A 72,089-nucleotide genomic window follows, 5' to 3' on the forward strand; every position below is an offset into this window, starting at 1 on the left:
TTTTAAGTGAGTGTCGTGGTCATTTCACGTTTTCAGTCCGAAGAGAACAGTGTCTCAGTCATACTGTGAAACACCTTCCAGTAAAATATGGTATGAAAAAATAAATACTAACAATGTATCACCAATTTGTTGGGTACATATGATATTAGGTATTACCAATTTGACCTTGTTACTTGGGCATTTCCAAAATTTCACAACTAACACCCAAAGCTAATCCACTCACATCCAAGTTGGCCACTCTGATAGAGGGATAATTGTCATCATGGTGGAAGATTCGAACTGTGCAGGACTTTCCACCAGTTGTGTCATTGTTCTTTTAATGCCATAAAATCAAACAAGGCATGAGTAGCGCCTGTGACATATTAGGCTTGGCTCAATAGAGACTGTCATCATCAGGAATTCTGTCCCTGTAATGATTGCAAACACTCAGAAGCACAACCCTCAAAATCCAGTTGTTATGTGATGTACATGTTCGTCACTACATTATTAAAACAGATTTCTAAGTCATGACGGTGTCATACTGGATGCAGTCGGTCTGTCCCACCCAATGCAAAGCTACAGAAGCTGTGTTATACTTTGTAATTCCAACAAAACACATTCACAGACCGGAAGCAATGCTCTTACAGCACTTTACCATCAGTCCTGCCTTCAATCGGTGACAGCTGATGTTCATTGAATTAATTGTTGGCCGCACCCCAGGACACTGTTGCTTCTACTGAACCAAATAATTATAACAGGGCCCATACCTCAACATTATGCAACTTTGAAAGAACCATTAGTGGTCATGTCTTCATTGACAGAGCTGAGTTCAAGTGTGTTTGATTCAGGCACGTGAACAATTCTAGCAATGCTTCTTGCTGCACAAGATGTCCATTATGAGATGACCTCTACTCTGGTATCACCATACATGGTCTTCAGTTGAACCAGTCAACTTGCCTCAAGTGGGTTAAAGATTGTAATTTAAAATATTTTTTAAATTCAAAGTGCAAATATGCACGCATTTATTCTTAGCAGACTCGCTGCAGTGTTGTGATTTAGAAGTGAGCTGAGTGCATCCTTCCCTATTATGTAAAGGAAATTAGCTTGCATAGGGAAGGACCTCGACGTGTCAAATAGTCCATGGCCCATCCACACAGATATAGTTCTTACCCACTGAAAAAATGTGATGGGGAGTCTGATTTTCTTTAGAGTGACATGGTGTCAACGGAGAGTCTGTGGAATTCAGTTGAGTTAGAAAAGTTCTTTATACATAAAATTCATGAGTGCAACATATTTGCTACACGTGTGAACGTTTGTAATTGCCTAGCATTTTGATGATTTTATAAGCATAAAAATGTAAATAATATGCTTAATATTCTTTAAAAGAAGTGGCAAGATTGTGTTGCAAAGTGAAGATCTGCAATTTGAAAAGGTACCTTTAATTTATTGTTGGCTCCAGGCGGTAGTGTTGGTTTGTTTGTGAATAACATTTGTCAAATTATATTGGTGTTTGTTAATCTGTGATTCCTCCTGAAATTTATTCACCAAGTGATGGAAGAAATAGGTAAACGCTACAGAACATTATGGGGACATGCCTATCAAGCCTTTAGCCTGCTGCAAAGTAATGCAATATGCCACAAACTGAGGCACAGTCCTGAAAGGGCAGTGACTTTTTGAAGCTGTAAAAGTGCCTTTTATTCCAGTGGAAATAATGCTGTGTTCTACTTTGCCCTACTTTGAGTTAAAGGGCCATTAGATGGTTGGTACTTTGGCTTTCTAGCTCAATCACTAATGTTTTTTTAAGCAAAGCCCTATCTAGAAAACTTGTCAGCCCGTGCCTCCTTGTGCTGCACTGAACAGCTCACATCCAATGTTTGAAATGTTTTAAAAATTGTACAGCACACATCCAATGTTTGAAATGTTTGAATTGTTTGAAATGTTTTAAAAATTGTCTAAGCATAGGAACTTGTACTGCAAGGGAATAGTTCCATTGCAAAACTATGGTACACATTACGCACACCCCTTCATACTGTGCTGCACCATGTATGGCACTAGCAACTTGTTTGTGCACCAGCACTGTGAATGAGAGGGGATGCAACTCATATTTAGTTAATATGGCTCTGCACCACTCTCTTTCTCTGTATTTGTGGCGCTGCATAATACCATATTTCAGTATATCAGCCCTCATGTTCTTAGCGAGGTGTCTCTTAACATTGAGGCATTTTAGCCTTTGTGCGACCCTTTTCTGTAAATGGTTATTGGGTTTAAAATGCCAGTTCTAAGGGTGATGCTCAGGAATGATGGCATGATCTTTCTTAGTAGTCAAGAATGTGAGGGGTCACATGAAGGAGGTTTAGGAGAGGGAGAGTGATTATTGAGGGAAGAACAGTCCGTAGTTGAAACTTTAAGGCATATTTATGAGAGGCTTGCGCTGCCGGATCATCACTTCTTTTGACGCTCCAGCAGCATAAGCCTCTCAACCATTTCTATGAGGCCAAGCAAAGCTACTTTGCTTTCCTTTGCATGGCCTCATAGATATGGAGCAAGACAAAACAGTGGAAGTCACTGTGTTGCCTCACTCTGCATCAGAAATGCGTCTCATGGGTGCTACCGTGGGATTTCCCATGCAACACCCATGGATTTTGACGCTGCCCCAGATTTACAAAATCTTGTAAACATGGGGCATCACCAAAATCTTACACCTCCTCAGAGCAGTTATAATGAGGATAAATATTTTCATTTCTCCTTGTTTTTCCCCTTTCCATGTGTGCTGCATTCTGCAGCACACTTAGAAAGAGGAAAAAGCCTCTCTGGATTGTTTTTGTGCAGGAAGGTGTCCCTTTCTGCACAAAAACAATCATGCATGCATCCCAAGCACCCTTGCACCAAGGCCTTTTGAGGCTCGGGGAGGGAGGCTGCTTTTTTGCATTTTTGAGCCTCAGGGTGGGCCTCCCATTGTCTATAATGGCTCAGAGAGGGGTGCCGCAATCCCCTCACCTTACGAAATGCAACACTGGGCATGGGATCCCCAGGGCATATAGTGGCTCTGGAAGGGAGGCCCACAAGTACAATCCCTGAGGACAATAATTGGATAATGCGACCCCATCTGCCATTCTTTTTTTAATATTGTGGGAGTCTTGCAGGTTTGGGACTAAAATTGCCAATTTATTGTGTATTTTAGACCCAGAGGTGGTCTCTCTCGGTCCCCCATAGGGCTTAAGTGGGTAGAGTATACCTACCCTACCCCTTTATTTTGCTTTTTTAAACTTCGGAACAGGCGACTAAATCCCCGAGTCATGTAATTGCTTCCAGCAACTTTTTTATGTTATTGCTGCCAGCCAATAAGAGAGTTTGCTCCCACAGAAGCAAATTGGCACAATGGAAATAAAGCTCCAGGCGACAGTCATAACACTCTATTTGTGAACCTCCAGAGTCTCCTACTGGCCCAACCATCCAGATACAAAAATAATTTTGACCCTTAATTTCTAAAAAGCTATCGAGCAGATTTGCACCACATCACAAAAAGCACAATCTGCGGACCATGATTAAGCTTTCTGACAAATTTGGTGTTATTCCATTCCTTTCCTATTATGGAAGCACAATCATAACTATAACTCCCCAGTGGCAGCCACTACTGAATACCATAGCAGCCTACACCTAAAATATAACTAAAAAATCTAAGTATTCCATAATTGACATACTTAAAGTCAAGTAAATAATATATATATTTTTTGTCCTCATAATGCAACCATTGAGCACCAACTAGATTACCGCCACCTCATATACTCATGGTTGGACCCGTTATCACCTCTCTAGGCCATGGGACGGGATAATCTTCCCAGCCTAACCAGTTCAAAGGCAAAAAATCATCCGACAAAAAACATATCAAAATATATCAAAACTTCAGCAATTTCCAAAACCCTTCCCAATTCTCCTTTGCTTCTCTCCTCTCTACTTCCTTAAAAAAAGCACAGATCTTTTCCATGCATGTCAAGTAGGAGCAGAAGTTTGTGCCCAACTCTTACAGATTTGTCTCCTTGCAAGGAGCACCAAATAAAATACCAGGCCTCAACAGTGTAGATTGAAAATGAGGCAGTCCGCTTCTTGAGGTGCTATCCCAAACAAAATCAAATGGAGGCCTCCATAATAACACCTAGAGAGCGAGAAATGGTCTTACCCACTGCTGTCCAAAATTCCTCCAGTTTCGCGCAGAAGCCAAACATACGCACATCGTCTGTCTCACTGCAACCCCACTAATTACATATAGAAGTTGCACTGCCTCTTATCTTTGCCAATTTCTGGCACGTCCAATAGGCTTTGTGAAGGGTGAACAAATGATTTCTTCTTAGTGCAGCAGGCTTAACCACTGAATACAAAGTAGAAAAGGATACTTGCCATAACTCCTCCAGCTCCTCATCTGGCATGTATCCACTCCACCCGGCGTATAGTGGTTTCACCGAATTCTTCACAGCTGTCAGACGATGCTGATACCACAGTGCCACTTCCTTCTTTAAGGGCCCCTGCATCTGGAGGTCTAATTCCATTTGACCTGGATCAGGGCCCACACCGCCTTGGTTCTTAAGCCACCCATTCACCTGATAGATCTTAAATCTAGATACAGCCCCCTCTATCTTATCAATCCAGAACTCCTATGTTTACCTTTGCCCATCTTTCACCATCTGTCCCTATCTCGTACCACCACTTTTTTTTAAAGGTAAAGCAAGACTGTCCAATAAACACTCCGGAGTACCAGGTGAGTCCCAGAAAGGGGATAGCCTACTATAATACCCGATACCCAGGAGGGATCTAATCTCATACCAGGCAGTGGGTGCTGCTCACAAGTATTTCATCCTGACTTTCTTAAAGAATTTTGGTGCCCCAAATTTATAAGAGAATCCTTCCTTAGGCAAACCTGAAAGCATTTCTCCAAACATAACCCCCCCAAAAAGGGACGCATCCAGGTGTAATAACAGCATCCTATTATTCTTCAGCTGGAAAGCCCAGCAATAGATTTGCAGACCTATGGAAGACCAGCCCTCCTCCCCAATGTTTTCCAGGATAAGCGTATGCCTTTACTGAGCCAAATAAAAGAGATTATCTTCCCTTGGAGTTTTGAAATGGCTTTATCCAAAGTTAACAGAATATTGTCGAACAGGAAGGTGATTTTTGGCGAAATGGACATCTTCACTAAATTGATCCCCTCATATGCAGTGAGTGGAAGATTGCCCCACTTTTTTTAACAAAGCTCTGACCTCGCTTACCACCTTCTCCAGATTTATGACTACCATTTTTTCCAAATCGTGGCTTATTTTTATCCCCAAATATTTCATCTTGGCAACCCTTCCATGTCATTATTTCATTTTGTTTCTTTGTTTATCCCATAGCTGGCAAGCTTTGAAAAAACCCTGGCTTCTCTCATTAGATTTGGAAGGGCGGAAGTAAAATCTGAGGTATACACTATCAAATCATCTGCGGACAAAGCGATTTTCCTGAAGAATTTACCTAGCACAAAAGTCCTTATCTGCTCATTTATTCTAAATAGGTCTGCAAAAGGTTCAATGTAAAGGTCGAAGCGAACAGGCAAAAGGGGGTAACCTTGTCTAGTCCCTCTTCCTCTTTTCACTGCTGAGGATAAACTACCATTCACCAAAATCTTTGCAGTTGGCAAGCTGTAAATCCTCGCCAACACATTTATCAAAGATTTGCCTATTCCAAACTGGGCTAAAACCACCATAAGGTATCGCCATTTCACATGGTCAAACGTCTTGGTGGCATCTTCTGTCACAACTGCTAGTGGTATACCCAAGGTTGTGGCCAAATCGATGGAACCAATCACGGTGTGATTGAGATCTCTCATATTCCTCCCAGGCACAAACCCCCACCGATCTTGATGCACCAAATGCCCTACCAGTTTATTTAAATACATTGCTAAGATAATGGTAAACACTTCATAGTCACAATTAGGTAATGAAATTGGAAGGCAAGATTGACATTGTAGGGGATTCTTGCCCAACTTCAGTATTAGTGAGATTACAGCTTCATTCCATGACCTCAGAATTGGATCACCCTCTAACAATAAAGCACTAAACTGCTCCACCCAAACTGGGAAAATCACCTCCTCCATCACGGAGTAAAGTTCACTAGGAATCCCATCAGGTCCTGCCACTTTTCCTTTTTTTACCTTTCTAATTGCCGCCAAAATCTCACTCCCAGTAATCTCCTGGCACAGAAATTGTTCCTGGTCACTAGACAGTTTTGGAAGATATTTCTTCCAAAAACAACTTTCCACAGCCTCAATATCCAAGTTTTCTCAATGTAGTTCCAAAAATAAGGTTTTAAAAGTGGCTTTTATCTTGCTACTATCCTCAACAACCAACCCTGAATCTCCAACCATAAGCTTCTTAGTTTTATTCTTGTGCATTTCCCGTCTAGATTTCCAGGCAAGAAACTTCCCACAACATTCCCCATGTATTATATACCGAGGTCTACTAACTTCCCAATGCTATGACACTTTTTCCTCCATCCTAACCATCAACTCTAGCTGCAAATCCTGCAGATCCTCCAACATCTTCACCCTTCCTGTCTCGTTTAATATGTTGGTTTTTAACACATCATTCATTCTCGCTATCTTTCAGTTCATTTGAGAAAATTGTAGTTTCTCCTGCCTTACCCAATGTACCACTAAACGTTTTAAAGCCCCCCCTTAACCAATCCCTATATGTATCCCATATTACATGTTTTGGAGCAGCTAACCGATTCCAGGAAAAAAAACTCCTCAGACTGTTGTAATATCTTGGCAACTCCCTCTGCCTGTAACAGCATCCTCCTATCTAATGTCCACCTCCTTTCTTCCCATACATTCTTCTGTTCAATATTTAACAACAGGGCCGAGTGATCTGATAAATGGATTGGGAGATGTTCTAATCCCGTAACTTTCTCTATCTCTGTTCTTTCCACCAAAAAAATTATCTAACCTTGAGAAATGCCCATTCTTTTTACTATAAAAAGTATATTCTCTACAATTCCCTTTCATTCTGCGTAAAGCATCACACAAATCAAAAATGTCCATCATATCTAACAAATAAGCACTCACCTTTGGGGAACTAATTTGTATCCTATCTGAAGACCTATTTAGGGTATTGTCTAATAAAAATATTAAAGTCCCCTCCTAAGATGATAGGGGCTTTAAAATGAAGAAGATTTTAAAAGAGCTGAGCCGGAGGGGCGATATTGTCCACATTTGGACCATAATAACTTACAAGGGTGTATAAGGAATTATAAACCTTTGTGTCTGCAATTATCCATCGCCCCTCCTTTGTCTGCCTCATATAAAACTAGACTCGCCCCTGATTTTACCTTAAGGACCAGGGCAATCCCTTTAGTACAATGTATTTGATCCATTGCTACTATACCCTCCACCCATCTCTGCTTCAAGCAAAGGGCCCTACATTCCTGTCTGAAAAGTTGTGTTTCCTGAAGCATAATTATTTGAAAATGACTTTCTTTTAAATATTGCTGTCTTTTAGATATATGCAATCCATTTACATTCCAACAGAGAATTGCCAAAGATCGCATCCTACTTATTTCACCTAAACTCATTCCTCCCATTCCCATTCCTCCCATGCTCCTTTCCCTCATAGTCTATGTATCTAGTTGGTACTCCACTCTGCTTACTGATCACTTGACTAAAATTGAGGACATCATTTAAAAAAAATGTTTTCTCCCACTGCTCCCCACCACAAGTGCCCCCATGGGAACTCTCCCAACTAAGTTACTAGGCATTTCCTAAAGCCTGTTCCGCCCTGCCTTAAAGGAAAACCAACACCAATCACTTTCACTTTTAGTTTCCACTTTGGTGTCCCTCCTCTTCATTTGAGCAATAATATCATCTACGTCCGCTGGGTCAGAGAAATTACACATCTTATTCTGCAACATTACCTTCATAATCGCTGGGAACCTAAGTTGTGCCATAGCTCCCAACTTCTTTAAATCGTCCACTCTATTTCCCAGCTCCCACTGCCTGTTGGCTGTCTCTTTACAAATATCAGATCTAATCCTAAAGGTTACCCCTAATGCATGCAATGATCTCGCTTTCAGGGCTAGCCATAGTATTTTCTCTTTCACAGAATATGAGAGAAAATTCACCAAGATCTTTTGAGGGTTTTTCTGCCAGGTGTGCATTTTAAAATGATCTCTGTGCACTTGCTGAATATCTGCCTTGAGATTGTCCATCAAACTATCCTGAGGGAAGGAGTCCTTCAGTAAGTTGACTACAAATGTTTTAATATCTGCCCCTTCCATCCCTTCTTTTACCCCCAGGATTCTGACATTACTTCTTCTAGCATTATTTTCCATTCTTTCTAGTCTTGCAGACAAGACCTTCTCGCTCGACTTCAGGTGCATCACTGCCTGGGAATTTTCTTGCACCACAGTTTGAAGGTCCTGAAGCCCATCTTCCAGATTCTGTGTACACTGATTTAAGTTCTCCTTCTTAGCTTCTAAACTAGAGCAGGTAGCCTGGATCTCTTTCTGGTTTGCCTCCAAGATTGTAAAGCACTCTTTGATCTCTTGGGTCAGATGTGCGAGCGTCTGCTTAACCATATTCCATCCGTTAAGCCCGCCATTTTGTATACCTGCATCCTCCATCACCGAGGACTCATGCTCTATACTACTCTTTCCAGGTAAACCCCCCTTTCTGCTGAATCGGTCTCGTCCACAACCAAGCATGCAAATTGATTATGCGTTGTTAGCGTTGTTATCACTGGGAGGTCCACGTGGAGAGTAGCTCTTCAGCATCAGAACACCCAACTTCCATGTTCCTTTCAGGATCAGTACTCCCAACTTCCATGTTCCTTGTCTCATTGCTACGCTCAGTCATTTCCTTCTACTTCACCCTGCCCTAACTGGTGACCCCACTTATATCAGTTCAAAATGTAAAATAAGTTTTTAAGGAGGGTGTAATTCTCTGGGGATTCTGAACCAAAAACTCAGTTGGGGGGAGGCCCTGCCACTATTTTTCCCAAGCAATTCTTAGAATGAGGGGCTTTAACTGAAGTAATCCTGGGCTGCGATTTAACTATTCTTACAAGCACCTTTATTTTCGTCTGATCTGGTCCAACACTGTCTTTTCCACCTACCCCTTGAACATTGCCGGGCCTTAATGTGTCTATCTGTCAACACCACCCCATTTTATTTATTCCCTGCTTCTTGTGAGGTATGCAGTTAACATATTGAAGACCTAAACCAGCCCCTACACCTGGGCCCAGCTCATCGTCAGACCGTTGTCCATCATTCTCCATCAACGAATAATACTGCTTGCAAACTATAACTGCCACGACCCTGTTCTTTGACTCCTCTCCTCTCTTCCAACAATTGTTCTCCTTTCGCTCCTGAAGTCTTGCCATGTGCTGACTCTGTTGACGCTTGAGTTGACATGATCCCTGGCACGACAACTACCAATGCTAGGAGCGTAGCTCGCGGAGCTCGCCGGCGCCTCAACCTAGCACTGATCCCCCACAGCCACCATCCACTACTCGTCCAGCCGGCCAGCCCCGAAAAACAGTGGTAAAGTTCGGCGGAGGGGACCCTTGCACCGCTGCACTGCTCACAAGGTAAGCTGTACTACGGTCTCTTCGTTCGTGGTGTGAAACTCCTCGGGCGGGGACTCCTACAGGCTGCTAGCCAGCTGCCATGTTTCCACCTGTCTCGAGAATTAACAATAATAAATAATAGTTCTAAATTGTTAATTAATTATTACTTAATTCATTTCCTCCTCTGGATCCCTACAAACCTATCAACCTACAACTAAATTATTGGCAAAATAAAACAGCATTCCTTAGTTTACATAATTAAAAATCAATTAAATAATTAACAATTACTGATAAACTGTTAGTTAATTATTACTTAACTAATTCCACACCCCAGGCCCCTACAAACCTAACAACCTGTAACAAAATACAAGTATAATAAATTCATTTTTAATACATTATATAACTAAAAATCAATTAAATATTTAGTTAATTCATAATTAATTGTTATTTAATTATTACCTAATTTTCTACCCTATACCCCTACAAACCTAACTGCCCACAAATAACATTTAACAGTAATAAATTCATAGTCCATAATTCAAATTATAAATGTCAATCAAGTCATTAAAACAAGTATTAAATAGTTACTAATGAATTATTACCTAAATACCTTCCCACCCTAACCCCCTACAAACACAACAACCCACTACAATACTATAAATTGCTAGTAAAAATTAAATAAATAATTCTAAATCACTTAAAATTACATTCTATATTTAAAAATAAAATAACATTTACATACACAATATTAACATATGAAGTTAATATATCAACTAAAACAAATGAAAACTATATTACTGAAAATGATATTAAAATCATCAATATTATTTGAAAGTATATTACTTACCTCAAAAAAAGATACTCTTGTCAACAATATTTTTGCATCACAATATTTACGTGTCATGATATTTTATTTTCAATATTAACAACTCAATATTTTGTCCAAATACTGTATGTAAATGATGTTATTTTGATCAATTGATTGGACAGCTTAATAGATAGAAGTGTTTTGGGGAGGGTATAGAGGGCATCTGTGAGAAGTGACAAAAGGTTAAGTGTGAGAAAGTTGTTTGTTAGTTGGGTTGGATTGTTGTGCACCACAAGTAATAAAGTCACTATCTTGTTAGGACCAGTCAAATTTTTCAATAATTTTACCAGAGCTCTATCCTTGCTCGCTATGGCAGACAGACTTACCTACACCAAAATGAGTAAAGCACTTAGAAGTAAAAAAACAGTTTGAACAAATTGAAAAAACAACATGATAAAAATGACAATCCAATTTGTAAAAATAGAGAAAAGTTTAAAGTCTAATAAAGCAGACGGACACCAAAGTAATGAAAATTCGATATGAAAACCGAAGATATGCATCTTTAAGATTTAATCGAAAATAGGGCCAACATTTGCAAAGAGACAGTGGTAGTCAATGGTGACAGTGGGCTGGGAGCAATTTGAGGCTGACCTTGATAGAGCGTGGGTTAGATTAAACAAAGTAGATTGGTCCTGCAAGGGCCTGGAAGTACTGAAGTTCAAAAAACAATCTGGAAAGAGACTTTATTGATTTTCTAAAGAAGAACTGTTCTCCACGTAGGACATACTTGAAATTCAATACAATGTTGTTAAACTGCTGGTTAGATAATTTCACAGTCAGTCCCCTTGAAGGTCTGTAGCAACAAAGTTGTGTAAAATGTTCCTAAACCTATTTTCATGCACTCACAACAACAGGAGTGCACATCTCCAAGGCACCCATGACCTTAGCAGGTTTATTAGAGACCCCCAGGGAGTCATGCAAATGTAGACAGTAGAGTCCAATTCTGGTCTAGTTGCCACTGGTCAGCTGACATTCTTCACAGGAATGTCCTCTTCAGATTTTTAATGCTTCTGGATACACCCAGGGGATCAGCCTTATTATCTTGGAGATTAGTCTGCTCTTAGATGTCAAGTGAAAGGAGGTTCACCCTCACCAGGTCCTTCTCAGAATTCACAGATGTGAAGTGCAGCAGATTTTTGACCTCATTACAACTTTGACGGTAAGACCGCCACAGCGATGGCTGCCAAAAGTCCTCCATGTTGGCCGTCATCCAACTGCCTTATTAAGAGGCACACAGCTTAGACCACCAAAAAACAGCCAATGTTCCTTAACTGCCAGGACATTGGCGGATAGAAAAAAAGGTGGTTTGATCACCAGTACCTGCCAAAAATCTACTGATCCAACTATGATCCAACAATTATGAGAGCGGTTCTTCCATGGTGGAAAACCATTGGCGGTGCGAACCACGGCGGTCTGAACTCACATCAGTCAGAACACTACACCACATTGGATAGTTTAAATACCCCACACCTGACACACATTCATACACTCAACACACCCTACACGATAAAACATACCCCTACACAACCCACAATCCTTTGCATCTAGAACTCCTCTCACAGCCAGAGACTAGCAAAAATAATGTATTTCTATCTGAACAAACAATAGGTACCCCTATAAATTTCACTCAGCACTCATCCCACACTTGCATAACATTCACAACACACAATTTTCGAACCCACACAATACACAACTGTCACCCACTCACAACATAGCACCCACACCTCATCACTAACACTTTTTCTTCCTTTTTTTACGACTTCACAGTCTTTCCCACAACTACTATGTCCCCACTGCAGGAAAGTACACTTTTCTTGACATGGTTAACCCCTTTTATGCCTGATGTCAGTGTGTTTGACTGTGTTCACTGGGATCCTGCTAACCAGCCACTGGTATGCTTTGGTGGGCACATTTGATGCACTCTATGCATAAACCAGTCTACATCGGTTCAGGGACCTCCAGTCCCTGCTCTGGCGTGAAAATGCACAATGGACATGAGAGTGACCAGTCCCCTTTCTATCACCTCTCCAGGGGTGGGGCACAAAGCTCCTCCAGAGGGTCCCTGGGTTCTGCCATCTTGAAACCAAGGTTGGCAGGGAACACTCGGAGCATCTGAGTGGCCAGGCCAGGCAGGTGATGTCAGAGCCCCCTCCTAATAGGCGGTCATCCATCTAGGTGACCAATATCCCTTTCAGGGCTATTTAGGGTCTCTCTTTTGGGTGGTTCCTCAGATTTGGCTTGCAAGATTCCAGCAGGATTCCTCTGCATCCATCACTTTGACTTTCGACCAAAGAAATTGCATCTAGACTATCCAGGACCCGACAATCTGAACAAAGATGAAGGCATTGCCTGCAACATTGTTTCCCTGGCTCCTTCCAGCTTTTGCAACATTTCCCCGGTCATACATCCTGTGAGGGCAGCCCATCTTCAGGTCTGCACAGGAAAGAAGAAGGAATCTTCCTTGTGGTGAAGGAGTTACTCCCCTGCATTTACAGGCAATGACGACCGGCTGCGTGGATCCCCTTTCCTGCTGAGCTGCATGGATCCTGCAACATGGGTGGTAATTGGAAGTGGTCCAGCTGTCCAACTTTGGTGGAGGTAAGCCGTTGCCTTCCCATGCAGGACAGTGCCCCCGTGCACTGTGTCATTTGCAGACGTTGGCACTTCTTCCCAGGGGTCTTCACTCTTCAGGTAGCTCCAGCCCCGCACTCCTTCCTGTGATGGACAGCTCCCTGAATGGCTCTCCTGAGGCGTGGGATCCTTCTTTGTAGTGCTGCATGGGCTCCTTCTGAACCATCTGTGTCTTTGTCCTGTGGAACTCCTGTACATGCTGTCTGTGCTTCTGTGGGCTCTCTGCAATGCTGAGGGCCCACTCTGACTCACCCTCCTAGGGGCCTTGCTAGTCCCCGGCAGCACCACTTTCTGCCAACCATGAGTATTGCCTGTGCCAAGGCTTGTTGGTGGAATCCGGACATGCAATCCCAACTGCAATCTTCCTTCTAGCGTGGGACATCACCTGCCTCCTCCAGGAACTTGACTCTGACTCCAGGACTGCAGTGCTAACTTCTCTTCTGCACCGTCGACCAACTACTGAAATCCTCACCTTGGAGGGTAGGGGCTCATGCCCCCACTGGACTCTGCTGTTTCTTCTGGACTTGGTCCCCTCTCTCCACAGGTCTTCCTCTTCAGGAATCCACTGTTGGTTTCTTGCAGTCATCTCTGGGTTTTGCATTTCTCTTCTTTTCTTCTAAGTGGGTGTTCTTGGGAAATTCTAGTAGTTTACTCCTGCTTTCCTGGCTGCTGTGGGGTGTTGTGATAGTTACCTTTGTGCTTTCCTGGTACCCCAGCACCCCTCTACACACGCCACTTACCTAGTTGGGGGTCCGACTCTCGCATTCCATTTGTTTTGTATATGGTTTATGCTCCCCCTAGGTCCACTATTCTCAATTGTGTTTACATTGCTTTGCACTGTTTTCTAACCATGCTTATTTTAGCAACTAGTGTATTTATCTTGTATATTACTTACCTCCTAAGGGAGTATTGCCTCTATAGTATTTTTGGTATTGTGTTACTATGATAAAGTACCTATTTTTGTCACACTGAGGCGGTCATTCTGACCGCGGCGGGCGGCGGTCGCCGCCAGCCATGCGGTCACCGCCAAATGGCCGCTCCGCGGTCAGGAGACCGCGGATGCCATTCTGGCTTTCCCGCTGGGCCGGCGGGCGACCGCCAAAAGGCCGCCCGCCGGCCCAGCGGGAAAGCCCCTGCAACATAGAAGCCGGCTCCGAATGGAGCCGGCAGTGTTGCAGGGGTGCGACGGGTGCAGTAGCACCCGTCGGGATTTTCACTGTCTGCAAAGCAGACAGTGAAAATCTTCATGGGGCCCTGTTAGGGGGCCCCTGCACTGCCCATGCCAGTGGCATGGGCAGTGCAGGGGTCCCCAGGGGCCCCACGACACCCGTTCCCGCCATCCTGGTTCTGGCGGTGTAAACCGCCAGAAACAGGCTGGTGGGAAGGGGGTCGGAATCCCCATGGCGGCGCTGCAAGCAGTGCCGCCATGGAGGATTCCCTGGGCCAGGGGAAAACCGGCGGGAAACCGCCGGTTCCCCTTTTCTGACCGCGGCTTTACCGCCGCGGTCAGAATGGCCCTGGAAGCATCGCCAGCCTGTTGGCGGTGCTTCCGTTGCCCTCCACCCTGGCGGTCATAGACCGCCAGGGTTGGAATGAGGGCCTGAGTGTATTCTTTTCATGTGTGTAAATGGTATTGCATGAGCTTTGCATGTCTCCTAGATAAGCCTTGGCTGCTCATCCACAGCTACTTCTAGAGAGCGTGACTTCTAGACACTGCCTACATTTCACTAATAGTGGTTGCTTGGACCTGGTATAAGGTGTAATTGTCTTGGGTACCCATTACACACCAGGCCTGCTTCCTACATTGGTGGTGTAGCATTTGTATAAGGACTTGCAATTGCCTTATCACTCTGTCACCTGGTACTTTCCACAGGAAAGACCAATCTTACTTAGAGGTACACATAGTACCTAGTGTTAGGAATCTAGTCTCTGGGTTTGGGTAAGCTAGGGGCCTAGACATAGCCCTTGCCCCAAACATCTTCAGAGAGACTAGAAGTTAGGGAGGTTAGGCATACCCTACACCACTCTAACACACCATGGCCCTCATTCTGACCTTGGCGGGCGGCGGAGGCCGCCCGCCAAAGTCCCGCCGTCAGGTTACCGTTCCGCGGTCGAAAGACCGCGGCGGTAATTCTGACTTTCCCGCTGGGCTGGCGGGCGGTCTCCTTCAGACCGCCAGCCAGCCCAGCGGGAAAGAGGCTTCCACGATGAAGCCGGCTCGGAATCGAGCCGGCGGAGTGGAAGCTGTGCGACGGGTGCAGTTGCACCCGTCGCGTATTTCACTGTCTGCGCAGCAGACAGTGAAATACATGTAGGGGCCCTCTTACGGGGCCTCCAGGGGCCCCGCGACCCCCCGTACCGCCATCCGGATCTCGGCGGTCCGACCGCCGGGATCTGGATGGCGGTAGGGGGGGTCAGAATCCCAGCGGCGGTGCAGCAAGCTGCGCCGCCGCGGAGGATTCAATGGGGCCGCGGTACACTGGCGGGACCCCGCCAGTGGTGCCGGTCCGACCGCGGCTTTACCGCCGCGGTCGGAATCCCCATTGGAGCACCGCCGGCTTGTCGGCGGTGCTCCCGCGGTCCTCCGCCCTGGCGGTCAAAGACCGCCAGGGTCAGAATGAGGGCCCATGTCTGCAACTGGGCACACATCTGAGGCTATGGATTCTCCCTATGAGAAACTGACCTTCAAAGAATTGAAAGGGATGTGTGCAGAAAGGAAGTTAGACATGGGGAGGAATCCTAATAAGAGCCTACTCTAGGGCCTCCTCCCTCAGGATGACCAGGAACAAGCTGGTGACCAGGAGGACAACTAGAGAGTAGGTTCTAACTCCTCAGAGGTAGAAACAAAATATTTTAGATCTAGGGGAGGATTACCAGGATTCCTCTCAGGGTCACAAAGTTCCTAGCAGACCCACTTGCATAGCTGGAAGCACTTCAAGATGTGGGAGGGGAAGCCAGACAGGTAGGGTTCCCTTTACACACAGTGGGTCAGTGGAAAGGGTCAGTAAGCCTAGGGACAGATCCTCCTCTGCCTATTCCGATGTCACCTCAGTGTCTGAGGGCACCAACTGTTCCAACCCAGAGGGAGACTCCATAGATAGGAAGCTCAGGAAACTGAGGTTGGAAGAGACCAGGCTGAGGCTGCAGTAGCAACAGCTAGCCCTAGATAGGGGGTTTCTAGCAGTTGAAAGGGAAAGGCAGGGGTTGGGGCTAACACCACATGGTGGCAGCAGCTCAGGTTTTAGAGAGTACAGGATCGGGGAGGACTCTTTTGACTCCAGAAACCTGCACAAAATTGTTCTCTCCTACAAGGTAGGGGATGATATCTATATTTGGTTTGCTGCACTTGAGAGGGCCTGTAAAGTTCAGAGGGTCCCTCAAAGGCAGTGGGCTGCTCTCCTCTGATTGTCCTTCTCTGATAAGGGGAGGGACAGACTTCTCACTGTCAGAGAAGAGGATTCAGACAATTACACCATTCTTAAGTCAGCACTCTTAGACGTGTTTGGTCTCACCACTGAAGAATACTGAATAAAGTTCAGGGAGACCAGAAAAGATAGACTTTGTGGACTGTTCTTTTGAAGCTTTGGAAGGCTGATTACCTGGCATCAAAGTGTCTGATTATGAGGGCTTGTACAAATTAGTTCTGGGAGAGCATATACTTAAAAAAATCTGGCCATCAGGGACACCTGGTCAGTCAACAACAGGTCATCCTCACCTAGCCCACAATGACTCCTTCCATGCCTGTGGCAACTACATCACAGGCAATCATTCACCCTCACACCTCTCTCCAAAGGACAGTCTCTTCCACCATGTACCCCCCAGTACAGGTACCTGAGTCTCCTAATGTCACCCTTGACAATGATGGTCCTGCCACCAGTGGGAGTGGGCACACAGTGCCAGGGGAACAGGTACATGGGGGCAGGAGACCATCTCCCAGGTCTTGGGAGTCTACCAAAAGTCCCAAGGCCTGATGGGCCAGGTACTGACCATGATGGGGGAGATCGAAGAGCTGCAGAGGGACAATCACCAGGAAGCCATGCAGCAGTGGCAGGCCCAAAATGCCATCCTGGCTTCCATTGCTGGGGTGCTGAGGGACTTGGACACTACCCTGAGTATGTTTGGAACCCAACATCAGGCTTCTTCCACTAGCAATGAGACTGTAGGCCCTCAGACACCCCACCCTCTGTAGCAGAAGAACACCCCCCCCCACAAACATGGACGCCCACCCAGACATCCAGGAGGAGCAGATGCCAAGACTAAACCCACTGTGAGGAAGTGAACCTCTCCTGATTGGTTCCTCTTGTGTGACACTGATGAACCCTGTTGACTGCTTTGATACCTAACTCCATTTTCCTTTGGTGAAAGGACACTGGACTTGTGTTTCCAAATGGTGTAGCAGCTACCTTGATGATTTCATCCAGCATGACTGAACCCTTCACTGTTAACTGTGTGTCACCTCTGTTTCTAATCACTCATTTTGTTGTGCACTCTCCCAAAAATACCACTTAACCACAGATCGTGTGTAAGTGTTATGCAACAATCATGTATGACAGCTATTGTAGCAAAATGTTCTTCTCCAATGCCAAACCTTTGATATGGACATCACACATTGGCTGGATAAGCAGGATACATATTGCAATGGGACTGTAACGTAGACATGACACAAATCACCGGTATTGCACATCTTCACATATATATTTGGAGAATGACAGCACATTGTGAAGTCATGCTGTGGACTTCAGTGTTTCAGCTATGATGCCATTCACTAACAACCCACAGAATACAGAATTGAGGGCCATATCAGTCTTTCGCCATCCCAGGAGGCAGACAGATTGGTTCATCAGCTAAAGCTTTATCATGTACTCATACCTTATCCTTCCAAATGACCATGTCCATGAAACAGACAGAGGTCAGTTCTAATCTCCCCAGTCATGGAACCTTCCACTTACCATGGTCAGGTATCTGTAGGCTTGCCACTCAACTATGTCAGTCTTCAGACACATGCACATTGGTCTGCAATGAGGAAATACATGGGCAGCTATGCACAAGTTAGTTCACATACAAAGCAAACCATAATGATGGTAGAGGGTCTGGATACCACATTATGACATGTGCAAGACACAAACAAAGACATACAGGTGTCCATTTGAGCCACCTTCAATACCAGACAGATCTTTTTTGTAGAAAAGGACACTTCCTGCCCACTGTCCTGACAGTCTGGGCAAAGAACTCACACACCACAAATCTCATGTTAAACAGTACCTGGTTTACTCCATGTCCACTTCTCATGTCAGTCTTCAAATCCAATCAGTCTGTGACACTGTATGAGATTGCAAAACAAGGATGAACCAAACAGCCAATCTGCAAATCTGTGACTGACAAAGATGAGGTATAGGCCAGAGTGGAACAAATACATTACATTGTCTATTCATAACTACAAATGTGACTTTGATTGTGCATTTTCTAAACAACTGACTAAATACATAACAGTTCTGTACACAACTCTAAGTAACATTTTGCATGCATATCTGAGGCATGGGCTTTGAAGCCCCTTACAACCACACTGATGGTGGTAAAAAGAACATTACATGGCATGCATAACCTCAACAATACCTCATGGAATCTCCATTGTAATATCACATCACATACTTTAAGTCAACTCAAGTGCTGATCGACGACATTTGCCCTGATTTCTCCAGTGCTATCCTCATCATCCTCACTTGGCAAATTTGCATTTTCCCCAACTGGATCTGCTGGCTCCCCCTCATCTGGTATGAATGGTATTTGACGTCTCAGGACATGGTTGTGGATCATGCAGCAGGCAACAATTATTTTACATTCCTTGTAGGGTGAGTAGAGGGGGGCTCCTCCAGACTTGTCTATGCTGCAAAATCTTGCCTTTAGGAGCCCAAAAGTCCACTCAACAACACACCATTTACTTTTGTGGGCCTCATCGAAGCGGACTTTCCCTGGCGTGGTTGGGTACCTCACTCGTAGCCATGACCAAAGACTGTTTGGGTAGCCAGAGTCCCCTGTAAGGTATAGTGACACCAATCCAAACTTTAATTTTTGACATCCACATATATGGTAGCAGGAAAAAACATGACATGACATATATGACTTACCAACCAGCTAGGCCCTCTCTGTGTATAGTTATGTCTTCAGCAGTGGGATTTTGCAGTTCCACATGATGAAGGAATCATGGACTGATACTGGATACCTTGCACAAACGTGTGAAATGTATAGGTCAGCCAAACAGATCAGTAGGATGTTTATGGATGGAAGTTTTTCCTGTTCCTACATACCTGTTCATTGGCCCTTGGGGGAACCAAGGATACGTGGGTGCCATCTATGGCTCCAGCCACATGTGGAATGTGTCCCAAAACATAGAAGCATACTCACATGGGCCAAATCCTCATATTGGGTGTTTGAAATGGGCTCTTTGGTTGGCAGTCAGGTTACCCCCTGTCCAAGCAAGGACCCTCACTCTAGTCAGGGTAAGACACTCACAATCCAAATTATCCTGTGCCACCCTCTGGTAGCTTGGCACTGAGCAGTCAGGCTTAACTTAGTAGACAATGTGTAAGGTATTAGTGCAATAAATCATACAATAACTCCATATAGCACCACATAAATGCACCACATAGTGTTTAGAAAAATATATAATATTTATCTGATAAGATGTTGGTCAAAATGATTAAAATGCAATAAGTATGTGTTGAGATATCACTGAAAAGTGATATAAAGGGCCTGATTCTAACTTTGGAGGACGGTGTTAAACCGTCCCAAAAGTGGCGGATATACCACCTACCGTATTACGAGTCCATTATATCCTATGGAACTCGTAATACGGTAGGTGGTATATCCGCCACTTTTGGGACGGTTTAACACCGTCCTCCAAAGTTAGAATCAGGCCCAAAGTGTCTTAAGTCTTTTAAAAGCAAACAAAGGCCCTCATTATGACTCCGGCGGGCGGCGGAGGCCGCCCGCCAGAATTCCGCCCTCCGTAATACCGCTCCGCGGTCAGAAGACCGCGGAGGGTATTATGAGTTTTTCCCTGGGCTGGCGGGCGGTCTCCAAAAGACCGCCCGCCAGCCCAGGGAAAAACTCCCTTCCCACGAGGATGCCGGCTCGTAATAGAGCCGGCGGAGTGGGAAGGTGCGACGGGTGCTGTTGCACCCGTCGCGTATTTCACTGTCTGCAAGGCAGACAGTGAAATACATTTTGGGGCCCTCTTACGGGGGCCCCTGCAGTGCCCATGCCGTTGGCATGGGCACTGCAGGGGCCCCCAGGGGCCCCGCGACTCCCCCTCCCGCCATCCGGTTCCCGGCGGGAGAACCGCCAGGAACTGGATGGCGGGAGGGGGAGTCGGAATCCCCAAGCCGGCGCAGCAAGCTGCGCCGGCTTGGAGGATTCCTTGGGGGCAGCGGGAAACCGGCGGGAGACCGCCGGTTTCCCTTCTCTGACCGCGGCTAAGCCGCCGCGGTCAGAATGCCCCGCAGGGCACCGCCGGCCTGTCAGCTGTGCCTCCGCGTCCAGCGGCCCTGGCGGTTACAAACCGCCAGGGTCGTAATGAGGGCCAAAGTCTCTTTCAAGCACAAAGTACCTGGTTCACATGAAAAATCTCTGCAAAGAACCGCAGAGGAAGAGAAGCATGGAAATAAAGGGGTGTGTGTCGATTTCTCAGCCTGCACACGGCGATGCGTCATTTAGTTTTCACGCAGAGATGGCTGTGCGTCAATTTCCGGCACTCGGTCATGGATCCTCTTTGGGTTGCGGGGTTTTCAGATGTCCTGGGGATGATGCGTGGATTTCCTGCGCTGGCAGGATGGAGTCACAGCAGCTGTGTCGATTCGGTGGGCGTTGCGTCAAATTTTCTACTGCATTGTAGGCGCTGCGTCGATTCCTCTGTGGAATTTGGGCTGCGTCATTCCGGCTCAGCTGTGCGTCAATCCAGTGGGCCGCGCGTCAAATTTCCAGTCGCTACGCTGGCGCTGCGTCGATCTTCTTGTTGCGAAGTCGGGCTTTGTCATTCCTGTTTGGCATGTGGTGACATTTTCACCGCGGTGCAGGCTGGCAGGCTGTGCGTGGAATTTCGCTGCACAAGGAGTCCTTCTTGTAGAGATGAAGTCTTTTTAGTCCTGAGACTTCAGGGAACAGGAGGCAAGCTCTATCCAAGCCCTTGGAGAGCACTTCTTCACCACAGCCAGAGAGCAGCAAGGCAGCAGGGCAAAAGCAAAGGAAGCAGTCCTTCACAGAATGCAGGACAGGTGAGTCCTTTGGGCAGCCAGGCAGTTCTTGGCAGGATGCAGGTTCTGGTTCCAGTTTCTTCTCCAGGAAGTGTCTGGGATGGTAGGGGCAGAGGCCCTGTTTATATATACTCAAATGTGCCTTTGAAGTGGGGGAGACTTCAAAAAGTGGCATAGATGTGCACCAGGTCCCCTTTCAGTTCAATCCTATCTGCCAGGGTCCCAGTAGGGGGTGTGGCAGTCCTTTCTGTGAAGGCAGGCCCTCCACCCTCCCAGCCCAGGAAGACCCATTCAAAATGCAGATGTATGCATGTGAGGCTGAGTATCCTGTGTTTGGGATGTGTCTGAGTGAATGCATGCACAAGAAGCAGTTGAGCCAGACGTGGATTGTAAGGCACAGAAATATTTAAGTGCAGAGAAATGCTCACTTTCTTAAAGTGGCATTTCTAAAATAGTAATATGAAATCCAACTTCACCAGTCAGCAGGGTTTTATATCACCATTCTGGCCATACTAAATATGACCTTCCTACTCCTTTCAGATCAGCATCTACCACTCAAACAATGTATGGGGGCAGCCCCAATGTTAGCCTATGAAAACAGCAGGCCTGTCAGGGCCCAATTCCTCGGGATCCGCACGTTGCTCATCAAGAGGCCCACCTCCAAGCAACACCAACTCAGATACCTTTATGGCGCTGAGGTTTGGAGGGGCCAGGCGAGGGAAGGGAAAAACAGGAAGGGAACAGCCAGGGAGGAGATCTGGAAAGAAAAACGGTTAATACAAACAACAGCAACTATTATCACATACCAATCACGTTGTGCAATAAGCTCTAATATGATATTCATTAAATGCAGCAGAAGTCTCTAATGAAGTCTGCCCTCAAATGAATGCAATCTAAACCAAAGCCGAAGTGCAACAAAGTCTCTAATGCAATCTGTACTCAAATGAATGCAATCTAAAGCAAAACCGATGTGTCTTAACAATATTACAGCCCTAGTTATGAGCGTGTGCCAGGAGCTCAAGGAATGCCAATTCAAAACCTTCTGCGGAGTATTTTTGCAGATCAGAAACATATAACGTAATCAACATTAAAGATCGTCTTTAAACAAGTCACGATCTTCACAACTCTTTTGCAAATGAAATGTAACACTCAGAAGTAAGTCACAACACAGAGATCCCTAATACATAATAAAGCATTTACATTGCAGGTTTTGTTTGTCTACTCGCATCGCTCTTCACTCACAAAGAATGATTCATGAAGGGCATAGGCACTGGAGAAACCCAGCGACGAATGCAACAGTAACCAAAAACAACCGCTCAACCTCCCGAGAGCAAAGCGAGGAGCGGATACAATGCTGCAACTTTAGCGAGAGAATAAAATGCCGGCTGGTAAAAACCCCGTCGGAACGAACTTACTGTAAGTGAGTCCGTCCACTCGCTCAAACAAAGGAAAGCTTCTGGTGAGATAGTCCTGAAATGACGAGCAAGGCAAGAGGGGTCAGAACCAGGAGGATTCCAGAATAGTAAGCGCTGGAACCTGGGTGTGGCTGGCATTTATAGACCAGCCACACCGTTAAAATGGCCACCTCCTGAGGTTGCTGGGAATTGAAGTCCCAGTCACAAGGTGCACCGGAATGAGGCATAATGGGGGCATTTCAACCACCATCGAGGGCTCCATCCAGGGAGATGAGTCTTGCCACAAGGATGAAGAGTAGAGCGTGGCCTGGTTCAGGAAAGGGCACAGCAGGTGCGCACAGTAGCAGGAAGGCCATCATGGGGTGGCATATTTGAGACCGCAGTGTCCCCAACTCCTGACAAGGCCTCACAGTAGTGTAAAAACGAATTTAGGAGTTTTACACTACCAGGACATGTAGACTACATAGGTACATGTCCTGCCGTTTGCCTACACAGCACCCCGCCCTATGGGTTACCTAGGGCATACCTTAGGGGTATCTTATATGTAGAAAAAGGGGAGTTTTAGGCTTGGCAAGTACTTTTAAATGCCAAGTCGAATTGGCAGTTAAACTGCACACACAGGCCTTGCAATGACAGGCCTGTGACAAGGTTAAGGGGCAACTTAAGTGGGTGGCATAATCAGTGCTGCAGGCCCACTAGTAGCATTTAATCTACATGCCCTAGGCACATATAGTGCACTCTACTAGAGACTTATAAGTAAATTAAGTAAATTAAATAGTCCAATTTGGTATGATCCAAAGTTACCATGTTTAAAGGGAGAGAGCATATGCACTTTAGCACTGGTTAGCAGTGGTAAAGTGTGCAGAGTCTTAAAACCAGCAAAAAGACTATCTAAAAAGTGGAGGGAGGCAGGCAAAAAGTTAGGGGTGACCACCCTAAGGCTGTCAGGTCTAACAATGGGGAAATCTAATGTAACTGTCCAGGTGTTTTACCAATGCAGACAGTATAACATTGGGGAAATCTAGGGGCATATTTATACTCCGTTTGCGCCGGAATGGTGTAGTTTTTTTTGACGCAATTCCGACGCAAAACTAACTCCATATTTATACTTTGGCGTTAGACGTGTCTAGCGCCAAAGTCCATGGAGTTAGCGTAATTTTTTAGCGTGGACACCTACTTTGCGTTAATTATATGCAAGGTAGGCGTTCCCGTCTAAAAAATCGACTCCGAGGCATGTGCGTCGGATTTATACTCCCGGGCAAAATTCACGCCCGGGAGTGGGCGGGTCAAAAAAAATTACGTACGGACGCTTTTGCGCCGTTTTTTAGCGCCTGCAAAAGGCAGGGGTTAAGAGACCTGTGGGCTCTGAAGGAGCCCAGAGGTGCCCTCCCATGCCCCCAGGGACCCCCCCTGTCACCCTTGCCCACCCCAGGAGGACACCCAAGGCTGGAGGGGCTCATCCCAGGGACATTAAGGTAAGTTCAGGTAAGTGTTTTTTTTAATTTTATTTTGTGGCTTAGGGGGGCCTGATTTGTGCCCCCCTACATGCCACTATGCCCAATGGCCATGCCCAGGGGACAGAAGTCCCCTGGGCATGGCCATTGGGCAAGGGGGCATGACTCCTGTCTTTGCTAAGACAGGAGTCATTTCTATGGGGGTTGGGAGTGAAAAATAATGGCGCAAATCGGGTTGAGGCGAAAAAATTGCCTCAACCTGACTTGCCCCATTTCTTGACGCCCAAGCCCCATATCCCCCTACGTCGGCGCTGCCTGGTGTACGTTGTTTTTTTTAACGCACACCAGATGGTGCCGCCGGCTAACGCCGGCTAACGTCATTCAATAAATACGGCGCCCGCATGGTGCTTCAGAATGGCGTTAGCCGGCGCTAATTTTTTTGACGCAAAACTGCGTTAGCGCAGTTTTGCGTCAAAAAGTATAAATATGGGCCCTAATGTAGCTGTCCAGGTGTTTTACCAAGGCAGACAGTACAGCCTTCAAAACAAGACTGGACATGTGCTGATACATCCACAGCTAGTGCCACTGTATTCTAAAAGGACCCAGTGGCCAGGAAGGCGCAGCACTGACATGGCTTGAACGATGGGAGGTATGCTATTGGGATTGCGAATGGCAGGCATCAGGTCTGGCTCCAACTTTGACATAGATCCATAGTTGTATGCCTATCCAGGAGATACATTTGGATTACATGTAACGCCTCTATTGTCTGCAGGTCTGCTAGTGGACGGTACACTGGAGGTTTTCTTGCTCTCCTTAGGCCAGGGTAACTCTGTGGGACAACACCAGAATGTATGTAAATGACTCAGTCTATACATCATGAGTAGGATCACAATAATGCCACACATGTATCTAAAACATGTCATATGAAACAGTGAATATGGGGATTCAGCACAGAGCTAGGCAAAATATGAAAGTGTACTGGATTGAAACCCCTAAACACTTAAATCAACCTAGTTGACATGTAACACATATTTGTTACACCTATACCTTCTTCAGATTGTCATTTGTAAGGTGACAACACTGTTTCATTTACATACCCCAAAGTCCCTCATTTTACTCCCTCTACTAATGACATGCACACTAATGCTTGTAAACAGTAAGACAGAACTTAACACATTGTCATAGAGAGACGTTTTCAGTCAATGACACAACTTTCATAATTTCATCATACATATATGAGCCCTAATATAGCAGCTCTGCGAATGTCTTCATGACGGTAGGCAGTTACAACCAAAGTGAACATTGCCATTGGGACACATTGCTGCATTTGGTGGACTTGGGCCAATGGTGATGTCCGCCGGTGGTGATGGTCCTGTATGTGGCAGATGTGACTGCCATCTTCTGCACAATCCATCACTTGACTCCTGACACTGCTGCCAGTAAGACCTCCATGACCTGAGCTGCTGTGTACTGCCTCTGGGAGCAATCATGCCATATCCTGCAGGTGATAGGGCCCCAACCTCTCTCCAGTAGAGCTGAACAAGCTTGTGGAGGAGGTCATATCCCTGTATGGACAGCTATGTGGTGCACCAGAGGAGCAGATGAGTCCAATGCAATACCAACGGCTGAAAGGTAGAGTGTATAATGATGTCGGTTAAATGTGCAAGAATGAAGGAGTGAGCTATCATGTGTGGGTAGATGGACATGTACACATTTGGATAGTAAGATTGTTATCCCTGATACATAGCAGGTAGTGTGTGATGTATGTACCCTGATCCTCATATGTACATTGCAGCATTAACATCAATGTTGGTGTGACAAGTAGGTGTGGAGATGTACCATTGTAAGGCCATTCTTGTGGTCTGGTCATATGTTTCTAGACATATCCTGGTACTGGGTATGCATGTTGTGTGCCTGAATCCACTTCACACATGGTCTGTGTAGGAAAGTCCTTTTTTTTGCCTGATCACCCCCACTCTTTCTGGATAGGTACTGGTGGTTACTGACTCTTGGCTGTGCCCTGGGTACTGCTTACCAGTCCCAGGGCCAGTGCTCTGTGTAAAATGGATATGCAAATTAGGCTAATTATAATTGGCTAAGTTAACCTACCTATAAGTCCCTAGTATATGGTAGGGCATGTAGGTTTAGGGACCACAGCATAGGTGGTGCACACCTAGGTGCATTGCTGAGGTGCCCAGTGTCATTTTAAAAGCCAGCCTGCCTTGCTGGCTGCTTTTAAATTAAAGTTATATGCAAATTCGACTTTGGAATTAAAGGTACTTCCAAAGTTTTAAACTACCTTATTTTTACATATAAGTCACCCCTAAGGTGTGCCCTATGTGCCCCTAGGGCTGGGTGCCATGTAACTATAAGCAGGGACTTTATAAAAATAGATTTATAAGCCCTGGTGAGGTAAAAACAGCCAAATTCGTTTTTCCCTCATTGAAGTAAATGGCCTTCATAGGCTAGAATGGGCAGACTTTATTTTAAATTTTAAAGTCTCCTTAAATGTTACATACCAAGAATTTGGTATCAAATTGATTGTTATAATAAATCCCACAACTTCCAGTTGTTGGATTTAATATAACTAGTGCAGGTAAAAAGTTTAGACTTTACCTAAAAAGTTGCCAATTTCAGCTCTGCATTGTTTTTGCTGCTGTGCTCTGATTGGCCAGCCTGCAGCAGCTTCTGCCAGGCCACTTTTATGAGGTGTGAAGTGGCCTGGCTTTACACAAAGGAATGTGCTTGGGGGAGAGAATCTCCCCTCAGCAGATGGGGAAGCAGGAAGGGGGAGGGCTGCCAAACTGGTCTTCAAAGGCAGAGAAGGACATCTGGAGCACCCAGCAACACCCCCACATCCTGCAACCCCAGACAGCTAGGTGCCCCCTTGATTAGATTAGGAGAGGGCAGGAGAGGGGTGTGTTTATGATTTTTAGCCACACCAGTGGGTGGGTTCAGCCAGATCTCTCCTCCAAAAATCAGATTCATCCATTTTGGATTTTTGGAGACTATTGCCTTCTGGGATGGATTTTTGCCACACTTCCCAGGAAGTGGTCATCACAGGGGGACGACCCTGTCCCTGATTGGAGGACCAGGGCCCCCCTGCTTTTCACCCAGGAGCAAGGATAAAACTGGCAGACCTGCACCCACGCCTCAGATCCCCACCAAATTTCAAGAAGAAAGAACTACAAGGAGAAGAAGGACTGCCCTGCTGGACCCCTGGCCTGCACCTGGACCCTGCACTCAGAAAGACTGCACCAGCTGCACACTTGGGCTTCACCACAAGAAGGACTTTGCCTGGCTTCCACTGGTTCAAGGAGGGACTCCCTGTTTGCTACAGGTGAAAAATTGCTAACCAGAGTCCCCTGCACCAACTCCTGAAAAAGTGACCAGCTGACCACTGCCCAGTGGCCAAAAAGGAGTTTGCGCCAGGTGCACTCTGGGAGTTGAAGTCCGCACTTCCCAAGGACCATCACAGAACTTCTGGACCCTTGGGGTGAGCTGTGGACCCCAAAAGAACCTTAAAAGAACATCTGGGTGAAGCCCCAGAAGTTTGGAAAAGATTGGAGAAATTTTAGAAAAAAGCTCCATAAAGTGACCGACTCGACGCGGAAATTCTAGCCGGCTTGCCTCAACCGCGACCCGGCCTGACTTCGTGGTTCGTCCCGGTAAAGAAAAACATCCGAAAAACAGACTAAGTCCGAACGTAAAAAGTTGACCGGGACCTTCCAGCCATCGTATCCGAGAAGGGCTCCACGGACGTCGGATCAAGATCCAGGTTTACCCCGGTCGAAGGATTTTCATCTCGAAAAAACGACTAAGTCCGAAGGTAGAAATCACCACCGAGGAAACCGACTTCGCGTATCCGGACAAGGGCTCCAGGAGGTCGGATCCAACTGGCAGGTTCGTCCCGGTGAAGAAAAACTTCAAAATAAAGACTAAGTCAGAAGGTAACTTTTTAACCGAGGCCTCCCGCGACCTGTAGCCGAGCAGGGCTCCATCGCGGTCGGCCTGAAAGTTTGACTTTGTCCCGGTCCTGGTGCAACCAGATGACCCGATTGGCGCTTTTTGTTTCTATGCGCTAGAAAATAATAATACTTTAAAAATTCATATCTCCGGTTCCCCTGAACCGATTTTAATCGTTTTTGTGTCATTTTAAAGATAAAAATATAAGCTATTTTTATAAATTGGTTTTGGATTTTTAAACTGTTTCCTGTGTTTTATTTAATTACTGTTTTGTGATATTTGAATGCTTTACACTTTGTCTCCTAAGTTAAGCCTTGACGCTCGATGCTAAGCTACCAAGGGTAGAGCTGGGATTAATTTACTGAGACCTAACTGTACTTTTGTGGAGGTTTGTGGCTTGTTGCTAGGTGTAGGTACCTACCTGCCCTATCAATAACCCATTTTCCAACATAATTGGTGGCAGCGGCGGGATCCTGTACTTGTGTTCAATATCACGTTACAGTTTTAGATAAAACAAATTAAAAATCCTTTAAATTGTCCTAGTGCAAAAATTGTTTTTAATTTTTAATTTTAAATTTTTTTTTTTTTTAATTAATTTGGATTAATTTCAATTATTGAATTTTTGTAATTTTTCTAAATTCCTGTTACCAATTTTTGCAAAAAGTTTTTGTTGACACAAAACTAGGGAACCATGGAGCTTGATCTGGCTAGCCTACCCACACTGACAGTAGTCCAGCTTAGGGGGTTGTGTACTGAGAGGGGGTTGCCTGCAACCCCTAATCTCAGGAAGGAAATCCTGATTAAATCCCTGACAGCATGGGCTGAGGCCCAAGAGGTAGAGACAGAGGAAGCTCCAGAGGAGGAACCAAAAGAAGATGATGTTAACTCTAACCATTCAGGGGAGGAAAGGCATCAGACCCCAAGTGAGGAAGAGGAGGAACGGTTCTCACTGGACACAGTCACTAGGGGCAGACCCAAAGCTAGTGATAGGAAGAGGGTCCTTTCAGGAGGAGAGAACCCATCCATCAGGGAGAGAGAGCTGGAAGCCCAGCTAGCCTACATAGCTTTGGAGGCAGATAAGCTTGCCCTAGAAAAAAAGAAGTGGGCAAGCAAAGAAAAAAAAGATGGAAGCAGCGAGAAAGAAACTGAGGTGTCCCTGGGTGGGGGTTTTGCCCCCAGATTACCCAAAGGGGTGGTTCCTGCCTATGTAGAGGGGGATGACATTGATAAGTGGCTGGGGGCCTTTGAGAGGGCCCTCCAGATGAGGAAAGTCAAGCCTCAGTACTGGGGTTCACTCCTTTGGGAGTTAGTTCCCAACTCTGGGAGGGATAGGCTCCTAACCATGAGTGGGGAGGATGCAGACTCATACCCCAGTATGAAGAGATGCTTGACTAAAAAGTTTGGGCTAACCCCAGAGCAGTATAGGCTTAAGTTTAGGGACACCCAAAAGACAAGCACCCAGTCCTGGGTGGACTTTGTGGACATTTCAGTGAAAGCACTGGAGGGCTGGATACAGGGCAACAGGGTAAGTACCTTTGAGGGGCTGTACAATTTGATTATGAGGGAGCACCTTCTAACTAATTGTGTCCAAGAGAGGCTCCGCCAGTATCTAGTAGACTCTAGGTTGACCAACCCCAGAGAGCTGGGGGAGGCAGCAGATGACTGGTTAAGAACTAGAGTTAACCAGAGACCCCCAGGGGGTGATCAGAAAAAGGGAGGACATGGTTCTTCTCAGGGGAAGAACCAGGGGAAAGATGACAAAAAACCCAAAGAGTCCTCACAAGAGTCCCCAAAAACTTCTCAGGGAGGGGGAGCCCCGAGCCAATTCACTTTTAAAGGGAAAGGGTATCAGGGAAAGAATTTTGATCCTGCTAAAGCAGGAAGGTTTCAGGAGCTTGCTAAGGCCGGCAAGTGTTTTGACTGTTTTCAGCCAGGACATAAAAGAGGAGATGCTATCTGCACCAAGAAGCCCCCCACTGGTGGGCAATCCCAGGGGATTGCTAGTGTAGGGTTGGGGGTGGAAGTTGGCCCAGGGGTGGAATCAGGGTACACTGAAGTCACCTTAGTATCCGTGGGTGGGGTGGACATTGCAACTATGGCCACCTTACCTCCCATCATGCAGAGGTATAGGCAGAGGCCTAAAGTCAATGGGACTGAAGTGGAAGCTCTGAGAGATACAGGAGCCAGTGTGACAATGGTCACAGAAAAGCTGGTTTCTCCAGAGCAGGTCTTACCTGGTGTCTTCCACCAGGTGACTTATGCAGATAGCAGAACCAAACTCCATCCCATGGCTATGGTGAGTCTGGAATGGGGAGGTGTGACTGGCCCTAAAAAAGTAGCTGTAGCTCCTGCCCTCCCAGTAGAGTGTCTACTGGGAAATGATCTTGAAGCATCTGAATGGTCAGAAGTGGAGAGAAGGGTCCATGCAAAGATGCTGGATCTCCCTGAATGGGTGTGTGCTGTGACCAGGTCACAGGCAGCACAACAGGGAAATGCTGGACACTTGGACCCTGGAACAATGGGCCAAGCCTCCAAGAAGAAGAGAAAGGGCACTGGGTCTGGCTTGCCAGCCCCAACAAGTACAGAGGGTCAGGAAGAATCCAACCCTGAGGGGGAGGATCTGAACTCTGAAGGAGGGACACCTTCCCTGCAAACTCTGCCTGACTTGGCAGAACTGCAAGGGGCAGGTGGGCCCACCAGAGAAGATTTGTGCCAGGGACAAAGAGAGTGTCCCACTCTTGAGGGCCTGAGGCAGACTGCTGCCAGGCAAGAACAAGGGGATACCAGTGGTACCCACAAGGTTTACTGGGAGGATGGAGTTCTCTACACTGAGGCTAGGACCCTCAAAGAAGGGGCTACTAGGAGAGTAGTGGTCCCCCAAAAGTATAGAGAATTCCTCCTTACCTTAAGCCATGATATCCCCTTAGCTGGTCATTTGGGACAGACCAAGACCTGGAACAGGCTGGTCAACCATTTTTTTTGGCCAGAAATGTCCGAAAAAGTCAAGGAGTTTTGCAGCTCCTGTGTCACCTGTCAAGCCAGTGGCAAGACAGGGGGCAAGTCAAAGGCTCCCTTAATTCCACTGCCAGTGGTCGGGACTCCCTTTGAGAGGGTGGGGATTGACATTGTTGGTCCCCTAGACCCACCAACTGCTTCAGGTAACAGGTACATTGTGGTGATAGTGGACCATGCCACCAGGTACCCTGAGGCAATACCCCTCCGGACAATCACTGCACCCACAGTGGCTAGGGCCCTACTTGGTGTGTTCACCAGAGTGGGATTCCCAAAGGAGGTGGTCTCAGATAGGGGCACAAACTTTATGTCAGCCTATCTGAAAGCCATGTGGGAGGAGTGTGGTGTTACTTATAAGTTCAGCACACCCTACCATCCACAGACCAATGGTCTAGTGGAAAGATTCAATAAGACCCTGAAGGGCATGATCATGGGTTTGTCTGACAAACTCAGGAGGAGATGGGATGTCCTCCTCCCATGCCTACTGTTTGCCTACAGGGAAGTGCCACAGAAGGGGGTTGGATTCAGCCCCTTTGAGTTACTGTTTGGGCACCCTGTAAGAGGCCCATTGTGCTTGGTGAGAGAGTCTTGGGAAAAGCCTCTCAAGGAAGCCAAGGAGAATGTGCTGGATTATGTACTAGGCCTGCGGTCTCGCATGGCTGAGTATATGAAGAAGGCAAGCAGGAACCTGGAGGCCAGTCAGGAGCTCATGAAGCTCTGGCATGATCAAAAGGCTACCATGCCTGAGTATCACCCAGGACAGCTGGTGTGGGTTTTGGAGCCCATGGCTCCTAGGGCACTACAGGCCAAATGGACTGGGCCCTATCCAATCCTAGAGAAAAAAGGTGAGGTCACCTACTTGGTGGACCTTGGCACCCCCAGGAATCCTCACAGGATCCTGCATGTTAATAGGATGAAACCCCACCAGGACAGGGCAGACATGACCATGCTGATGGTCACTGATGAAGGGAAGGAGGAGGAGGGTGAACCTCTGCCAGACCTCCTGTCCTCAAAGGAAAAAGATGGGTCAGTGGAGGGAGTGGTACTCTCTCCCAAACTGACAGATCAGCAACAACAAGACTGTAAGCAAGTCTTGGGACAGTTTGCTAGTCTGTTCTCCCTGACCCCTGGACTCACCAATTGGTGTGTCCATGATGTTGACACTGGTGACAGCTTGCCTGTCAAGAACAAGCTGTACAGGCTGTCTGACCAGGTCAAGGCCAACATCAAAGCTGAAGTGGCTAAGATGTTGGATCTGAAGGTAATTGAGCACTCTGATAGTCCTTGGTCCAGTCCAGTGGTACTGGTGCCCAAAGCTAGTCCCCAAGGTGGGAAGAAAGAATTAAGATTCTGTGTGGACTACAGAGGTCTAAATGCAGTCACTAGGACTGATGCTCACCCCATACCTAGAGCTGATGAGCTCATTGACAGGTTGGGGGCTGCCAAATTCCTGAGCACATTTGATCTGACCTCAGGATATTGGCAGATTGCCTTAAGTCCAAGAGCCAAGGAGAGGTCAGCATTTTCCACACCAGAGGGCCACTTTCAGTTCAAGGTGATGCCCTTTGGGATGAAAAATGCTCCTGCCACCTTCCAACGGTTGGTGAATAGAGTCCTATCTGGGTTGGAATCTTTTAGTGCAGCTTATCTAGATGATATAGCTGTATTTAGTTCCACCTGGAGGGACCACCTGGTCCACCTGAAGGAAGTGCTTCAGGCCCTGCTTCAAGCAGGCCTGACTATCAAGGCAAGCAAGTGCCAGATAGGGCAAAGTTCTGTTGTGTACCTGGGCCACCTTGTTGGTGGAGGCCATGTACAACCTCTCCAGCCCAAGATCCAGACTATCCTGGATTGGGAGGCTCCAAAAACCCAGACTCAGGTCTGGGCCTTTCTTGGCCTGACTGGGTATTACAGGAGGTTTGTTCAGAATTTTGGGACCATAGTGGCCCCTCTGACTGAGCTTACCTCCAAGAAACAACCCAAGAAGGTCATTTGGACCCCAGAGTGTCAAAAAGCTTTTGACACCCTAAAACAGGCTATGTGTTCAGCACCAGTGTTACTGGCCCCTGACTATAGCAAGGAGTTTGTAGTGCAAACAGATGCTTCAGAGGAAGGGATTGGGGCAGTGTTAGCACAAGTTAATGAAGAGGGCCATGATCACCCAGTTGCCTTCATCAGCAGGCGACTACTCCCCAGAGAGAAGAAATGGAGTGCCATTGAGAGGGAGGCCTTTGCTGTGGTTTGGTCCCTGAAGAAGTTGAGGCCTTACTTGTTTGGCACTCACTTCCGTGTACAAACTGACCACAGACCTCTCAGATGGTTGATGCAGATGAGGGGGGAGAACCCAAAACTGTTAAGGTGGTCCATTTCCCTACAGGGGATGGACTTCACAGTGGAGCACAGACCTGGGACTGCTCATGCCAATGCAGATGGCCTTTCCAGGTTTTTCCACTTAGCTGATGAGGACTACCAGGGTGTAGGTTAGTACCCATCACCTTTCATCTGGGGGGGGGCAGTGTAGGAAAGTCCTTTTTTTTGCCTGATCACCCCCACTCTTTCTGGATAGGTACTGGTGGTTACTGACTCTTGGCTGTGCCCTGGGTACTGCTTACCAGTCCCAGGGCCAGTGCTCTGTGTAAAATGGATATGCAAATTAGGCTAATTATAATTGGCTAAGTTAACCTACCTATAAGTCCCTAGTATATGGTAGGGCATGTAGGTTTAGGGACCACAGCATAGGTGGTGCACACCTAGGTGCATTGCTGAGGTGCCCAGTGTCATTTTAAAAGCCAGCCTGCCTTGCTGGCTGCTTTTAAATTAAAGTTATATGCAAATTCGACTTTGGAATTAAAGGTACTTCCAAAGTTTTAAACTACCTTATTTTTACATATAAGTCACCCCTAAGGTGTGCCCTATGTGCCCCTAGGGCTGGGTGCCATGTAACTATAAGCAGGGACTTTATAAAAATAGATTTATAAGCCCTGGTGAGGTAAAAACAGCCAAATTCGTTTTTCCCTCATTGAAGTAAATGGCCTTCATAGGCTAGAATGGGCAGACTTTATTTTAAATTTTAAAGTCTCCTTAAATGTTACATACCAAGAATTTGGTATCAAATTGATTGTTATAATAAATCCCACAACTTCCAGTTGTTGGATTTAATATAACTAGTGCAGGTAAAAAGTTTAGACTTTACCTAAAAAGTTGCCAATTTCAGCTCTGCATTGTTTTTGCTGCTGTGCTCTGATTGGCCAGCCTGCAGCAGCTTCTGCCAGGCCACTTTTATGAGGTGTGAAGTGGCCTGGCTTTACACAAAGGAATGTGCTTGGGGGAGAGAATCTCCCCTCAGCAGATGGGGAAGCAGGAAGGGGGAGGGCTGCCAAACTGGTCTTCAAAGGCAGAGAAGGACATCTGGAGCACCCAGCAACACCCCCACATCCTGCAACCCCAGACAGCTAGGTGCCCCCTTGATTAGATTAGGAGAGGGCAGGAGAGGGGTGTGTTTATGATTTTTAGCCACACCAGTGGGTGGGTTCAGCCAGATCTCTCCTCCAAAAATCAGATTCATCCATTTTGGATTTTTGGAGACTATTGCCTTCTGGGATGGATTTTTGCCACACTTCCCAGGAAGTGGTCATCACAGGGGGACGACCCTGTCCCTGATTGGAGGACCAGGGCCCCCCTGCTTTTCACCCAGGAGCAAGGATAAAACTGGCAGACCTGCACCCACGCCTCAGATCCCCACCAAATTTCAAGAAGAAAGAACTACAAGGAGAAGAAGGACTGCCCTGCTGGACCCCTGGCCTGCACCTGGACCCTGCACTCAGAAAGACTGCACCAGCTGCACACTTGGGCTTCACCACAAGAAGGACTTTGCCTGGCTTCCACTGGTTCAAGGAGGGACTCCCTGTTTGCTACAGGTGAAAAATTGCTAACCAGAGTCCCCTGCACCAACTCCTGAAAAAGTGACCAGCTGACCACTGCCCAGTGGCCAAAAAGGAGTTTGCGCCAGGTGCACTCTGGGAGTTGAAGTCCGCACTTCCCAAGGACCATCACAGAACTTCTGGACCCTTGGGGTGAGCTGTGGACCCCAAAAGAACCTTAAAAGAACATCTGGGTGAAGCCCCAGAAGTTTGGAAAAGATTGGAGAAATTTTAGAAAAAAGCTCCATAAAGTGACCGACTCGACGCGGAAATTCTAGCCGGCTTGCCTCAACCGCGACCCGGCCTGACTTCGTGGTTCGTCCCGGTAAAGAAAAACATCCGAAAAACAGACTAAGTCCGAACGTAAAAAGTTGACCGGGACCTTCCAGCCATCGTATCCGAGAAGGGCTCCACGGACGTCGGATCAAGATCCAGGTTTACCCCGGTCGAAGGATTTTCATCTCGAAAAAACGACTAAGTCCGAAGGTAGAAATCACCACCGAGGAAACCGACTTCGCGTATCCGGACAAGGGCTCCAGGAGGTCGGATCCAACTGGCAGGTTCGTCCCGGTGAAGAAAAACTTCAAAATAAAGACTAAGTCAGAAGGTAACTTTTTAACCGAGGCCTCCCGCGACCTGTAGCCGAGCAGGGCTCCATCGCGGTCGGCCTGAAAGTTTGACTTTGTCCCGGTCCTGGTGCAACCAGATGACCCGATTGGCGCTTTTTGTTTCTATGCGCTAGAAAATAATAATACTTTAAAAATTCATATCTCCGGTTCCCCTGAACCGATTTTAATCGTTTTTGTGTCATTTTAAAGATAAAAATATAAGCTATTTTTATAAATTGGTTTTGGATTTTTAAACTGTTTCCTGTGTTTTATTTAATTACTGTTTTGTGATATTTGAATGCTTTACACTTTGTCTCCTAAGTTAAGCCTTGACGCTCGATGCTAAGCTACCAAGGGTAGAGCTGGGATTAATTTACTGAGACCTAACTGTACTTTTGTGGAGGTTTGTGGCTTGTTGCTAGGTGTAGGTACCTACCTGCCCTATCAATAACCCATTTTCCAACAGTCTGACTGCAGAGTGTGGTTTGAAAAAGAGTTTGTAGTGTGAAGAAGGGTATGGTCAGCTACCTGCTCTAACTTGATTTGTCACCCTACTTGTTTTGGAATGGAGCATGTGTACATAACTTTTTCCTCTTGTCTGTGTCATCCATGCAGGTCAATGCCATCAGAAAAAGAGATTGTGTCATCGCCAAGAAAATGCAGACCCTAGGGGTCCACAGCCGGCAGAGCACCCACTCTGGAAAGTGCTGGGAGAACATGAGACGCTGGGCCCGTAAGACTACTGAGGTCCAGCTGGGAATGTCCTTCCAAGAAGGAAGGGTGCCCGTCGGACCTCGACCCCCCTAATGGCCCGGAAATTGACAGTTCCCTACCCTGAGCTGGATAGGTTTTTGAGGGCAGCACAGAAGCCACAAGGGGGTGAGTACTGACTACACTCATTTACATCCCTCTGCAGGTCAGTGTATGATGTGAAATACTCTAAGCTATGTCAATGTGGTAAGTGCAAAAGGTCAAATGTCTAGGAACACCTAGATGTAGAGTCCTCAACATTGGTACATGGATGTGCACATTGTATTGTATATAAGGACATATTATTCACCTATGTCATCCCTTCTGTACAGTAGCGTATGATGATGTACATGTGACTATGTCACATGTGTATACTATACTGCTCTTAATACCCTGCTGGTTGTTCCTTGCCACCTACAGATCGATACTCCCAATATCCTGATTTTAAGTTGTCCTGGTCTTTGCCCTCTGTCCGCTCCAATGCCCCTTGATCCATCTCCACGTGCAACATAGAGTCTGACAATTTGAGAACATGCTTACTATTCCTGAGGTTTTCAAAGAGTGTCAACTTATTTTGAGGCTGTAATCTCGATCTGACATTTCACATGCCACACTTGCTACACTTACTCAGACCTGTTAGGAGGTGTCCTCATTGGTAAGTCAGGACTAGACATTGGCACCTGTGATGTTTCATTGAAATGGACATCCTGCATGAAGTAAACGATGGTGGTATACCCAAACTCCTAGTGCAACCCTTAGCATTGAAATGAGAACTCAGACCCTTAGTACCATGTACATGTTCTTTGGATGGCAAGTGGCTACACAGCAATTTCCTATTCCAATGTGTTGTGGGCAGGCTAAATAGGTCACAACATCTTAGTAATTGATACAATCTGGTTTTTGCCAACATCATGAGTACATTGTTAGGTTCTGGCATATATCAACATTGTGATGCAACTTAAACATACTTACTTTTGCTATTGTGGATATGTTTTGAAGGCTTTTGTATGGAATCATATTGTTTGTACTGGCTTAATTGTGTTGCAGTTATGGTATTTCACCTTCACATGTTGTTGGAATGGTATGTGTCATCAGTCATTTGACTTGCCTCAAGGTGTATCTCTCTGTCATGTAAAGCTCAGACGTGTGTTGCTGCATTGTGAAGTTCATATACAGATGTGAAACTGCTCATGTCTGAAGTCTGGATAGTGATGTTGCCATTTGTCTGATGGGCTTTTGATGTGGCCACTCATCATGATTAGTTGTACTGTACGTGGCCTTCGTGCACATGACAGGTGTACATTGTATTTGAGGTGTTGGTCTGGTACCTGGGGTTGTCTGTGGGCTAATCCTGTGAGCTATGGTGGCCCCTATAGGTGTACATGACTTTGTTTACATGTAGAGATTGACTAAGATGAGTAGCTCAACAAAATATGTATCATATTTTCATACATGACTACTGGGACATGTGTTGGTGACGTGTGTTTAGATTCTATCATACTCCATATAGTTGCATGCTTGCAAATGTAAATTGTGAAGGTTGTGAACTCTGTGACATGAAATGGTTTTGGCTTGTATGCAACATGCTGTCTTGGATTTGGCATATGATTAGGCTCATTTCTTGGTACATTACATCAGCTAATAATGTAGGTATGTGTGGATTTTGTGTGTGTGATATGTTGAAATGAATGTTATCACTATTTCCCATTTCTTGGTTGCTGGTTGACTATGTTGCTGTGGATAGCAACTCAGGTTCATGTTGCCAAGTCAGGTGGTCACGGAATGGTTATCGTGATAGTTCTACTGATATGATGGTATGTGTTAGAAATGGGGTGTATGGTTAGCAGTCAGGTTACCCCCCTGTCCAAGCAAGGACCCTCACTCTAGTCAGGATAAACGAGAATCACACTCAGTTAACCCCCGCTGAGCCCCTTGGCACGAGCAGGTAGGCTAAACTTCAGAACTAATGTGTAAAGTATTTGTACCAACACACATAGTAATACAGTGAAAACACTACAAAATGGACACCACACTAGTTTAGAAAAATAGGTAATATTTATCTAAATCAATCAAGACCAAAACAACAAAAATCCAGCATACATAACTCAAGATATGAATTTTCAAAAGAATAAGAGTTGTAATCCTTAGAAAAAAGTGAGAATGCTGTTGTTACACAAAATACCTAGTTAACGTCAAAAATAAAGGTTCACAGGCGAGCGTGCATTGGAAAAGTCATCAATGCAGTCGGGTCGGCGATGCGTTGTTTTTCTCCCTCACAAGAGAGCGATGTGTCGATTTCTGGACAGGGCACCTCGGATCCGCACAGAGTCGGGTAGACTTGGATGCCCAGGGACAATGCGTAGAAAATCCAGTCGCACAGGATCAGAAAACCACGCTGCATGGGGTTTGCATCGTTATCAGCCTCCGTAAGGGGGTGTTGCGTGTCGTTTCTCCAGCCGCGTTGCATTGATCTCCCAGCCGCGATGCAGTTGGAGCATTGATTTCAGCCGCGAAAACGGCCATGCATCTTTTATCAACCGAGTCACGGAAGGTGCGTCGAAGATTTCTCCCTCTGTGGTCTGTGTGGATTTTTAGTTCTTATGTGGCAACTTTAACTTTTAAGGGCTCAGGAACTGGATAGGGCACCACTTGCTAAGGCAGGAAGCTCAGCAGAGAGTCCAAGTGCTGGCAGGGAAGTCTTTGGTGGTCCTGAGACTTCAAAAACATGAGGCACGCTCAGTTTAAACCCTTGGAGATTCTTCTCAAGCTGGAATGCACAACAAAATCCACTCTTTGTCCTCTTTCACAGGCAGAAGCAGCAGCTGCAAGATAGCCCAGCAAAGCACAGTCACAGGCAGGGGCCTGTATTATGTGACGGCAGGCACAGCCCTTTCAGCTGTCAGTAACCACCCCTCCTCTCACTCCCAGCACACATGGCTCATCAGGATATGCAGGCTACACCCTTTGTGTCACTTTCTAAAGAGAGGTGCAAACAGCCCAACTGTTAAACTGACTCAGACAGGGAATCCACAAACAGGCAGAGTCACAGAATGGGTTAAGCAAGAAAATGCGTACTTTCTAAAAGTGACATTTTTAAACACACAACCAACAAACAAACTTTTATAAAAGATGTATTTTTTTATTGTGAGTTCAGAGACCCTAAACTCTACATTTATATCTGCTCCCAAAGGGAATCTGCTCTTTAATAATATTTAAAGGCAGCTCCCATGTTAAACTATGGGAGAGATAGGCCTCACACAGTGAAAATCGAATTTGGCAGTATTTTACTGTCAGGACATGTAAAACATATTACTAGCTGTCTTATCTTAAACATATACTGCACCCTGCCCATGGGGCTACCAAGGGCCTACCTTAGGGGTGCCTTACAAGTGAGAAAGGGGAAGGTTTAGGCCTGGCAATGACACATACATTTTAAATAGGAGCACTTGCACTTTAGCACTGGATAGCAGCGGTAAAGTGCCCAGAGTATTAAAAGCAGCAAAAACAGACTTTTTATGATATGATATTCATTAAATGCAGCAGAAGTCTCTAATGAAGTCTGCCCTCAAATGAATGCAATCTAAACCAAAGCCGAAGTGCAACAAAGTCTCTAATGCAATCTGTACTCAAATGAATGCAATCTAAAGCAAAACCGATGTGTCTTAACAATATTACAGCCCTAGTTATGAGCGTGTGCCAGGAGCTCAAGGAATGCCAATTCAAAACCTTCTGCGGAGTATTTTTGCAGATCAGAAACATATAACGTAATCAACATTAAAGATCGTCTTTAAACAAGTCACGATCTTCACAACTCTTTTGCAAATGAAATGTAACACTCAGAAGTAAGTCACCACACAGAGATCCCTAATACATAATAAAGCATTTACATTGCAGGTTTTGTTTGTCTACTCGCATCGCTCTTCACTCACAAAGAATGATTCATGAAGGGCATAGGCACTGGAGAAACCCAGCGACGAATGCAACAGTAACCAAAAACAACCGCTCAACCTCCCGAGAGCAAAGCGAGGAGCGGATACAATGCTGCAACTTTAGCGAGAGAATAAAATGCCGGCTGGTAAAAACCCCGTCGGAACGAACTTACTGTAAGTGAGTCCGTCCACTCGCTCAAACAAAGGAAAGCTTCTGGTGAGATAGTCCTGAAATGACGAGCAAGGCAAGAGGGGTCAGAACCAGGAGGATTCCAGAATAGTAAGCGCTGGAACCTGGGTGTGGCTGGCATTTATAGACCAGCCACACCGTTAAAATGGCCACCTCCTGAGGTTGCTGGGAATTGAAGTCCCAGTCACAAGGTGCACCGGAATGAGGCATAATGGGGGCATTTCAACCACCATCGAGGGCTCCATCCAGGGAGATGAGTCTTGCCACAAGGATGAAGAGTAGAGCGTGGCCTGGTTCAGGAAAGGGCACAGCAGGTGCGCACAGTAGCAGGAAGGCCATCATGGGGTGGCATATTTGAGACCGCAGTGTCCCCAACTCCTGACAAGGCCTCACAGTAGTGTAAAAACGAATTTAGGAGTTTTACACTACCAGGACATGTAGACTACATAGGTACATGTCCTGCCGTTTGCCTACACAGCACCCCGCCCTATGGGTTACCTAGGGCATACCTTAGGGGTATCTTATATGTAGAAAAAGGGGAGTTTTAGGCTTGGCAAGTACTTTTAAATGCCAAGTCGAATTGGCAGTTAAACTGCACACACAGGCCTTGCAATGACAGGCCTGTGACAAGGTTAAGGGGCAACTTAAGTGGGTGGCATAATCAGTGCTGCAGGCCCACTAGTAGCATTTAATCTACATGCCCTAGGCACATATAGTGCACTCTACTAGAGACTTATAAGTAAATTAAGTAAATTAAATAGTCCAATTTGGTATGATCCAAAGTTACCATGTTTAAAGGGAGAGAGCATATGCACTTTAGCACTGGTTAGCAGTGGTAAAGTGTGCAGAGTCTTAAAACCAGCAAAAAGACTATCTAAAAAGTGGAGGGAGGCAGGCAAAAAGTTAGGGGTGACCACCCTAAGGCTGTCAGGTCTAACAATGGGGAAATCTAATGTAACTGTCCAGGTGTTTTACCAATGCAGACAGTATAACATTGGGGAAATCTAGGGGCATATTTATACTCCGTTTGCGCCGGAATGGTGTAGTTTTTTTTGACGCAATTCCGACGCAAAACTAACTCCATATTTATACTTTGGCGTTAGACGTGTCTAGCGCCAAAGTCCATGGAGTTAGCGTAATTTTTTAGCGTGGACACCTACTTTGCGTTAATTATATGCAAGGTAGGCGTTCCCGTCTAAAAAATCGACTCCGAGGCATGTGCGTCGGATTTATACTCCCGGGCAAAATTCACGCCCGGGAGTGGGCGGGTCAAAAAAAATTACGTACGGACGCTTTTGCGCCGTTTTTTAGCGCCTGCAAAAGGCAGGCGTTAAGAGACCTGTGGGCTCTGAAGGAGCCCAGAGGTGCCCTCCCATGCCCCCAGGGACCCCCCCTGTCACCCTTGCCCACCCCAGGAGGACACCCAAGGCTGGAGGGGCTCATCCCAGGGACATTAAGGTAAGTTCAGGTAAGTGTTTTTTTTAATTTTATTTTGTGGCTTAGGGGGGCCTGATTTGTGCCCCCCTACATGCCACTATGCCCAATGGCCATGCCCAGGGGACAGAAGTCCCCTGGGCATGGCCATTGGGCAAGGGGGCATGACTCCTGTCTTTGCTAAGACAGGAGTCATTTCTATGGGGGTTGGGAGTGAAAAATAATGGCGCAAATCGGGTTGAGGCGAAAAAATTGCCTCAACCTGACTTGCCCCATTTCTTGACGCCCAAGCCCCATATCCCCCTACGTCGGCGCTGCCTGGTGTACGTTGTTTTTTTTAACGCACACCAGATGGTGCCGCCGGCTAACGCCGGCTAACGTCATTCAATAAATACGGCGCCCGCATGGTGCTTCAGAATGGCGTTAGCCGGCGCTAATTTTTTTGACGCAAAACTGCGTTAGCGCAGTTTTGCGTCAAAAAGTATAAATATGGGCCCTAATGTAGCTGTCCAGGTGTTTTACCAAGGCAGACAGTACAGCCTTCAAAACAAGACTGGACATGTGCTGATACATCCACAGCTAGTGCCACTGTATTCTAAAAGGACCCAGTGGCCAGGAAGGCGCAGCACTGACATGGCTTGAACGATGGGAGGTATGCTATTGGGATTGCGAATGGCAGGCATCAGGTCTGGCTCCAACTTTGACATAGATCCATAGTTGTATGCCTATCCAGGAGATACATTTGGATTACATGTAACGCCTCTATTGTCTGCAGGTCTGCTAGTGGACGGTACACTGGAGGTTTTCTTGCTCTCCTTAGGCCAGGGTAACTCTGTGGGACAACACCAGAATGTATGTAAATGACTCAGTCTATACATCATGAGTAGGATCACAATAATGCCACACATGTATCTAAAACATGTCATATGAAACAGTGAATATGGGGATTCAGCACAGAGCTAGGCAAAATATGAAAGTGTACTGGATTGAAACCCCTAAACACTTAAATCAACCTAGTTGACATGTAACACATATTTGTTACACCTATACCTTCTTCAGATTGTCATTTGTAAGGTGACAACACTGTTTCATTTACATACCCCAAAGTCCCTCATTTTACTCCCTCTACTAATGACATGCACACTAATGCTTGTAAACAGTAAGACAGAACTTAACACATTGTCATAGAGAGACGTTTTCAGTCAATGACACAACTTTCATAATTTCATCATACATATATGAGCCCTAATATAGCAGCTCTGCGAATGTCTTCATGACGGTAGGCAGTTACAACCAAAGTGAACATTGCCATTGGGACACATTGCTGCATTTGGTGGACTTGGGCCAATGGTGATGTCCGCCGGTGGTGATGGTCCTGTATGTGGCAGATGTGACTGCCATCTTCTGCACAATCCATCACTTGACTCCTGACACTGCTGCCAGTAAGACCTCCATGACCTGAGCTGCTGTGTACTGCCTCTGGGAGCAATCATGCCATATCCTGCAGGTGATAGGGCCCCAACCTCTCTCCAGTAGAGCTGAACAAGCTTGTGGAGGAGGTCATATCCCTGTATGGACAGCTATGTGGTGCACCAGAGGAGCAGATGAGTCCAATGCAATACCAACGGCTGAAAGGTAGAGTGTATAATGATGTCGGTTAAATGTGCAAGAATGAAGGAGTGAGCTATCATGTGTGGGTAGATGGACATGTACACATTTGGATAGTAAGATTGTTATCCCTGATACATAGCAGGTAGTGTGTGATGTATGTACCCTGATCCTCATATGTACATTGCAGCATTAACATCAATGTTGGTGTGACAAGTAGGTGTGGAGATGTACCATTGTAAGGCCATTCTTGTGGTCTGGTCATATGTTTCTAGACATATCCTGGTACTGGGTATGCATGTTGTGTGCCTGAATCCACTTCACACATGGTCTGACTGCAGAGTGTGGTTTGAAAAAGAGTTTGTAGTGTGAAGAAGGGTATGGTCAGCTACCTGCTCTAACTTGATTTGTCACCCTACTTGTTTTGGAATGGAGCATGTGTACATAACTTTTTCCTCTTGTCTGTGTCATCCATGCAGGTCAATGCCATCAGAAAAAGAGATTGTGTCATCGCCAAGAAAATGCAGACCCTAGGGGTCCACAGCCGGCAGAGCACCCACTCTGGAAAGTGCTGGGAGAACATGAGACGCTGGGCCCGTAAGACTACTGAGGTCCAGCTGGGAATGTCCTTCCAAGAAGGAAGGGTGCCCGTCGGACCTCGACCCCCCTAATGGCCCGGAAATTGACAGTTCCCTACCCTGAGCTGGATAGGTTTTTGAGGGCAGCACAGAAGCCACAAGGGGGTGAGTACTGACTACACTCATTTACATCCCTCTGCAGGTCAGTGTATGATGTGAAATACTCTAAGCTATGTCAATGTGGTAAGTGCAAAAGGTCAAATGTCTAGGAACACCTAGATGTAGAGTCCTCAACATTGGTACATGGATGTGCACATTGTATTGTATATAAGGACATATTATTCACCTATGTCATCCCTTCTGTACAGTAGCGTATGATGATGTACATGTGACTATGTCACATGTGTATACTATACTGCTCTTAATACCCTGCTGGTTGTTCCTTGCCACCTACAGATCGATACTCCCAATATCCTGATTTTAAGTTGTCCTGGTCTTTGCCCTCTGTCCGCTCCAATGCCCCTTGATCCATCTCCACGTGCAACATAGAGTCTGACAATTTGAGAACATGCTTACTATTCCTGAGGTTTTCAAAGAGTGTCAACTTATTTTGAGGCTGTAATCTCGATCTGACATTTCACATGCCACACTTGCTACACTTACTCAGACCTGTTAGGAGGTGTCCTCATTGGTAAGTCAGGACTAGACATTGGCACCTGTGATGTTTCATTGAAATGGACATCCTGCATGAAGTAAACAATGGTGGTATACCCAAACTCCTAGTGCAACCCTTAGCATTGAAATGAGAACTCAGACCCTTAGTACCATGTACATGTTCTTTGGATGGCAAGTGGCTACACAGCAATTTCCTATTCCAATGTGTTGTGGGCAGGCTAAATAGGTCACAACATCTTAGTAATTGATACAATCTGGTTTTTGCCAACATCATGAGTACATTGTTAGGTTCTGGCATATATCAACATTGTGATGCAACTTAAACATACTTACTTTTGCTATTGTGGATATGTTTTGAAGGCTTTTGTATGGAATCATATTGTTTGTACTGGCTTAATTGTGTTGCAGTTATGGTATTTCACCTTCACATGTTGTTGGAATGGTATGTGTCATCAGTCATTTGACTTGCCTCAAGGTGTATCTCTCTGTCATGTAAAGCTCAGACGTGTGTTGCTGCATTGTGAAGTTCATATACAGATGTGAAACTGCTCATGTCTGAAGTCTGGATAGTGATGTTGCCATTTGTCTGATGGGCTTTTGATGTGGCCACTCATCATGATTAGTTGTACTGTACGTGGCCTTCGTGCACATGACAGGTGTACATTGTATTTGAGGTGTTGGTCTGGTACCTGGGGTTGTCTGTGGGCTAATCCTGTGAGCTATGGTGGCCCCTATAGGTGTACATGACTTTGTTTACATGTAGAGATTGACTAAGATGAGTAGCTCAACAAAATATGTATCATATTTTCATACATGACTACTGGGACATGTGTTGGTGACGTGTGTTTAGATTCTATCATACTCCATATAGTTGCATGCTTGCAAATGTAAATTGTGAAGGTTGTGAACTCTGTGACATGAAATGGTTTTGGCTTGTATGCAACATGCTGTCTTGGATTTGGCATATGATTAGGCTCATTTCTTGGTACATTACATCAGCTAATAATGTAGGTATGTGTGGATTTTGTGTGTGTGATATGTTGAAATGAATGTTATCACTATTTCCCATTTCTTGGTTGCTGGTTGACTATGTTGCTGTGGATAGCAACTCAGGTTCATGTTGCCAAGTCAGGTGGTCACGGAATGGTTATCGTGATAGTTCTACTGATATGATGGTATGTGTTAGAAATGGGGTGTATGGTTAGCAGTCAGGTTACCCCCCTGTCCAAGCAAGGACCCTCACTCTAGTCAGGATAAACGAGAATCACACTCAGTTAACCCCCGCTGAGCCCCTTGGCACGAGCAGGTAGGCTAAACTTCAGAACTAATGTGTAAAGTATTTGTACCAACACACATAGTAATACAGTGAAAACACTACAAAATGGACACCACACTAGTTTAGAAAAATAGGTAATATTTATCTAAATCAATCAAGACCAAAACAACAAAAATCCAGCATACATAACTCAAGATATGAATTTTCAAAAGAATAAGAGTTGTAATCCTTAGAAAAAAGTGAGAATGCTGTTGTTACACAAAATACCTAGTTAACGTCAAAAATAAAGGTTCACAGGCGAGCGTGCATTGGAAAAGTCATCAATGCAGTCGGGTCGGCGATGCGTTGTTTTTCTCCCTCACAAGAGAGCGATGTGTCGATTTCTGGACAGGGCACCTCGGATCCGCACAGAGTCGGGTAGACTTGGATGCCCAGGGACAATGCGTAGAAAATCCAGTCGCACAGGATCAGAAAACCACGCTGCATGGGGTTTGCATCGTTATCAGCCTCCGTAAGGGGGTGTTGCGTGTCGTTTCTCCAGCCGCGTTGCATTGATCTCCCAGCCGCGATGCAGTTGGAGCATTGATTTCAGCCGCGAAAACGGCCATGCATCTTTTATCAACCGAGTCACGGAAGGTGCGTCGAAGATTTCTCCCTCCGTGGTCTGTGTGGATTTTTAGTTCTTATGTGGCAACTTTAACTTTTAAGGGCTCAGGAACTGGATAGGGCACCACTTGCTAAGGCAGGAAGCTCAGCAGAGAGTCCAGGTGCTGGCAGGGAAGTCTTTGGTGGTCCTGAGACTTCAAAAACATGAGGCACGCTCAGTTTAAACCCTTGGAGATTCTTCTCAAGCTGGAATGCACAACAAAATCCACTCTTTGTCCTCTTTCACAGGCAGAAGCAGCAGCTGCAAGATAGCCCAGCAAAGCACAGTCACAGGCAGGGGCCTGTATTATGTGACGGCAGGCACAGCCCTTTCAGCTGTCAGTAACCACCCCTCCTCTCACTCCCAGCACACATGGCTCATCAGGATATGCAGGCTACACCCTTTGTGTCACTTTCTAAAGAGAGGTGCAAACAGCCCAACTGTTAAACTGACTCAGACAGGGAATCCACAAACAGGCAGAGTCACAGAATGGGTTAAGCAAGAAAATGCGTACTTTCTAAAAGTGACATTTTTAAACACACAACCAACAAACAAACTTTTATAAAAGATGTATTTTTTTATTGTGAGTTCAGAGACCCTAAACTCTACATTTATATCTGCTCCCAAAGGGAATCTGCTCTTTAATAATATTTAAAGGCAGCTCCCATGTTAAACTATGGGAGAGATAGGCCTCACACAGTGAAAATCGAATTTGGCAGTATTTTACTGTCAGGACATGTAAAACATATTACTAGCTGTCTTATCTTAAACATATACTGCACCCTGCCCATGGGGCTACCAAGGGCCTACCTTAGGGGTGCCTTACAAGTGAGAAAGGGGAAGGTTTAGGCCTGGCAATGACACATACATTTTAAATAGGAGCACTTGCACTTTAGCACTGGATAGCAGCGGTAAAGTGCCCAGAGTATTAAAAGCAGCAAAAACAGACTCCAGCACACATCAGCAACCTGGGAAACAGAGGCAAAAAGTTAGAAGAAACCATGCCAAGGATGCCAAGTCTAACATTATGGTAGGTGTGTGATAGGTTGCTTAGCTGGTGTGTGACATTGTAGTAATGTAAGGGTGTAGATGGTATCCAGTAGTGACATGATGGTGGCACTAACCTGGTTCTACCTTGGGGTGTAGTACAAGTGGTTGTAATGTGACTGATGAGTACAGTGTGATGTCAGTCTTTGAAAAGAATATGATGACCCTACCTCTCTTTCTGTTTTCCAGCATCAGCATCGGCAGGCAAAGGAGACGGGGCACAGCAGAGTGAGGAAGCTGCTGGCCACAGGACCTCAAGTCATGATACCACTGACTCCGAGGGACCCAGTGGCCTGGTGGGGAGGGGAGTGCCCAAGGGGGAGACAGGATCCACGTCATTATCTTTGGAATCCTCCTCCAGTGGACCCTCCCTGGCAGTGTCAGACCCGTCTGGGACCACCCCATCTGGGACCACCCCAGTACCATCCCTGTCTGCTACCCCCTTTACTACCACCATCCTCCCTGTAATTCCCCACCCAGTTGGCTGTGCCTGGTCACCCAAAATGGTGGGCATCTCTTTTGCTGCAGACACCTTTGCCCCAGCCCCTGTTAGCCGTGCTGCCCTCAATTAGGAGGCTATTGACCTCCTGAGGTCTATCTCTGTGGGTCAGTCGACCATCGTGAATGCTATCCAGGGACTGGCATATCAAATGCAACAGAGTAATGCGTTCCTGGAGGGCATTCACAGTGCACTGGCTGGTCTACAGAGATCCTTTCAGGCTCTGGCCTCCACACTGACGGCAGCCATTCACCCCTTGTCTACTGTCCCCCTCCATCTTCCTCTTCCCAATCCCAACCACTCTTCCCAGACACAGCCAAAGCACACAAGCAGACAGGCATGCATCCACCTCAACATCCAGACAGATATAAGCACCACAAGACGCACCACTGGCACGCACACAAGCAAGATTCAGATGCACACAGCAACAGCCACAACCTGCTGTGACTTCCCCACCCCCAGCATAACAGACAACACACCTGATACACCTGCAAATACCACACCAACTTTCACAGATCCATCCACTACACCTATGCCACCCACATACAGCACCAGAGCAAACCCTCAGACATCCACCCCAGTCACTACACCTGCAGACACCACAACCACTGACACTCCTACATGCAGCACATCCACCATACCTGCAGTCACCCACCCACCACAACATTCCCCAGCACCTCTACATCCCCTCATCCCAAGATACATAAAAGTAAACACTCACCCACCCAACAGATACGCAGCACCCACAAGCATACTTCCCACAAACATGTCCCGAACACATCCACAAAACATCAGACAACCACTTCCTCTCCCTCCACACCCAAACCCTTTTTCTATGACCGTCCACTATGTCAATAAAAGCTTTCTTCTCGGAGTTTGCCCTTTTCCCTACTCCTCTCCCTTAGTAAGACCCCTAAACGTTAGGTTTTCCACTCCATGTCCGTCTCTTCCACTCCAATGCCTCCCCTGTCCACCTGCAAGTACCCATGCCCCTCCCCAGCCAAGAAGTCTACCACTCCCAAAAAAAACACCCTCCCTAAGGCTAAACCTAAAACCCCCTCCCAAGCCACCTCCCAATGGCCTCTCTCCTAAACCTAAGCCCAAACCCCATCCTGACCTCTTCACCAGATAATCCTTGAGTTGCCTGCCTGTCCTCTTGTGGAGGTTACATGGATGTCAGGAGCCAAGTTCAGGGCACTCATATGTGCATTGTGCACATAGAGACTTTTTCTTCTGGACTAGCCTATGGCCTTTGAGTTTACCATTTATCAATTTTTAATATATTTTAACTAACATGTTGTTGCGTTAGGAGTAACATCTTTTTCATGCATTTCTTTTTCTAGTAAGGAGTTGTTCATGGCTGATATTGGTTGTGTGTCAAAATTTGTGTGTGTGTGGTTCTTGTGCTACCTACAATGTTTGTGCAGTATGTGAGGTTGTGTGCAGTGCTTTTGTTACACAGTGATAGGGTGTCTGTTTCGTGATGGGCATGTGTCTGTTAAAACATTTTGTTGTCATGCTATTGAGTTGTGGTTATGTGGCATGTGTTTGATGCTGTGTTATGTGCCTTAGTGTGCTTTGACTGTGTACATGTTTAGTGCATGGCATGATAGGTACGATGTGCTGTGTGTTATGTGTATATCGATTGGTAAGTTGTATGGTTGTGTGATTGTGTGTGTTCTTTGCCTGTTGGTTGTAGGCTCTGTAGTATTTGTGATGTGTCCCTGGATAGTGTCTATTGTGAGTGCTTGCCAACGGATTGACGATGGTGTGATTGTGGTGTTGTTGTAACGTGTTGTGATGTTGTTTTCTATTGTGTGTGACTGGGTCTGTGCTGTGTTTTCAGGCTTAAGTGAGTGTTTTTGACATGTGTGTGTGTTGGCCGTAGTGGCTGCATTGTTTATGTGCTGTACATGAGTGTGCATGTCAGTGTGTAGTAGCGTGTGGTTGTCACCCTCGCACCCCCTTCAAAATGGTATGTTGTGTGAGTGTACAAACATTCCCAATATACAACAGTTACAAGTAAGTGTATGTACTTAAAGGGTTGCTGTTGTTGGCGAATATTCTGTAGTCTTTGTGCGAGCAGGAGCAGCGGGATGGTGTGTAGTTCTGGTTCCATGGCGGCTCTGGATGATAATGGCTTCCTTAAGGTGAGTGTCTCTTTTTATGCAGTTCGTTTCCGCCTGGGTTTCCATGGTGGTGTGACTGCGGTGAAAACCTTGGCAGGGTTCTGTCTCGTAACCAGAGTATCCACCGCCCTGCAGGTGCCTTCTGTTGTCCGTTGCAGTTTGACCACAGTGGCGGTGCTGGTGGTGCTTTACCTGTATTCTGTGAATACTGCCATGGTCATAATTTGGCAGTCTTCTCTGCCAGCCTGGTGGTGGTACGACCACCACTTGCAGCATGGTGGTCCTGAGACTGCCAAACTCGTAATGAGGCCCTTAGTCTGCCTGGGATCCTTCTGCTAGCCCAGCAGTGTTCTGAGGAAGGCTGGGTAAGGCTCCAGCTTTGTAGTGATCACCAGCCAGTGGGTGGTAGACACCCTAAGACAGTTATAGTTCCTCTCTGGCCAAAGAAGTAAAGGTTTCCAGGACCTGAACTTTCTCATTTTGCTGTAGTTCTTATTTGCTTTACTGTAAATAGCCCCAAAAGGAAATATGCCAGGCAAATCCAAGATGGGGAAGGACTTCAGCACCACTAAACTTGGGGTCAGCTCTGAAGCTGGGGTTATGAGTTGAGAGTGTACTATGGCAATCCCAGTGTCCTCCCACATTTAATTCTAACAACTTGTTTTAAGCAGGCACTTTACCCACAACAAACCCAGACAAATAAATCTGATAGGAGAAAACCTGGGTTCTTCAGCAACCAAACATGCAACACACAAGAATTGTTCTTGAATCCTTGCATCCTGTTTGCTTCCTGTGCTCCCTTTGAAGGGCACAAACTTTTACCTATGCTTCAGACAGACCTGTCATTCAGGATTTTACACTGGTTAGTCAGCTAGAGGGCCACAGCACCCCCCCAAAACATTTTTCAAAACATGTTTTTGAGCTCAAACAAGTCATCTCTGACCATTCATGTAAGCCTATTTTGTGCTCCTGGGAGGAACTTCCCACCTCATTCATAACTCATTGAATGCTGACCACAGGCTGGGAGTAGCAGAAGAGCAAATTCAAATTAGCCTCCTGAAAACTGCAGCAGGTAAAGGACAGCTTTATTCAAGCATACTTTTTCCTTAGTATTTATTGAAACTAACTATTAAAAGTAGTGGTTTAATTATTTTTCCATGTGGTCCCTTTCCCAAGTTAGCAGTACTAGCATTGTAATCTGCACTCTGGTTTTATACATAGGATAGCTAGGCACACCAAAGCGAAAATAGTTTTTTGGGACTTATCTTTGTAGGCAAAAGATAACTTGAATTTTCTTCTTGGCTCCCTTTTAAATACTATGCACCCAACTTGGGGTTTAGCATAAAAAATTATAGCACCGACTAGTGTCATTCCTGAGCGCCAGACGGGCGCCAAATTTATGAAATGCCACAAGTCGGCGCAAAGGGTGGGCTAGCATAAAAAAAAATGATGTTAGCCAGATAGGGATGCCGGCATGGGAGAAGGGGGTTTTTGCACCAAAAAATGACGTTAGGCTGGTTGGTAATTTTCTGATACAAAACCATCCATACCACATGACTCAGAAAAGACAGGAGTCATGCCCACCACCCCAATGGCCAGCATAGGTGACCAGTATCCCCTGGGCATGACCATTGCACCATGTGCCATGCAGGGGTCCCCAAGTTAGGGCCCTGATGGCACATTAAATAAGATAAAAATATTTACCTACACTTACCCTACTTACATGAGGTGGGGTCCCCCATCCTCAGGTGTCCTTCTGGTGTGGGTGGGGGTGTTCCTGTGGCTTGAGTAGGGCACCTGTGGACCCATTCCATGGTGTTCAACCATGGAAATGGGTCCACAGGTCCCCTAACACCTGGTCTGACCCAGGTGTTAAATAAGCAAGCTTTGCACCATTATTTAAACCCTCCTCCCATCCGTGTTTCATTTTAGCATGGGGATAAATACGGGGGTGTGGGGTTAGCACCCTTTTTTAGATGGGAACACCTACTTTGCATCTCCTTAATGCAAGGTAGGTTCATGCATCTATTAATGTTGCAAACTCCAATATTTTGACGTTAGACAGGTCTAACATCAAAATAAAAATATGAAGTCATTTTTGGGCCAAATTTTATGCAAATTTGGTGCAAATGGAGTATAAGTATGCCCCTAGGTGTTTATGCCTGTATATTGTGCCTTGGTCACTTTGGTAGTACATAAAGGGCAGCAGAAATTTCTGTGACTCCTTTGTTAATATGAATCATGCCGGTGCTAAATGTGCACCGATGTGATCTAAGGGGGCATGTCCTAATTAGCATGGTCGCGTGACCCTACGCAAATTAGTTAACTATTTGCCTTTGATTTAATGTCATACTACAGCAGGGGCAAATTGCCTGTTGGGAGGAGCACTGATTACCCATCTGTATTTCATCAATGCACCCTTCATAGTTTATGCCTTATGAATTTTGGTGCTGTTCTTACTTGAATCTTTAATAACTCTGGTTCTAGTGATATGATTTTCGCTGTTTTTGGGTCATCTATCAAATTAACCTCTCTTTTTTCTGAACTGGTGTGGGATTTTTCTTGTGTTGTGTTTTTGCTTTATTACTGTTTGAGTGCTGCATAAATACTTTACACATTGCTTCTCAGTTAAGTCTGACTGTTTTGTGCCAAGTCAACAGAAAGTTAAGCACAGGTCTTAACATGTCCTATTTGTAATAGGTCCCTAGGTGACTAAATTTGTGATAAGTGCTATTTGCTTAAAGTGCATAACTTGAGTTGCAGATTGTATGACGACCTTTCTTCATCTAAAAGATCAACATTTTTTGTATTAGTGAAATAAAAATCCTCATTTGTGTGTGACCATGATTGTTCTCTCCTCTCCCACCCCTCTGCCTCCACCTGCACAGTCTTTGAGGACAGGAGCCAGTAGGGACCTATTCATTGTGTCAGAATTCACAAATGTGTTGTTCACCAAAACACAGTTATGGGGCAGAAAAGACTCAATTCACTGGAGCTTTTCACAGATTCTCGTTCACAAATTTCCTTCTCTGAAAATTCCTCAGCAAAAGGATTCAATCACTGTGGCAGAATTACTTGAGTAATATGATTATGGATAAGGATAGCAATAGTTGTGTTCTCATACGAGGTGCATAATGGGGTTGCTACTGAATATAGAGTTCAGGGTACCATTGAACACTAAGATTGTGTAAAAAATATTAAGGGACGAAAAACCAAAAGACAAGTATGTATACTTTTTCTATACCTAAGTCCAAATATGTATACCTTGACAATATGTATATCTTTAAGATAAATAGATTTTGAGCTAAAAATAGTCAATCTATACTTCCCTCTGAGCACTTACTATTTGATATTTTGTCCCTCAATATCTTGACCTCAACATTAGTCTAGCACAATATTCTTGTACTCAATGCTAAGGAGAACAATCCACAATGGTGGCCATTTGGCTGATTTTTACATCCAAAGATTTCTGTTTGTGGGGATATTCATAAACACTTCCACTGGTGTGTCAATACCAAATTTGCAACTGTGGCAAACATGCCAGTTTAGTGTTAAATGAAATAACCAGTAGCAACACTTTTATAGATTTAGGTGTCTTACATTTTAAGTTTTATCAATACCAGTGAATTCATGACATGAACTTCATAGGCATGAATCTACAACTCAGAATGTTATTATTATCTGTGGAGATTTTTATGCTTCAATGCTGGTGCTCATCTATTGTTTATTACACACCCACCCTTCTAGAAGGCAAAGTACTGTTGTTCAACACTATTTCAAGCACTTTGGAAAAGACCCTTTCTTTCTTTTTGTCTACACCCAGATGCAAAGATATACATAAAAAGGGACATGCACAATGACAGACAAACTTCCAGGCATTATAGAAGTCCACTATCCATGCCAGCACCAGACCCTAAAGAGGCCAAAGAAATAGAACTATGTTGCTTCCATGGAGATGGACTTGCACTCACTACCCTCCTGCCATACACCATCCACAAGATGTGCTTGTCACCTACAAAGGAAATCTCCTAAAACACCAGCACAACTCACTGACACAAGGACAACTTTAGAAAGGTACGCAACACAAAGAGTAAAGAATTTGCCAGACACAGTCAAGAAATTCAGGAAGACATACCTTCTCTATGTGACAAAGATATAAAACAACAGCCTTCCAAATACCGGATTCACCACTAAGGGGGTCATTATGACACTGGCGGACGGTGTTAATATGAGGAAAGTACTGCCAACAAGCTGGCGGTACTTGTCTCCATATTAAGACATTGGCGGTTTGGCTAAAGCCAAACTGCCAATGTACCACACCGACCACCATGGCGGTAACGACTGCCTGGGTGGAGACTTCACTCTCCAGTCTGGCGGTGGTCACTTGCCCTCCTGTGGGATCATGATCCCGCCTACCGCCATGGTTTTCATGGCAACCTTACCACCATGAAATCCATGGTGGTAGGCACTATCAGTGACAGGGAATCCCTTCCCTGTCACTGACAGGGGTCTTACCTGCCCCCTCCCGATCCACAGATCCCCCAACCCCCTTCCTCTTCAGACCCCCTTCATATACGCACATTCATACACACATGAACACAGTCATACGCACACTCATTTCCACATTCATCCATGCATGCATACATCCATTCACACACACATCCACACACACTTACATACATACAAGCACCCACGCATTCACACAACACAACATACACGCACTCACACACCCATACATGGACACACATACAACACACACCCGCATACACGCACACACAGACATACACACACACACACCCACACACACACAAAACACCCACTCCCCTGTCAGAATACCCAACTTACCTGTTGTCAGGGGGTCCTCTGGCAGGAGGCGGGATGGGACACTGCTGCCAGCAGCAGCGTCCGCCAGCAGAATGTGTCATGATACAGTCTGGGGCGGTCTACTTGCGTGGTACTGCTGCTGGTAGCAGTGTCACCTTACTGCCATCTGCCAACATGGCCACAGCCGGATTTCCGCCATCCTTCTAGCGGAAGTCCGGCTGTGGTCTTTTGGCGGCCATCGCCGCGGCGGTAGGTGTTTTTTACCGCTGTGGTCAAAATGACCATATCGCCATATTTATATGCATAGTCATGAATCATACTCCCATCTGTATCCTATTGAGATTCTTACCCATTTCACCTACATAGAGCAGTCTTCAACTTTCTTTCTAGGAGTGTTTATGCCATGTCAGGGTATGGGATGGTATGGTATGCCATGGCATGGTATGGTGTGGTAAGGTATGGAATATGTTGTTTAGTTGCATAGAGCACGACTCACCCATGGGGTGCTTTGCACCAAAGCAGAAGCTGTATGGGCCTTGCCAGGACTGGGGCTAGGTGAAAAGCCAAGTCTGCTGTATCTTACTGAATTGAAAAATGGAGGTGGTGTCTTTGATGTGCAGTTGGGAGTTGGTCTAGGCTTTAGGAGTAAGGTAGATAAAGGCACAATAACCGGATCTGGTTCTGTGCATGTGGGATATGTGTGAGTAGGCGTCTGGCTGAGTAGAGGTGTGTTGTAGGATTATGGAACTTTATGTGATTGTTGATGTACATGGGATATATGTTATATAAGACTTTGTGTGTGTGCATGTGGAGTTTGAAGTGTGCTCATTTGTGGGTTGGTGGCCAGTGGAGCTCAATGAGGTGTGGGGTGATGTGAGTGCACGGTGGAAAGTTGAGATGGAACCTCACCACAGATGTTTGTATGGTCAGTTGAGCATTAATTTCAGCATAATGTGTGTTTCTGTGGTCCAGCTTTCTGGTGATGAGGTCTTGGGTGACAGTTCTGCAAGTATTTGTGGGTAGCCATTTGAAGATCTTCTTGAGCATCTTGAGTGTGTTGAAGCAGGATATAGAGACTGTGTCCACTTGGCTGGTCATGGTATGTTGGTTGTCCATTACTACTCTATTATTCTCTGCATAGAATGTCGGCAGGGGTGTAGATCTGAGCTCAGCAGGCTACCAGTTTGAGTCACAGAGTGTGTATTTGATGAAGACTACTTCTTCGGTCTTGTTTGTGTTAAGCTTAAGACAGTTGGGGCCATATTTATACTCCATTTGCGCCGAAATTGCATCGTTTTTTTTGACGCAATTTCGACGCAAAACTAACGCCAACTAACGCCATATTTATACTATGGCGTTAGAGGCGAATAGCGCCAAAGTTCCTGGAATGTGCGTCATTTTTTAGCGTGAACCCCTTCCTTGCGTTAATGATATGCAAGGGAGGCGTTCCCGTCTAAAAAATGACTCCCAGGCCTTTACGTGGTATTTATACTCCCGGGCAAAAGAGACGCCCGGGAGTTGGCGTGGCAAAAAACGGCGCATTTGCGCCACTTTTTAACGCCTGCTCAGGGCAGGCGTTAAGGGGCCTGTGGGCTCAAAATGAGCCCACAGGTGCCCTCCCATGCCCCCAGGGACCCCCCCTGCCACCCTTGCCCACCCCAGGAGGACCCCCAAGGATGGAGGGACCCACCCCAGGGACATTCAGGTAAGTTCAGGTAAGTATAATTTTTTATTTTTTATATTTGTTTTTGGTGGCATAGGGGGGCCTTATTTGTGCCCCCCTACATGCCACTATGCCCAATGACCATGCCCAGGGGACAGAAGTCCCCTGGGCATGGCCATTGGGCAAGGGGGCATGACTCCTATCTTTACAATGATAGGAGTCATGTTGATGGGGGATGGGCGTCGTTAAAAAATGGCGCAAGTCGGGTTAAGACGATTTTTTCGACGTAACCTGACTTGCCCCATTTTAAGACGCCCATGCGCCATTTTCCCCCTACGCCGGCGCTGTCTGGTCTACGTGGTTTTTTCCCACGCAAACCAGGCAGCGCCGGTCTGATTGCGCCGTCTAACGCCATTCCATAAATACGGCGCCCGCATGGCGCTTCAGAATGGCGTTAGACGGCGCAAAACTTTTTGACGCTAAACTGCGTTAGCGCAGTTTAGCGTCAAAAAGTATAAATATGGGCCTTGGTTTTCATCCATCTGGCAACTTCGGTTATGCAGGCAGAGAAATTGGTCCACGTGTTCAATATCTTCTAGGAGAGGGAGAGTCTGAGGGAGTGTCATCAGCACATGATATAGGGGGTCATTCCGACCTTGGCGGCCGGCGGTATGTTGGCGGTAACACCGCCAACAGGCTGGCTGTGTCCCGCCAGCAATTCTGACCGTGGCGGAAAAGCCACGGTCAGACCGTCGGCCCCTCCACTTTCCCGACAGGCTTCCGCCTGGCGGGCAAAATCCCCAGGGCAGCGGTGCAAGCACCGCTGCCCTGGGGATTATGAGGTCCTGACCGCCAGCCTGTCCGTGGCGGTAAACACCGCCATTGTAAGGCTGGCGGTAAGGGGACTGGGGGTGCCCCTGGGGGCCCCTGCACTACCCATGCACTTGGCATGGGCAGTGCAGGGGCCCCCAGGCATAGCCCCATCGCGCATTTCACTGCCCGAATTTCGGGCAGTGAAATGCGTGACGGGTGCTACTGCACCCGCTGCACATCAACATTGCCGCCGGCTCTATTACGAGCCGGCGGCAATGTTGATGTGCCATTTCCGCTGGGCCAGCGGACGGTAACGCTGTTACCGTCCGCTGGCCCAGCGGAAATGTCGGAATAGGGAGGCATGAATACCGCCGGCAATGGCGGTATTCTGTCTCCCCCAGCCTCGGCGGTCTGAAGAAAAAACCGCTGAGGTCGGAATGACCACCATAATGTTGATTCCACTGGCGAAGATGATGCTGGCAAGAGGGGCCTTTTAGGAGTAGAACAGGGCAGGGCTGAGTGAGGATTCTTGTGGAACTCTGCAGACAACATTGATGGTGTCCGATGTGAAGGGGGCCAGGGTAAGTGAGTGGGTGCGGCCTGTCAGGAAGTGTGGGTCCTAGGATGCCAGATTTGTGCAAGTGTAGGATTAAGATGGAAAGGTCCAGTAGGATAAGGGCTGCAGTGCCACCTCTGTCCATGATCATCTGGTTGTCACCACTGGTGGAGATGAGGGCGGTCTCTGCGCTATTGTTAGACCTGAATCTATTGAGTGGTATCAAGGAGGTGGTTGTCATTGATGTGGGTAGCTAGGTGTTTGTTTGTTAACTTTTCCATGACTTTTTACAGGCACCTTAGCAGTTAGACTGGCTGGTATATGGATAATGTCTTTGGGTCTGCTGAGAGTTTCTTGAGGATGAGGAGTAGTGTGTCCAGGCATCACGGTAGTTGGTTGTGATGACTGAGTTATTCAGCATTTGGGTGGTGGCTGAGCTGAAGATGTCCAGCCCTTAGATGGAGGTGAGGTGAGGGCAGTGGTGTCAGTGAACTCTGGAGTGAAAGAACTGGATGGTCATTGAGGTTTCTTGAGGGGTGATGGCGAGCCAGGTTGCCAGTGTTCTCTGAGTGTTGTTTGAGTTGGGGAGGAGAGGTATGGGGGTAGAAGAGTCCAGTTGGGGCCTGAAGTTGTCATAGATGCTGGTGATTTTGTTGCTGAGTAATAGGCAAAGATTGGTGGAGAGATGCTGAGAGGGGGTGTTGTGTTTGTTATGAATTGTATGTATGTTATTATTTAAATGTGTTTGTGCGAGGCTGTCGCGTGTCTCCGTTCGGATTCTAGAGTGGGAGATTCAGGAGTTGGAGGTTGAGATCGGAGAGGAGACTCGGAGGAGAGACACGGAGACACACAGCACAGATTACTCGGCAAGCCTTATTATAATTAATACTTAATAAATGTCTCTTATACTAAAATATATGGACTCCATCTTTACAAATTGGTGACAAGAGAATCAGAACTCATCCATAATTAAGGAACCTACGCAGCGCAGATATGCTTCAACAGTAAGGCTTGCCGGTAAAACTTCGAATTAATTGTGTGCGTTCATTGGTACTATCATCCGTGTTTTATTGACGGATCTACAGATCTATGGAATAAACAGTAAATGTTACTGTGGATTCAGAAAGCTTCGAAATTTAAGTGTTACCGTTGGTTCAAGTGTCTTCTGAACCGTGCTCTTCGTTCTGTGACTGGAGCGCTACTGACATTGATCAAACTACATTGAACGCGTTCTTACGCTTACGCGTTATTAAAGGAAAAACCTTAGCAACGCTTCCTGTTACCAAGGAAACTTAATATTAAGCTGGAAGCTGGAACATTTTGTTGTGTCATCGGACGAGGAGCAGCCAAGCAGGAAAACCATACACCAAGGAATTTATGTGAATTATTTTAGATACCTTTTAAACGGATTGACTATTTTATTGAGTTTGGCATGAATGTTATGTTTTTTATTTTCATTTCAGGACGAATGGATTGTTGTACATAATTCTGAACGTTAAACAGGTTTAATATGGCTACACAGCAATTTTCACTTCAGCCTCCACAGACATTTTGGCCAGCTGGTGCGAATCCATGTATGAAGGGGACAGAATGTAAATCGTATTTTCTAAATTTTTTAGAGACGATAGACGAAGAAGGAAGAATGTGTTCAGAAAGGAAAAAAAAGATTTTTCTACATTCAGTGGGCCCTGAAGGACTAAAAGTATATGACAAAGATTAGTGGCAGTGAGGACACTAATGTATTTGAGAATGTGTTGAAGGAGTTTGATAATTACTTTGCACCTAAAGTGTGCATAGGCATTCTAAGATACAAATTTTTTCAGAGGAAGCAAGAATGTGGTGAGACTGTGGATGAATATGTTGCTGCACTCAGATTATTTGCGAATGACTGCAAATTTGATCATTTGCAGGGGCAGTTAATTAGAGACCAAGTAGTAATTCATACCCGTGATCAAGCAATTCAGGAAAGACTGTGGATTAATGGAGATGCTGAGTTGGATGACATTTTAGCTATTGTAAGAAAAGCCGAATTATCAAGTCGTAGTGCGAAGGCAGTTATAACAGAAAATAAGGTGTTTGCGGATGACACAGTTAACAAAATAAAATATAAGGATTTAAAGAAAGAAAGTGGGAAGAATCAAGAAACATCAAAGTGTGATGGTCAAAGGTGTTATCGCTGTAATAGTAACTCACATTTGGCCTCTTACAAATATTGTCCAGCATTAAAGCAGAAGTGTGCGGCTTGTGGAGTCATAGGACATTTTGCTAGGGTGTGCAAGAAAAAGAAGAAGAATAATATTGTGAAGTATGTGGATGAAGTAGGTGATAACTCAAGTGAAGATGAGGATAAGATCAATAGGGTCAAGCAGGGTAGTAAACTGATAAGTAAGGATCGAACATTTGTTTTCAATGTACGTGAAGAGTCATTTTGCAGTAAAAAGAAACCAGTATGTTTAATGCGTATAGGAGGGATTGAAATTCAAGTTTACGTCGATTCAGGTTCTCCTTTTACTATCATTAATGAGGAAGTATGGAGGTCAAAATTTGTTGGAAAACTTGGAAATAGTTTACAGAAACCTGATAATAGTCCAGAAGGATTTTCTGGGGAAAAAATAGATTTGTTAGGTTTCAGGGAACTTACTTTTGCTTTTAAGAACAGGAAGTCTATTGGAAAATTATACATAGCAAGGAAGGGACCTTCAGTCCTAGGTTGGAAGGACCAGGGAGATTTGCACATCACACTTGATCCGAATAGTTTGGAACCAGTCATGGTAGTGGATGAGGGAGAAAACATTGCAAAAGAAATGTTAAAAACGTTTCCTAAGGTTTTTAGTGGGAAAATTGGTGTTTTTGAGGGTTTTGAACATAGTATTGTTCTCAAGTCTAATGCCAGTCCCAAAATTCACAGGGTGAGAAACATTCCTATTCTAATCAGATGTGAAGTTGAGAAAGAATTGGATAAGTTGAAGGAAGCGAACATCATTGAACCTATTGAATCTTCCGAGTGGATTTCTCCAGTGGTAGTGGCGAAACGTGCGAATGGGAAGATTCGTTTATGTATAGATTTGCGCCACCTGAATAAGAATATTGTGGTGGACAAATTTCCTTTACCGAGAATTTCAGAAATGTTGACACTAATTAAGGGGGCTAAATGGTTTTCTACCATAGATTTATCCGCAGCGTACCACCAGATCAAATTAAGTGAAGCGAGTAAAAAGTACACAGCGTTTATCACTCCAGTGGGATGTTTTCAATACAAAAGATTACCATTTGGTTTAGCTTCGGCAGCTGCCATCTTTCAGAGATTGATGTATCAGTTATTTGGGAAACATACCAATGTAAGATGTTTCCAAGATGACATACTATTGTTTGGTAAGGATAGAATGGAACATGATAAAGTCTTGGAGAATGTGCTAATTATTCTTGAAGAGAAGGGTTTGACTGTAGAACACTCGAAGTGTAAATTTGGGGTACAGTCAGTAACCTATTTTGGTCATGTGTTATGTGGGAATGGTGTGACCATGAAACCTAAATTAGTAGATGCCATCTTGAATTCTCCACATCCTACGTGTAAAGACGATGTCAGGTCATTTTTAGGAATGATAGAGTTCTATGTGAAATTCGTAAAAGGTTTCTCTAGCAGGATGTACAATATCAGACAGTTGCTGAAAAACCACGTTAAATTCAATTGGTCACGTGAGTGTGAAGTGGAGTTTGAAGATGTTAAAAATGCAATTGTACAATCTCCTATTTTGGGTAGTTTTGATCCTGATTGTACAAGTGTAGTGACCGTGGATGCCAGCAACAAAGGATTGGGTGGTGTGCTGACACAAATTGATGCCTCAGGAAAAGAAGTCATAATTGCTTTTGCTTCTCGTGCATTATCACCGAATAAAGAGAATTTTTCGGTAATAGAGAAGGAGACACTTGCATGTATTTGGGCACTGGAGCATTATAGATCTTTTGTGTGGGGTAAGGAATGTATTTTATGCACTGATCACAAACCGTTAGTGAAATTACTGACTACCGAAGGAATGTATAAGGCATCAGCAAGAATTGCGAGAATGTCAATGCGTTTGCAAGATTTTGTATATAATATTGAATATGTTCCTGGAAGAAATAATGTACTGGCAGATTATTTGTACCGTATGCCCACTGAGATTTTGGAATGGGATGCGGATGTAGCGGAGGAGTTACAAATTGCTCTGATTCATGATGATGAAGCTTTGAGTATAAAGGAAGAGGTATGGAAGGAAGAATATTCCAAGGATTGTGATTTACAATCTTTGTTGGAATGTGTGATGAAGGGTTGGCCTAACAAATCTAAAATGCCAAATACAATTAAACAGTTTTGGGAAGTGAGGAGTGAACTTTCAGTTGTTAAGGGAACTATTTTCAGGGGCGATAGAGCTATTCCACCAATGACACTTAGGAACAGGATTTTGAAGTTGTGTCACGAAACTCATTGTGGAATAGTTAAAACTAAACAGAGGGTGAAGAGATGGTATTGGTGGCCAGGAATAGATATTCAGGCTAAAAGGATTGTGAGGGAGTGTGTTATTTGTGCAAATTCAGATAAAACTTGAAGTACTTTAAGACCTAATATGTGTGAGCCAATTGTTCCAAGGAAGCCATGGCATACTATTGCCATCGACATCATGGGTCCTATTGGTAATCCTGGGAAATATATTATTGCCATGATTGATGTTTTCTCCAGGTGGCCAGTGGTGAAAGTTGTGGATAAAGTGGATTCATGGGAGGTTCTAACATTTATGGATAGTACTTTTGTTGAGGAAGGTTTACCAGTACAAATCATTAGTGATAATGGGGTGCAGTTTATGTCTGCTTTGACGAAGAAGTATTTTGAAAGAGTGGGTATTAAACATAGAACCACATCTTTATATAATCCTAGTGGGAATGGTATGATTGAGAGATTTAATAGAGTTATCAAGAGTGCGATTCAGATTGCATGTAAGAATGGGAGTGATTGGATGGTTCAAGTTAATAAAACTTTGTGGTCTTATAGAACTTGTTATCATGAAGCACTTGGTTTATCCCCTTTTGAGCTAATGAGGGGTAGGGTACCAAGGACAAAATGCAATCCGGAATGGTTATTGGAGGCTTCTGAATGCAAAGTGCCATTTGAAGAAGTTAGGGATAAAATTGTGAAAAAACATAAGGAATATAAGCAAACTTTTGACAGGAGTAGGGGTTCAAAATAAGATTTGGAAGTTCGTGTAGGTAGTTGGGTTAAGGTGAAGAAACTATGGAAAGTAAAGAAGGGTGAGAGTCAATTTTCGGAACCTTTTCAAGTAAGTAAAGTTCTGCGCAATGCAGTTCTTTTAAGTGAAGGAAAGGTATGGAACCTTAAAAGAATTGCGGTATTTAAAGGACAGCCTATTAATAAGCGGAATGTAGATGATTTTTTAGAAGATATTAGAATGGAAGAGAATAAGGTGAGTGACAATTCCATGAGTGACAGGATTGAGGACGTTGTGTCTGAAAGGAATTCCGAGTGTATTGATGAAAATTTTGAAAATGAGGAGGTTCCGGCTTGTGTTACTAGTGATATTGGAGGAAGTGTTATTGGGAAAATGTTAGGTTTATGGAAAAGCATTTAGCCTTTGGAAATGCCGATAGTGTTCCTAAAGGATGTGATAACAAAGAAAGTACAAGTTTAATTGGCAAAAGAATTTCTTGTAAACCCAAATGGTTAAATGATTATATTGTGTGATTTATTCATAATATGTATGTATTTTTTTTTGTATTGTTATTTAAGGGGGAAGATGTGTTGTGTTTGTTATGAATTTTATGTATGTTATTATTTAAATGTATTTGTGCGAGGCTGTCGCGTGTCTCCGTTCGGATTCTAGAGTGGGAGATTCAGGAGTTGGAGGTTGAGATCGGAGAGGAGACTCGGAGAAGAGACACGGAGACACGCAGCACGGGAAACGTCCTTTTTTACTACATTTTTTTTCCCGAAAGTCGTGGTTAACGAAAGCGCAACAACGCTTTTTTTAACCACGACTCCGTTTTTTTGTGCCTTAACTACGTATGTTCTGAACAACGAACATGCGTGGTTAAGTTACAAAGAAGGGAGTTGGCGAAGGTAAGTGGTGGGTTTAGGTTTTGGGGAGAGGGTGGGGGTTTTTAGGTTTTGGGGTGGGGTTGGGCGTTTTTGGTTTTGGGGAGTGGGGGGTAAGGGGTTTTAGGTTTTGGGGTGGGGTTGGGGGGGTGGGGCGTTTTTGGTTTTGGGGAGGGGGTGGGGGTTAAGGGGTTTTAGGTTTTCGGGTGGGGTTGGGGGGGTGGGGCGTTTTTGGTTTTGGGGAGGGGGTGGGGGGTCAGGGGGTTTTAGGTTTTGGGGTGGGGTTGGAGGGGTGGGGCGTTTTTGGTTTTGGGGAGGGGTGGGGGTTAGGGGGTTTTAGGTTTTGTGGTGGGGCTGGAGGGGTGAGGCGTTTTTGGTTTTGGGGAGGGGGTGGAGGGGTCAGGGGGTTTTAGGTTTTGGGGTGGGGTTGGGGGGGTGGGGCATTTTTGGTTTTGGGGAGGGGGTGGGGGGTTAGGGGGTTTTAGGTTTTGGGGTGGGGTTGGGGGTGGGGCGTTTTTGGTTTAGGGGAGGGGTTGGGGGGTCAGGGGGTTTTAGGTTTTGGGGTGGGGTTGGGGGGGTGGGGCGTTTTTGGTTTTGGGGAGGGGGTGGGGGGTTAGGGGGTTTTAGGTTTTGGGGTGGGGTTTAGGGGGTGAGGCGTTTTTGGTTTTGGGAAGGGAGTGGCGGGTGGGGGGTCAAGGGGTTTTAGGTTTTGGGGTAGGGTTGGGGGGGTGGGGTGAGGGATGTAGGGTGAATGGTGCCTATTACTAATGCTTTTATCAGGAATGCCTTTACAACGAAATATCGTTGTTAAGGCATTCGTGGTAAAATCATTAGTAGTAGCAACGAGGTTGGTGTTCCGACCTTGTTGTTAAGGCAGTAGTTGTTTTTGAAGTCGTTGTTTCGTCGTACAATCACGCAGCACAGATTACTCGGCAAGCCTTATTATAATTAATGCTTAATAAATTTCTCTTATACTAAAATATATGGACTCCATCTTTACAGGGGGCCAGCTTGTGGAGCTTGCTGTGAGAGAAGTTAAGCCTTTCACTACGGTGAATATTTGCTTGGCTCTGTTTCTGCTTCTTTTAATGTGGTCAGTGAGCATAAAGTGTTTGGTGTCTCTGATTTGCTGATGGTATCATTTGCAAGTGGATTTGCAGGTGTTCTTGATGGTGTCACCCTGATCTTGCTTACATCTACGTTGAAATTGCTTGCAGTGGAGTTTGGTGAGTCTGAGTTTTTCCATGTATCAGCTTGCTTATGGTTCAATTCTTGTGGCTTTGCTGGCTTTGCAAAGAGCCAAGGAGTCTGCGCAGAGGGTGATTAAGACATTGAAGTTGGAGATAGATTCAGGAAAGTTGTTGTTTGTGTTGTGGACAATGGTGTAAGAGTTTCGAAACCAGGGTACTCAGAGGTCTTGTTCCAGTCCTGTTGTGAAGAGTGGGAAATGGTGTTTCCACAGCCATGTGGGATGAGTATGCTGAAATCAACAAGGGTGTGGTCAGACCACGTGATTGGTGTATGCTTGCCTACTGTCATGTCACTGAAGCCAGTAAAGACAAGGGTACAGTAAGTGTACTGTAGTGTGGATGGGACCTTCCACTCACTGGGTGAGTCTGAGCTATCAATGCAGACACACAGCTAACACTTTCCATTTCCATTGACCAACACACACACAAGATTAAACCACAGCATATATTATCTGACAGTTGTCACTGCCTGGCTGGGTGTTTCTGGCTTCTACTCAATATCATTTGCTGCTTGTGAATTGCTGGTGTGAAAGTAAGTATTCTTTTACAGTTTTTAGCAATTTATATCATATTCCTTGGTGCCATTATTCTCATCTACAGATTGGGGTTTTTTCTCTGGATTTCCATTTTCACAAACAATGTCCGACATGAAAACGTAAGATAAAGACACAAGATTATAATGCCTAATATTTCAATGTTTTAATTTTTTCCTTTAGTACAAGTTATCAAGATGCATTTTAGCCTTTGACCTTATGCACTTGCACTGCATAACATCCTGTCATCAGGGAATTTGTCCAGTTTTTCATTTTCTTTCAGGCAGCTCTGATGAAAATTCTACATTAAGAAAATGGTTTGACCAAACTTGTCCAACTCTTCTTGACATTTTTTTCTGTTTGAATGCCTTTTATTAAGTTAATGAAAACAACCTGGGATCCCACCCCCTTTAAAACATTGGGGCACATTTAAGAAAAGTGAAGCAGCACACAGTGCAGTGTCACTATTCTTGTGCCCCTTAGCGCCCCCTAAACACCAAAATGTGTACGCCATATTTAAAATGCGGTGCGCCATGGCAGTATTTAGGGGACTAACATCAACATTTTTTACGCTAGTTGGGAGCTTTGCAGGATTAGCGTAAAAAATGTTGGTGCTAATCCTTTGTTGCAGCAGATATGCTAATATGAGAATATGCTAATGAGTTGCGCATAATAACTAATGAGAACATTTTTGACATTTGATCAACAGTAATTAAAAATAATGTGTAACGTGCAAAATGTGCCCACGGGGAGTGGTCACCATCTGTGTTAACAGTACTAAAATAATGAGAAATGCTTAATAATTGTACTAATGTGTTATAATGGGAGATACAAATTTATTTTATGATGTTTCATACCCTTAATTAGCTATACCAGAGGCCTAGTCGGCACTGGGCCTTGCTTGCTTAAACGTTGAGACGCGATGAGCTGCCGCAGAATGGAACTGGAGAAAAGAGACCTTGAACTGTACAGAGTTCAATGATGAATATTGCTAGAGAAAAATTTGCAAACTCACCAGTGGACAGGACAATTTGATACAATTATGTGTAGTGGTAAACAAAAATTATAGGTTAGAGTCATAACCTCTGATAAGGTTGACTAATGGGCAAATTGTGGGACGGACTGAGAGACTCTAATAAAAAGTCAAGACATGAGGGAAGAAATCAGAACGGAGAGGCGAAAGTTGATGACGTCAGGAGACGCTGTCCAAAGTGCTGAAACTTGGGCTTGCCGCCTGTGAGGCCGAGTCTTGCTGATGACTGATGACCTGGGGATGAAGTCTGACTCGTTGTTGATCTATCTTGGATAGGTAGCTATAACCTGACTGACTAATGAATGCTTTTCTTTCTATGTACCAACTGTGCTGTTTTAAAGTTTTAAATGTTTTTCTTTTCTAGATAGATTTTCCAAATTAAAGATTTTTGACTAAATTGTTTTAGCATGAAGACCCCCATGCTGATGCTTATCTGGAGATGGGTAGGCTGACAAGGGTGACTTAAGGTGACTTAGACTGACTTACTTGTATTGCTGAATCATTCAATATGCTCATGAATTGCTATGCTTTATTTAACGTTGATTGCATATTAATAAAGTGCTGAGAATTCATTGCTTATGTTGCTAATAAAGATTTGGAAATCATGATATTGTTAAATAAAGGTTTATGATTAGAGTTGTAACTAATAGGGAATAAACAGAACTAACTTTCATATGAGTGATGGTGGTTTTCCTGATTAGATAAGGTCATGGTATTTTAAGTAGATTGGATTGATTTGTTGAAGTTTTCTTTTACTCGCTATACTTGACTAGGATACCCTATGCGATCCAAAAGATTCATCGACCTATACGCATCCCAATCTAAGTTTACTTACTAAGGACAAGGCACGCTAACAGTTTTTGGTAGCAGCTTGATGGTTATTTTCCTTAGGGAACCAGTTAAGTAGCGAGTAAAGGTTATGGTGCTAGTTTAAAAATTGAGTATAGTTGTTTGGATTTCATGAGGTTTGAGTTTAGTTTTTTTTAAATGTTAATGGTAGCAAAGATAAGGTTCCCTTAAGCCTAGAAATGACTTTCCCAGATCCTGGATCCCGTGAGTAAGGTTGGGTGTGTTCTCGGCGTATTTGAGATAGTATGAGAGTGGCAGAATTGCACTTGCCTAAGCTTAAGCAGATCACAGGTGAATTGTGATGTATGTGAGGTAAAGAATAGGGAGTTTGCGTACTCCAGTTTAGAGTAGTAGGAGTGTGCGTACTCCTAAATGGTGTGCGAGCAGGGAAGTCGTCGAACTTCATATGTGTGTGGCCCTTTTGTTTAAAAATTGTCCACGTGGTTGTTGATGATGTATGGACCCTGCGTGGTTTAAGACTCTGGAGTATATTGACAAGTGTAGGAGACACTTGGGCATCTGTTGTAATCTGCCTGGTTTAGTAGGTTGATCGGGCATGGTCAACAAGTCTGAATGAATGTACGTTGAATAAAAGAAGCTTCAACTGAGATGTGGCGAGTTCTAGGTGCACCAGGACAGACCCTAAGATCAGTTGAGAGTAAAGTTTGCGGGTCGAATTTTACTTGCAAATGTGGGGGACTGAGAAAGAGGAATAGCTAAGGTCCCGGAGAGTGCCTTTTAGTGAAAATCTGTAAGGTCCCTGAAGCGATTGTGTCCCTTCTTGTAGTAAACCAGCGGATTGGTTTTAGTTATTATTTGGTGAAGATGCTCGCAATATAATTGCTGTAGTCAAATGAATTTGAGTTGAGGAGGGCGAAGCCGCACAACTTTGTTAGCCGCTGTGTGTTAATGGGACGTCAGTGTGTGCCGTGCTGGGATAGGTCGGTTACTGAGAAGAGCCGCGACCGGATTGGCAGACGTCCGCCAGAGGCAATTGGTTGAGCGAACGGGAGAAGGGAATCTTGGAGTAAGTCATTTCACTTATTGAATCGTAATACATAAAACAGTCAAAATGAAGTTTTTCAAGGCTTTTAGGAGTGCGATGAAGGGTGAATCCTGGATTAAGGCTTCAGTGGGGGAACCAACCCCCCCAGAGGATAGTCCAGCACATCTCCTAATGACAGAAAAAGGCATAGCTTCTTGTCTTTGGTTAAAGCAATGGAGCGCATTGACAAAGAATCAAGGAACCTTAGCAGTTTCAGAGCATGGAACGTTTAATCTAAGTGTTCTAGACCAGTTGCGATTATCATTGTATGACATGAGACCGTTACCAAGACCAGCACAGTTCGAGGCTTTAGCAGTTTGGGAGCTAGTGGCCAGACAGCAGCACGAGCTAAAAACCAATAGAAGGATAAAGAAGATAGAGAAATCACTAGCCGAAACTAGGTGGGATTGGGAACAAAAAAGATGGAGAATGGCAACCATGAAGGAGATTAAGATGTTCCCTGCAATCGCGGAATGTGATGATTCGGATAAAGGAGACGATAACAAGGAAAGGGAGAATGGGGAAAAAAGAAAAGGGAAAAAGTCCTATGTAGACAATGACGATTCTGATGTAGAGGATTACATTACGAAGTTGCTGAGGGATAGACCTCCACCTATAACAACTTATGAAGGGGGTCCAGAGAATATTGCTACAGCCCCTCCTGCTGCACCTGGGATATCCCAGGGAGCCGTGGGTGCTGTACAAACAGAAGGAGGACAGATTCCAGGGGTAGTGCAGAGTACGCCAGTTGCAGGAACGAGAGAGGAAGCTCAAGTACAGGTACCTACACCTTCAGCACCAGTGATTTACCCGAGTGTACCAGCTCTTGAGACTGTTTAAAATATTGTGGTGCAGAGGGAGCAGGTGCATCCGCAGCCAAGACTAGTTCAGACAGACCCAACACCAATGTTACTGCAGCCAGCACAGATACAGAATATGCTAAGGCCTAATCAGTTAACTGGGACATCAGTGGATCTCGCACTAGTTATGAATCAGGCAGTGGGAGTACCACTTACATGATGCACAGGCTCTAGTACAGCTACAGATGCAATATCGCTACCGATTACTGTTGGTCCAGCAGTACCCTTATATGCTCAGAAGAAACTAGAAGCAGGGGGACAAACTGAGATATCACAGAACTTAGGAAAAAGGGGAGCGGGAGAGACAGCACCGATGACATCATCCTCAAGTATTTGTCCAGATGAGCTTAAATCTCCTATTGGATTTAGTCCTCTAGTGCCATTACCAGATGCGAATTAGAGTATGAGACTTTTGACACCACAAGCTGTGGGGACTGGGGTACAACAGTTGCCAGTGGTTAGTGCGAGTAACATTTCATTACAAGGGTTGACAGCACAGCAGTTAAATAGTTTGCTGGACAGTTTGAGTTCTTCGCAAGGTGCCTCAAAAGGGGAAGAGCAACTGAATCGAGTAGGACTAAATATTGAGGCAAATTAATTAGTTGAGGGAACAATGGGATTGAACAGGTTGGAATCCTATACTGAGGAAGAGCTGAGGTATTTGTGTCCAAGAATTACAAGGGAAGTGGGGAAAATACACCAGAAATTAGCAGAGATAGCAGAGAAACATGACATTGATCTTAAGTCAATGAAACATTTGAGACGGAGTTACCGATTAGATTTCGAAGCAAAGGATTTTGAACACATGAGGTCAGCGGGAATGAAAGCACATTTAAGAGGCTTACTGCAGAGTGCGCAGATTTGGGGAGCATTAGAGAAGTGGGAAGGCAGGTGGTCGAAGAGAAAAGATAAATGAAAACGAGATTCAGAAGGGGAAAAAGAGGGAGCAGAGAAGGGAGAAGCAGTCAAGATGCTACAGATGAGGGAAATTCTAGGAGGACAGTTTGTTCATGTCCCTTGGCTTCAAAGTGACATACTGTCTTTTACCAATGATTATCATAAGTTGAGAGAAAAGCCAGTGGATTGGTACCAACAGACAGAGAGGTTTGTGAAACTCTACAAATGTTTGTGGGAAGATATGAACACTCTGTTTGAGATAGTTGTGCCAGCTGACTTATGGGTGGAATGCAAAAGAGCAGTAGATTGGCCAATGAGTGAACCTGAAAGGCACAAAATCACAGGCACACCGTCACCTGAGGTAATGAAAAATTATTACAAGGTGATTGAGTTTTTGAAAACTAGGATTTCTCCGAAAAACATTGATTGGCAGAGAATTGACAGGACGGTTCAAGAAACCAAAGAATCAATACATACCTATTATGAAAGATTACTAAAGGCTTTCAAGGAGTACAGTGGGAAGGACGCAGTCGAACGAAAGGACATGTTGCATTTCGTGTTTAGGTTTGTCGAAGGATTGAGACCTGAAATAGGGGAGATGATTAAGAATCATTTGATTTGTTGGCATGGCAAAGCCAATTGATGAGGTGTTGCAATATGCAAAATACTGTAGTGATGAGATTGAACTAAAGCAAAAGAAGTTGAAGGAAAAGGCGATGGTGATGCAGATTAAGGCAGCACAATCAGGAGCGCAAGGAGCTTTAGTGCCGCCAATGCCACCGCAACAGAGAGCTATCGCGTTTCAGCCTCAAGCGAAGGGTAGAGGACGTGGTATAGATGTGATGCGTGGACCGGTTCTGATAACAGTGGTTGTTCAGAATGACATGCAGGGGATGAAAAGAATGTTGCCATGTCACCTGTGTGGAAACATGGGACACTGGAAGCGGGGGTGCCCATTGATGGTGCAGGAAGGAATGATTCAGCAAGGTGATGTCAGTACAGTACAAACAGTGAGAGTTCCCAGAGTGAGGGGCCAAGTCCTGAATGTTCAAACTCGAGGTCAAAACATTTTACCAGTTCAAAAGATGGAGGTGCCATGAGCACAATTTACTCCTTTAGCACTGGTACAGCAGCAGATTTCTATGGTGCCTAGACAGCAAATGCACATACCTCAAGCCCCGATGGAGCAGCAACAAGTTATGCTTACTCAGCAGGTCAATGGTCAGAG

The sequence above is a fragment of the Pleurodeles waltl genome, chromosome 5, assembly GCF_031143425.1.
Source record: "Pleurodeles waltl isolate 20211129_DDA chromosome 5, aPleWal1.hap1.20221129, whole genome shotgun sequence".
NCBI classification, from domain to species: Eukaryota; Metazoa; Chordata; class Amphibia; order Caudata; family Salamandridae; genus Pleurodeles; species Pleurodeles waltl.